Source organism: Anolis carolinensis, chromosome 5, assembly GCF_035594765.1.
Source record: "Anolis carolinensis isolate JA03-04 chromosome 5, rAnoCar3.1.pri, whole genome shotgun sequence".
NCBI lineage: Eukaryota > Metazoa > Chordata > Lepidosauria > Squamata > Dactyloidae > Anolis > Anolis carolinensis.
The window spans coordinates 104944405-105016493 of record NC_085845.1 but is presented as its reverse complement, the minus strand read 5'-3'; the positions used below and the strand labels follow the sequence as shown (position 1 = coordinate 105016493).

Genomic DNA, 72089 nt, shown 5'->3' with positions numbered 1-72089 from the left:
GTTGCCATTATAAAACAAGGTGTCAAAGTTGTGGCATCATTATTGTTTTAAATAAAGAAAAAATGTTACACTGATTTAGTTGGGGGAGCTATAATCAGCCCTGCATGCCAAAAACAGTATTGAAGTCCCCATTATCTTGGTATTTCTGGGTGATATACTAACAAACTGCTTTATGAGATTCTTGGAGGCTTTCTGTGATCTTTTTGTAAACCTTTTGATAAAAACATGATTTAGATCATGGGTCCTCAAACATTTAAAGCAGAGAGTTGGTTCATGGACCCTCAGATGGTTGGGGAGTTGGACTATAGTTTGAATAAAACATGAACAAATTCCTATGTACACTGCACATATCTTCTTTGAGTTCAAAAATACAATAATTATAGTTTGCTGCAATATAGACTACTGCAACACGCTCTACGTGGGGTTGCCTTGAAGACTATTCGGAAGCTTCAATTGGTCCCACGGGCAGCAGCCAGGTTGCTCACCGGTGTGGCGTACAGGGAGCACACAATTCCCTTGTTGCACCAGCTCCACTGGCTGCCAGTCAGCTACTGAGCACAATTCAAAGGTCTGGTTTTAGCCTATAAAGCCCTAAACAGTTCCGGCTCAGCATACCTATCTGAAAATATCTTCCCCTATAAACCACCTTGGAGATTAAGATCATCTGGGGAGGCCCTGATCTCGGTCCCACCTGCTTCGCAATTGCTACTAGCAGGGATGAGAAACGGGGCCTTCTCGGTGGTGGCCCCACGGCTGTGGAGCTCCCTCCCTAGCGACATTAGATCGGCCCCCTCCCTCCTAGCCTTCAGAAGGAAAGTAAAAACCTGGCTCTTGGGTCAGGCTTTTGGAGAATAGTGTAGTGCAGTAATAGATTTGTAATATGTGAAATGACTATGGAATGGCCTTGGACTACGATTTCTAGATGGCGTGATTTTAGTATTGAATGTAATGTTTTAAATGTTTAACGTATTAATTTTAATTCAATTTATTTTTAAGCTTGTATGTGTTTTAAGGCATTGAATAATTGCCATATGTAAGCCACCTTGAGTCCTCTTCGGAGTAGAGAAAGGAGAGGTATAAATAGGGTAAATAAATAAATTTTAACCGATATAAAAGTACCAATCTTTCAATAGGAAGTGTGGGCCTGCTTTTGGGTGATGATATAGTCAAGTTAATTAGGATTGTTGTTGTTGTGTGCCTTGAAATAGTTTCAGACTCAGGATGACCTTAAGTCTAAAGTTTCAAGCAGGGGTTGGGTTAACCTGCTTTGTCTCAAATTAATTCGGTTTTACCGGCGGCGTCATTTGGACATCTCCAGTAAAAGCATGAGAGATCGCATATTTTGGGCCCTGTCTAGATGGTCCCTATAAATACTGGATTAAATTACTTTCAAGCTATGCATATGTATGAAACAAAAATGAATTTCCTATTTAGACATGGGTCCCATCTTTAAGATTATTTGTATATGCAAAAATAGATTTTCAATTATGTAAAAAGGTTAGGTAAAGGTAATCTTTAAGATTATTTGTATATGAAAAAATAGATTTTCAATTATGTAAAAAGGTTAGGTACAGGTATTCCAAGATCTGAAAAAATCCAGTATCCAAACTCTACCAGTATCAAACATTTTGAATAAGGGATAGTCAACCTGTAACAGTCAGCTGCAAGTATTCCCTTTAGGGCAAGATTCTGAAACTGGTGTTTGCTAAATAACTCAAGATGCTCTTGGATGACACTGTTTGAACTCGTTTCAATTTATTTTCACAAGCAGCAGCATCAGGAACAAATAGCAACAGGAAGAAGGCAATGTTTGACAGGAAACTGATAAGGATCAGTACCACATTATTTAATAGAGCTCCACAGCTACTATTTCTTTTAAAAAAACAACAACACTCTACTCTTACTTTAAACCATGTGTACATTGGCCTTAAGCAAATCACCATGGCTGCATCTACCATTAAGAACAAAAATAATTTTAAAAATATTGCGAAAAACTATTGTATCTGTATGCCATACAGAGACATACAATTAATGGATAATTTTAAAATGTTAATTATTATGTCATCAAAACTTTACTGTCACAGAATAAATTGCAAGGTCTGATAGCAGACATCTTTAAAATTCTAGGAGAGTAAATAATAAACACAGAGAAAGGCTAGGATAAAACACAATGAAATACATTTTCTGTAAGCACAGCAGGTTTACCTGAGAGACACTACATGAAGGGATTGACGTTTCTGCTTTGCTCATCATTCAAAAAGGCTCTCAGCAGAAAAATACAAGTCTGTGTTATTTAAAATGGTGTTAACAAGATTTCCCCACAAATCTCATGAAACAAAAAATAGTTCGGAGTCGAGCACGAGGTATCGCTGTCCTGGAACTATGAAGTCATTATTTTGCATGCAACCTTAGTTACACTCTTACCATCATATTTTAAGAATACAGACTACTTTGATAGCCTCATCACATTTGAGCATTTATCCACTTTAAATCCAGTTTCTGCCTCCTGCAGAATTCTGGGGTTTGTAGTTGGTGAAGCCCAGGACCTGTCTGGCTGAGCTGTTTAAAGTGGATCCAAACTCTAGTGTGATGAAGAAAAGTGTTTAGCTTCTTAGAAATCCATTCATATAGTAGATATGGATAACCAGAGCAAGGCAGAATGAGGATGCTTCTAGCTACACCAGGGGTCCTCAAACTTTTAAAGTGGAGGGCCAGTTTATGGTCCCTCAGATTGTTGAGGGGCCGAATTATCATTGGAAAAAAAATGAACAAATTCCTATGCACACTGCACATGTCTTATTTGTAGTACAAAAAAACCACAACAACAATCATTTATTTATTTATGTATTTGCTAAATTTATACTCCACTCTCTCTCACCCCAAAGGGGACTCAGAGCGGCTTACAAGTTGTATGTACATACAATATATAATATTATTAGCATAGCACAATATTAGCATTATATATTACTATATTGTATTATATCACTATACCATGTTATTATTAGTAATATTACATTTAATATATAATATATAATTAGTAAATGAATGAACAATACAATATTTAAAAATAAAAACAATTTTAACCAATATAAACCTATCAGGATTTCAATGGGAAGTGTGGGCCTGCTTCTGCCCAATGAGATAGTCAAGTTAAGTAGGATTGTTGTTGTTGTGTGCCTTCAAGTCACTTCAGACTTTGGGCAAGCCTAAGTCTAAAACTGAGGGCGGGGGCCAGGTAAATGACCTTGGAGGGCCGCATCCGCCCCCCGGGCCTTAGTTTGGGGACCCCTGAGCTACACTGTAGAAGATTTAATACAGTTTGATACAAACCTCAACTGCCATCCTATGGAATCGTGGTAGTTTTACAAGGCCTTTTGTTTTCTCTGCCAAATAGTGCTGGTACCTCATCAAACTACAACTTTCATGATTCCATAGCATTGATCCGCAACAGTTAAAGTGATGTGAAATAACATTCATTCCACATTGTAAATACACCCACTTGTTACAAGCTTTGCTTGATAACTATGCTTCCATTGGCTTTTTGGCCAGGGGATACATCCAGCCAGAGGAAGGGTAGGGAATGATTTCTTTGAAATCTTTGAAATACTTTGAAATCTTTGAAATACTGTGAGGCAGCAAGGTTCCCCTGCTCCCTCACCTGGCTGACCTTCCAAGTTGAACTTGAGCAGCTACAGGTCTCCCGGTGTTTCTATTATCAATCCACAATACCTACTTCCACCCAGGCCTGTAGCCGGGGGGGGGGGGGGGGGGTTAGGGGTTCAACCCACCCCCCCCACCCCCGATTTTTTTTTTAAAAACCTGGTTTACTCATGAATTTTAACTGGTTAACCAAATCCCCATGCTAAGTCTATGAGACGCAAAAAATTAAGAGTCCCTCCAGGCACTATCTCAAGCAGATATTGACAGGTTTGAACCCGGGGGGCGGGTGGGTCAGGGGTTCAACCCCCCGCCCCGAAATTTTCAAAACCCCTCCTGAATTTTTTTTTCTGGCTACGGCCCTGCTTCCACCAGAACTTATTTTCATGCCCCACGACTATGAGAATAACCCCACCTTTGACAATCAGCCCACAGAAGACTCACTTGGAGAAACTTGCGCTCACATGAGTTTGGCTTGAAAGAGGGAACAGGGGAGCTGAGAGGCGAGTCTTCCTTCTTGTTCCTTCTCTGCAATTATTTATTGGCTAAGGTCTCCTCCTTGACAGCTCCATTTCTTTCCTGAATGGGGAGAAGGGATCAGCAGAAAAAGTCCAGCAAAACCGAACTTGGATGGGAGCAATCCAAGCATGCCCAAATTTGGCTTTGCTTTTCTGCTTTTCTGTTTCACACTTGTCAATGCGAAGGATGAGAAGATTTTGTGGTCCAGAAGGTGGAAGAGGCAGCAAAGAGGGTCAACTGTTTTAGATCTGATCCTAATCAATAGTGATGACATGGTAAATGGGACAGAAGTGGAGGAATGCTTCCTTCCAGTCTGCTGTAACTTCTCCTGTTCTCCAGCAATTCTCTGGTTTCTTGAAACCTCATTGCTATTATTCTCAGTAGGCAAAGGTGGATGTTTATCAAGTGTTACAGAAATACAACATGGAACTCGTCTTGGAAGAATTATAGATGGAGATAGCAATCTTTCTTCCCTGATTTCCTTTTTAGTTGGGCCCTCAGTATTAGTAAAATTCAACACCCTAAGTACTGTGTCTTTTGGGATGAACACTGGAGAAATAGTGTGTATACAATACTCTGAAAACAATCAATCAGGGACAGCTAACACCTCAGAACAAAGGAATTCTTCAAGGCCATTAATGCTAATCAAGGTGATTAATTACAACATCCACATTGCCCTCCAACAGACAAGAGTTATTTCTCCCAACCTGGACCTTCCACAGATATATAAATCTCCCTTGTTTAGTTTTCCAATATACCTCACAACCTCTGAGGATACCTGCTATAGTTGTGGGTGAAACATCAGGAGAGAATGCTTCTGGAACGTGGCCATACAGCCTGGAAAATACAGAACAACCCAGTGATTCCAGTCATGAAAGCCTTCAACAACACAGTGTGTATTTTACTAGTCACTCTGTTTTTCATTATAGTTTATATTAGTGATTCAGATGCTTGTTCTTGATTTTGCTTATTAGAAAGCCCATTAGAAGATGTAACATTGTGTACTCTCTGGAGACAAGGCTCAGATTTAGTAGCTGAATCATTTCCTTCACACTGTTTTTCAGGAGATGAGAACACCTTCTAGAAGCCTTACTTTATCATGCCTTAATTAAGCACCTAATTGTGATTTCATGTTTGATTCAGCAGCAGACATCAACGGAACTATCTTTTTACACAATGATGAAGTAGACTTCTTTTTATGTTATGTATCATTTTATTTGGTGCCTTCCAGAACATTTACAGGATCTGTGCTAAGGAAAAATACAGATTACATTACTGGATCTTCTAAAAAGTCTCCTCCGTCAGTTATTTGTGCCTCTGAAAATTCCTTGTGATTATATTTCCTTCTTTTCATGTTATCTCCATTTTCCTTTCCTGAGATATTTCTTGACTCAGCCAAAGGATAAAATAATGCAAAACACATTTTATCAAAAGAAGATGGAACATTTGTCTCCCGAACAGCATCCAAAAGACAATGAAAAGACTCATTCCTGCCTTCAGAAGTGGGAGAAGCAAAATATATAGATGGATCCACATTATAATTTATAGGTTCATTTTTCTGGTATTTTCCTTTTGGAAAGCATTCTGGGTAACTTATTTCATTAGAAGAAATCTTTCTTACAAATAGTGTGCAATCATTTTCCTTCTCTGCGCTTTCTTTACAAACTTTTTCATTATGTGAACTCATCAAGTTATACTTCAAAACAGAACAAGAGGAAATTAAACTTTAAAAATTCTTCTCGCATTCATTAACCAAAACAGAGGAGTCTTCAGCTTTTGACAACATCATTTCATTGGTCTTTTTTCATTGCTTGGCAAACTGATTTCCAAATTCTGCTTCTCTGTACTTCTTAATACTAGAGAAGGTTTCTTTCAGAATAATGCATTTAAGAATCAATTGCTGGGTATCACTAATTTTATTTATTTCTACTTCCAAAACAATTAGATAGAACAATAAATTTGGTGGTACAACCACTGTTAATAGCACCCCAGGTATTATAGGCCCTTTTCTTGGTGAAAACACTTCAGTTTCCATTATCATATTGATATTGAATTAAATGTGCTTATATCCTGAATGTAAGTTGTAGCTTGACTACATTTAGCAACCTCATATGAACAAATTGTTTGAGGTATTTTATCTTGAAGTCCACAAATCAAGCCACAAGGTGGCTTGATTTGCAAAAGACCTCCCTGAGCAGTTTTCTTCTGCAGACGAATTTGTTTTGGCAAATAGAGGTTTTGCTCAGTTTTTGCAACTGTAAGCATTGTTTGCTCCTCAGTAACTGTTTCATGTAATCGGTTTGTAGGTTTGATTACAAATCATAAATAATGGCATCATTTTCACAAAGGCATGAAAATCATCCAGTATGTTTTACCAAATATCATTGGAATGCCCATTTAGTATAACCAAATGAATCTATTCTTTTCATATTAAAACTGTGTGTTTCTTATGTTGTAGAGGATCTGCTGTAGAAAATTGATGTTTATATTTATAGTAATATTTATCTGGTTCAAAAAATGTAACTTTGAAGTTTCTTAACATTTTACTTTATATTTTCTTTTCTTTTTTTCAAAGTTGGGACCTCATCACATGGAGGAAAATGAGCATCCTAGCATTCCTTCTCAGAGCCCACCTGACACCATGCTCACATAAGGCAACTTCTGGCAGGGCTCCATAGAGGAAACATCCTGGCAGCATGCTAGGTGGCTTCCCTGGGAACACGGGAACACTGCTACACTAAACTGGATTATATGAGTCTACACGGCCATATAACCCAGTTCAAATCACATAATCTGGATTTTATATGACAGTGTAGAAGAGGCCTCAGGCTCTCTTATCAAAATGGAGCCCTCCTCCTGGAGATCCATCCAGAGCCCACAAGTAACATGATCAAGGCTGCAACAATACCAGATGCTCCATTGAAAGCACGGTGGATGAATAATTGCAGGGCTTCCGACTGGATCTACTGAGGGACCTACCAGCAATGGTGCAGAATACAATCTCTCTCTCTCTCTCTCTCTCTCTCTCTCCCTCCCTCTCTCTCTCTCTATATATATATATATACACATACATATACACACACACAAACCCCGCATATGTCAAATGTATGTTTATTTATATGTACAGTGTTCCTTCACTTATCGCGGGGGTTACGTTCCAGGACCACCCGCAATAAGTGAAAATTCGTGAAGTAGGGACACTATATTTATTCTGTGTGTGGAGGAGAGCAAACCACAGACCACTTACTACAGTGCAGACTGTACTTTATTTTAGCAGTTACAATATACAGTACACCGGCAGAGAAGAAGAATGGAAGCTAAATAACCCTTTTTTATTTCCAACCCTTCTTTACCCTCCCGCCTCTCCTTTTATTTCTCCCTTTCCCCCCTTCCAAAACCCTTTACACGCCATGAAACAGCGAAAATACCGCGATAGATGTGTACATTAATATTAATTGAAAACCCACGAAACAGCGAGGGAGTGAAATGTGAACCACAAAATAGTGAGGTAACACTGTATATGTGATCCACCAAGGCTCCTTGCAATAATACACTTTATTTAAATTCCGCTTTATTTCCCCGGAGTGGATTACAGTTTACATATATAAGACAAACATTCCATGCCTTTTACACAGTGGGAAAATGACATACAATGCACAGACAGAGGTAAAGGCCCCTTTCCGCCTCTGGCCTCTGGAGGCAATGCTCAACTCCGGCCATGGGGAGGTGCTCTTGTTCCATTTTTCCATGTTGAGGAGCCTGTTTTCCATAGACTTTCTCCTTCATGGTTTGATGGATCTGAACCTAATTTGGCACACATACCCATCATGACCAACTTAAAACATTAGAGGGGTGTTGGGGAGGGAGGTTGATTGAGGATGGTGGGAGTTGTTGTTTACCCACATTCGGAAAACCATGTGAATCCCACCAAGGATGGATCTAGACAAAACACATACCCATCACGGCCATCTTAAAATACTGGCAGGGTTTGGAGGAGGTTGACGGGATGGTTTTAGTTGTAATCCACCCACATCTGTAAAGCTACATGAACCCCAACCAAAATAGAGAATGTGGCTCTCCTAACTAGTCGGATGGCTCAACCTACAACCCAGGCCTTATCTCTCTTACCCCTTTGCTAGACAGGCTGGGGATTATGGGAGGTGCAGCCCAACAAATCAAATCAAATCAAAATCTTTATTATGGTAATAGACCAGCATAAGTAGGGTACAGTCTCATAGAAGCATGTACATAAAATCTAAAAGGCTAAAAAAACAAAGATATGTTGAGGGGTAAAACACAAAACTCTTTAGAGAAGGGATTGGACGAAAAAGGAGAGGGAGGGAGACTGAAGGATGAGTATGAGCATTCAGGGCACGAGTCTGGGGGACTGGGTGAAAATAACTGATTTCCATTTCAGTTAGCTGATAATTTGATTGTTAGCTGTTGGATCTGGTCATAAATCGGCAAATTTTAAGTGCTGCTGCACAAAACTTGGCAATATTGTAGGTTGGTATCTGAGAGCAACAGGTTGGTGTAAAGCTGGGCAGCCCAACAAGAAGTCTGAGCCATATGACTGTTTAGGAGGAGAGCCAGAGTTGGAGTTCAGACAGATCTGCAGCTGATGGAAGTTGCAGACTGACTAGGTTTTGGGCTAATGGAAGTTGCAGCCTATTCAGCTGTATTATATTTGTAAAATTCCCATTATACAAGTATGCATTTTCTAATGGGATGATTCATAAAAGTGAACAATGATATTTCTAATAAATAGCATTACAAAATGCCTAACCTGGGCACTGCTGGGCACATAAGCTAGTTTATAATACAAAAGATATTTCTTAAAAAAAAAAACAACTAAAACAATTTCCAAACATTATAGCAATGAGGCTGAAAGCATTTCATGTATTGCAACTGCCGTGCAAGAGAAAAGGTAACCAGATTCCAGAGAGAAGGTGGAGTGGCAGCCTGGTATACATTTCTGATGACAAATCTGTCAACAGAATCCCCTTTGTTGCTGACATTTCCAAAGGCATGTTGACAGCTAACTACATATCCAATTGCAGATGCCGTGGACTTGGAGCTGAAGAAGTTCTCTGGCACACTGGCGCAGTGGCCCTCACCTCTCATTGGAAACCTATTACTGAAGAAACCATTTCCACATTTTCTCCATAATGTCCTGCCTCTGGAGACCAATCAAAGAAGAGAGATGAATTTAGATCTCAGTTGACTCCACACCAGGGAGCCACCAACAAAAGTGCAATGGCACTGGTTACTTAATCAAGTTTCTTTATAAGTGGGGGGGGGGGAGTATTACAGGCCCCCTTCATCTTTTGACAACTTGCATTTTCAGCACTTAAAAGACTCAAAGTGCCACGCAAAACATAAAACAATCTATATAAATAAAAATGTAATGTCCGTTTGTGAGGACCTCATATCTCCCAAACTACTTCACCGATCACTATAAATTTGGACACAATGCAACATTTGAACTGGCAAGTGTTTTAAGGTATTCACATAACTACTATTACACACCTGTCACATCCCAGACAGGTAAAACCATGCTTTGGCTCACAAACAGCTCCATCTACTGGACAAACAAACAACAGCCACTGTACTACAAACAACTGCTTAAAGAAGGAAGAGAAGGACACGCAGAGATGGCAAGGGCTGAGGCAAAACTGGAAGTGGCGGGGAAAAGAGAACGGAGGAATATGACAGAGGGGAAGAAGCGCCTTTCCCTCCTCCTCAGAGATGGGCCACATTGGGAATTGTCTCCGAAGCAACAAGGAGGTGGAAGAAGGCTGTAGGGAGGCCAGAGGCCTGAAGATGGCTAATTGACAGGGAAGGGATGCATTTAGGAAGAGCCTCCTTCTGCTTCGGTGGGGGGGGGGGGGGGTGATCACCTCTAAGGCAATGGCGGAGGCAGAAGAGGCCTCCAGGGAAGCCAAAGGGTGAGTGACTGAGAGGGAAAGAAAGATAGGGGAGACATTTAAGAAGACCCTCCTTATGTTTAGGGAGGGGGACATATTTGGGGCCCCACTCACCCACTAACAAGAACTACAACAGCAATAATAGGGAGGAGGGGCACTGGGGTCGCTCACTGGGAGCGGCCTATGGCATCTCCCAGCAAGAAAATAACATGGGGGCATGGCCAACAAGGAAGCCACGCCCCCTGTCATTCTCCCCAAGGGGAGGGCAGAGAATGAAAGAGATCTCCATCCATCTATATTTACATTCAGGACAATCTTTAGAATTCTGCAATTTACACCTAGACACAGATTGCTTATCACATGGACAGTAATATGTTGTGTGTTCCAGACAATCTCTATATCTGTACAGATAATGGCACAACCACAAATATTGCCTACCCACAAGCATTGTGAGATCACATATATCTGAATCCTGCTCTTTCTCTACCCTTTCTTTCCCATTTAACCAGACTAGGCCACAGCAATGTGTGACCGGGTACAGCTGGTAGAATACAGTGTTCCCTCACTTATCGCGGGTGTTCCTTTCTAGGACCACCTGCGATAAGTGAAAATCCATGAAGTAGGGATTCTATTTTAATACATATAGCCTCCCTCCTTCCCTCTTTTAATGTACAGTACTGTATCCCTGAAGCCGTGGCCATCAAGCTCTGGAGGGCTTTCTGCATGGACTTGGAGGCAGGGGGCGAGCGTGGAACGTTGGTGGCGGTGGTGGCAAGGACAGTGTCATGTGTGGTGACACCATCCAGAATGGGGCCTTCAGGGATCCAGCTAGAGCAGGGGAGGAAAGAGGCCTGCTGCTCGGCTGGTGCAGGCCCTTGGAGCCAGTGGGGGTATTTGAGGCAATGAGGTGCAGACCAGGCCTTCTGGCGCTGCCTGCGTGCAGCTGAGGAGGACAGGCAAGGCCAGGCCGCACACCTCAGCTGGGGCCCTTTTGTGCGTACAAGGGAGGGAGGGCTTTATGGCCTTGTCCCAGAAGCATCTGAGAAAACGAAAAGTAAAGTAGCAGGGGAACACTGTGATGGTGTCACCACAATCCTAAAACTAACCCATCAAAAACATTCTGGTGCCACTATGATGTAGAAAGGCAGAGATTGTCATGAATTAGGATCACATCTGAAGACAGACTTATCAACAAGTTGAATGTGCTGCTATCCCCGCATCTACAATTTGGTTTGACAGAGTTGTCACAAACATGGGCCATTATGTGAAGTTAATTATCACTACTTCTTCAATGTTATATGTTGTTCTTATTCCCCAATTAGAATGGACTCAATCAAAGTATGAACTGTCAAATTCTCATAAATAAATTTACTCTAGCTGAGATTAAGAATTGAATTTAGCTCTAACACATGATATTGGGATGTAATGAAAGACCAGTAAGCTTCTAAATGTATTACTGCATTTTTATTTTTTATCAGGAGAAAGGTTTATAGGATTCCCAGCCACAAGTGCTACATAACTTGCAAGGGGTCTTGACAGCAAGATGTGTTAATGTAGTCATTATGAGTTTCCGAACTTGAGCAATATACACAGATCCATTTCCTTCAATGTATGGGTTTTATTACAAAACTAAATTATAAAAGCATAGTAAGAAAATGCAATTGAATATTGAACACGGAATACATTATTTGAATTATATCTTCATAATCATCATCTCCCCATGGGGAGAATGGTAGGGTATAAAGCAGGGGTCCTCGAACCTTTTAAGCCGAGGGCCGGTCCACAATCCTTCAGACTGTTGAGGGGCCGGATTATCATTAGAAAAAAAATACAAACAAATTCCGATGCACACTGCACATGTCTTATTTGTAGTGCAAAAACAACAACAACAGCAGCAACAACAAGAACAATGAAAGAACAATTAAAGAACAATACAATATTTAAAAATAAAAACAATTTTAACCAACATGCATTTATCAGGATTTCAATGGGAAGTGTGGTCCTGCTTCTGGTCAATGAGATAGTCAAGTTAATTAGGATTGTTGTTGTTGTTGTTATGTGCCTTCGAGTCATTTCAGACTTTGGGCGAGCCTAAGTCTAAAATTTATTTATTTATTATTATGTATTTATTTACTGCATTTATTTACTACATTTGTATCATACCTTTCTCACCCCAAAGGGGACTCAGAGTGGCTTACAAATTATATGTACATACAATATATTATATTATTAGCATAACACAATATTAGCATTATATATTACTATATTGAACTATACCACTATACTGTGATATTAGTAATATTATATGTAATATAGAATATATGATTAATATTATTATATGGTATTATTATTAGTGTTATATTGTATTACATTATAATATTATTATCAATATTATATGTATATACAATATATTACATTATAAAACTGAGGGCGGGGGCCAGGTAAATGACTCTGGAGGGTCGCATCCGGTCCCCGGGCCTTAGTTTGGAGACCCCTGGTATAAATAAAGTTAATAATAATAATAATAATAATAATAATAATAATAATAATAATAATAGATTGATATTCCACTTTTGCAGCATGCTGTTCCTAAACAGCTCACAATAAACATATGCAGGAAGGTTGGGGAAATAAAAAGGTATTTTAAAAACAATCAATGGAAATGAAACTAAATCAGTGTGACAAGGATGGGATAAATTAACTTTACAATGAAACCATCAAGGCTTAATAAACAGATATCAAAATGAACTATTAAAATAGTACCTTTAATGTATTCCATTTCAATCTTTTATTAACACCCAGTGGTACAAAACACAGGGATCAAAAAGATGAGTACATTTCTTTGACTAACCTACATTCTGTGCTTTCCTTTCAGAAACCTCTAGAGGCGAATGATCATTTAACACCACATTGTAATCTTACTGATTTTCATTGTTGCTTGTCATGACAAAAAGGAGGTCAAAGATAAGCTTATTATCCAGTTCATCCTAGAATTCGAGCTTGGAAATAACAACACTGCCTGCAGGGCAGACTCAGCAGACTTGTCCTTCCATATGTTAAAATATAAAGCCAACAATCCTGGAGTGTTTTTTTAATGGGACCGGGGGGCCATAGGGTACAAAAAGGGCATTTGTTGCCATAGCTGCCTTACAGGCTGCACTCCATCTGGTCCTACTGTAAGAAGTGGTGAAACCAGGTCTTTCCTGCTAGAACATAACTAATTATGACTCACAAAATACATTTTACTCCTTGTTCTTGTTGCTGCTCAGAATCAAAACTGAAGTTTGCCTAGGCTGGCTAGTAAATGACGTAGTTAGTAGAGGTGTGCAAAATGCCAAAAATCAATTTCGTTTCAAAATACAAAATTTGTATGCCCCGTTATCTTTCGTAAGTGTTTCTAAACAATCTTGAAGGGTCTGTTTGTTATTGAATTTGAAACACCAAAAATTGTTATTATTTCGTTTTGTTATTCTGCCCATTTGTGCCAATGGGAACATTGCCAGGGCTCATTTCTCCATCATTTTCATGACTATCAAGATGAAACCTGCTACACTTGTAGGATACATTTACCACTGTAAGCCCTCAAGTTTCAGAATGTTTCACTCATCCACTGCTTTATTGGAATTTTAAAGTTTTTACGAAAAACTTTTTTAAAAAAAACACTACAAGAGCTATTTCCTTAAATTTCTCTACAATGACGAAACATTTTCAGGACATCATTCCTCCAAAGTTTCAGAAATTTTTGTACGCCCACTGATTTTTTTAAAGGATTCTTTTTTTAATTTCAGTATCTTGGCTGAGTCATAGCCCCCGGTGGCATACTGGGTTAAAACCTTGTGACTTGAAGGTTGGGTTGCTGACCTGAAGGCTGCCAGGATCAAATCCAACCTGGGGAGAGCACGGATGAGCTCCCTCTATCAGCTCCAGCTCCATGCAGGGGCATGAGAGAAGCCTCCCACCAGGATGGTAAAAACACCAAAACATCTGGGTGTCTCAAGTCTCTCCTGATGCCAAAAAAAGCTTCAGAGAACTGAGTTAACGCCCTCAGAAACCTATGGTTTGGACCAAGCCATCAAACGCAGGAGAAAAAAAACAGCCTATGCCTTGGCTTTGATAGTTTCTCTAAAGGGGACTAACACATTTTCTTCCAAGAAAAAGGAAAAACTTTGAAGAATTAGAATTAAACCAAATATTTTAATATGGCAAAGGAAAAGGAAGGAAGGAAGGAAGGAAGGAAGGAAGGAAGGAAGGAAGGAAGGAAGGAAGACTGGTAATACTAGAATTGACCCAATAATATTTCTAATATGAGAGAAAAGGAAGAAGTTGGTTGGTAGAATTATCAATTGATCTCAATATATTTTTAATATGGCACTATTGCTTTATGCCTGGCAAGGGATTATTTCTTTCCTCCCAGAAAAAGGAAATAAATAAAGAACATTGTACAATTATTAATTAATTTTTAATTAAAGAAATCCAAAGGGGAAAAATTCTAATTGGTTTTCAAATAAAAAATGAATCCTTAGTAAAAAGAAACCCCCCAAAAATGAATCTTTAATAAACAGAAAACCCACACACGCACAAAGAAAAATTATCCTATAGGGATCCTAAGCTGTGGATGCAGTGGCTGGTTGCTGGTTGGCTGCTGGTAGGCTAACAAACTAATCCTAAAGGAATCCCCTCGATGGATTGTCACCTTGTCGTGGTGAGGTGGCTTGCGTGTTCTGATGAACCTGCAGGCACAACCACTGGAGTCACGCACTCCCAGGTGTGGCCGCAGGGGAGGTTCCAGACCAAGCACAATCTGAAGACCCAACACCTCAACGGCGGAGCAGGCGGAGGATAACATGGTACATGTTACAACAGCTGTGAAGGCGGAAGAAGGCTGCAACAGACTGAGAAGCCACTCTCGTTGTGTTAACCACACCACTGCTGGAACCTCACTCTGTGAAGACTGTGTGTTGACCAGCCGTGCACCGACCTCCACACATTAAAAAAAATCAAGCACAGGCGTCTTCCAAGAAAAATAAAAACAAACCAACAAAAGTCCCATAGCGATCAATGAGTGGCGACAGGGGCAGGACTGTGAAATCTGGAAGCCCCTAGTCACAGACTGGCACATGGACGGTGGATATGGACTCAGTCGTTCTACCTCAAGGACCGAGGCAGTTGAGTAGTCCGGCAGCTGTATCCATGACTGAGCAGCCCTTTTTAGGATCCGCTCTGCTCACCTCACACGGGGAAGGGGCTAGAAAAGGTGCCCTAAACATAGTCTGCCTCTCCTAGCCTGACTGGACTGCCGCGTCCAGAGGGGTCACCACTCTGTGGCCAAAAAAGAGAAACGAACTTTGGAACATGGAACGGACACTGTTGGACACTGTTGGATAATACTGACAATGAACTCCCCGAACGCAGGACTGCTATCATTGCAAGGGAGCTGGGTCGCTTTAAGATCGACATAGCAGCCCTTCAGGAGACCCGGAGAGCAGGAGAGGGACAGCTGAAGGAAGAAAAAGGAGGCTACACCTTCTTCTGGAAGGGACTGCCTGAAGAAGAGCAATGTCTTGCATTTCTCTATATCTTTATACTTGTATATTGTGAAGCAAATTGTTGTACTTCCATCCTTTCTGGCTGAATCATAATAAACCTCTGTGGCTTGTATTCAACCTGGTGAGTGGGTTTCGCTGTCCTGGCCCTTCCGGTCTAGCATACATTTGTCAGGCATGGATCATCTTATCTGTGGTCCTAGTTCAGGCATGGGCAAACTTTGGCCCTCCAGGTGTTTTGAACTCCAACTCCCACAATTCCTAACAGCCTACTAGCTGTTACGAATTGTGTGAGTTGGAGTGCAAAACACCTGGAGAACTGAAGTTTGCCCATGCCTGTTCTAGCTGAATCACTCCAGTCTGACCAAAGCAAAATAGAGTGGAATATAACTTCCCTTGATCTAGACCAGGGGTCCCCAAACTTTTTAAACAGGGGGCCAGTTCACGAACCTTCGGATCATTGGAGGGCCAGACTATAGTTGGCTACCGAGCAATAATAATAATAATAATAACAACAACAACAACAATAATCTATATATATAAAATGATAAAGTTGTTTGCGCAGTGACTATAACAACAAAACTAAACATCCCAGAAATACGAAATTTGGCAACACAATGCAAAAGGCTTGCCTCCAGGTTACAACAACACAACCACACCACAAAACCACAATCCAGACCCACAAAACTCACAACAACGCATCATGCGATAACAACACAACTAAACGCCCCAGAAATACAAAACTTGGCAACACAATGCAAAAGCCTTGCCTCCCAGTTGTAACAACACAACCACACCACAAAACCACACAGGACCTACAAAACTCACAACAACGCATCGTGACTATAACAACACAACTAAACGCACCAGAAATACGAAACTTGGCAACACAATGCAAAAGCCTTCCCTCCAGGTTGTAACAACACAACCACACCACAAAACCACAATCCGGACCCATAAAACTTACAACAACGCATTGTGACTATAACAACACAACTAAACGCCCCAGAAATACGAAACTTGGCACACAACTAAACGCCCCAGAAATATAAAACTTGACAACACAACACAAAAGCCTTTTCTCCCGGTTGTAACAACACAACTACACCACAAAACCACAATCCGGACCCACAAAACTCACAACAATGCATCGTGACTATAACACAATTAAACGCCCCGGAAATACAAAATTTGACAACACAACGCAAAAGCCTTGCCTCCCAGTTGTAAGAACACAACCACAACACAAAACCACAATCCGGACCCACAAAACTCACAACAACGCATCATGACTATAACAACACAACTAAACGCCCCAGAAATACAAAACTTGGCAACACAACACAAAAGCTTGCCTCTCAGTTGTAACAACACAACCACACCACAAAAACACAATCCGGACCCACAAAACTCACAACAACGCATTGTGACTATAACAAATACAAAATTTGACAACACAACTCATCCTCCTCCCCAATCCCTACATTCACACTTGGCCTCCAAAAAAAACAATTACAGTAATAACAATGACAACAACAACAACAATAAGAATCAACACCATCACAGGCAAGAAACAGCCAGGCACTGAGGCTGAGAGGCCAGTCAGTGCTACACTGGGCCTCCAAAAAACAATACAGTAGCCTCTAACTTATCCAACCTTCATGACAAAAAAAATACTATTGTACTACAATAAAAATATAAACCGCACTCAGCAGAATCAGACATTACAATTAACAACAAACCAAAGACAACAGGGATCTCAAGCAATTATCAATCAACACAAAAATTGAAGAAGGTAACAGACTTCAAATACTACTACTAATGTGAGTATAAAGGAGGTGGAGGTCACAGCATAAATACAACCTAATGTAGACTGACCAACACCACCAGACTAAGCCACAGCAACGCGTGGCCGGGCACAGCTAGTAATAAATAAGAGGGTTAGAAGAGACCCTTTGGGCTATTGAATCCAATCCCCCTTTGCCTTTGTGCACCAAAAGCACAAGCAAAGCACCCCTGACAGATGGCCACCCAGAATCAATGTTAATAATAATAATAATAATAATAATAATAATAATAATAATAATAATAATAGTAAAGAGGGTTGGAAGAGACCTCTTGGGCCATTTAGTCCAACCCCCTTCTGCCTCTGTGCACCATAAGCACAAGCAAACATCCCTGACAGATGGCCACCCAGCCTCAATGTTAATACTACTACTACTACTACTACTACTCATAATAATAATAATAATAATAATAATGGTTGTAAGAGAAGAAGGGGCCTCTTGGGTCATTTAGCCCAACCCCCTTCTGCCCTTGTGCCATGGGGGCCGGATAAATGGCTTCGACGGGCCGCATCCGGCTCCCGGGCCTTAGTTTGGGGACCCCTGATCTAGACACTATACTCCTATTGATGCAGCCTAGAATTGTATTGGCTTTTTAAGCTGCTTTATCACACTGTTAATATGTTCTCTAAGGCTGGATCTACACTGCCCTCTATCCAAGAATCTGATCCCATATTATCTGCTTATCCCAAATTATCTGTCAGTCTAGACTCATATAATCCAGTTCACAGCATATAATTTGGGATCAGATCCTGGGATAGAAGGCAGAGTAGATACAGCCTCAGTCCTTTTCTACACTGCCATAAAAATCCAGCTCATATACTTCGAACTGGATTATATGTCAGTGTAGACTCATATAATCCAGTTCAAACCAGATAATGTGGATTATCTGCTTTGATAATCTGGATTTTATGGCAGTGTAGAAGGGGCCTCAGACTTCCAGATTCCTGTCATATATACTGTTTTCAAGTGAGTAGCCAACCATCCGGTATCTGTGCATTTCATTTTTATTGCCTAGTAGTACTACATATTTTCTCCCTCCGGAATTCATTTTGTTAGTTTTTGGCCCAGCCCTCTAACCTGTTAGGGTCATTCTTTTTTTGTCTATTATCATTTTAATTAAAGTATTAACAATAGAATACAGTGAAAGTGTGGGAACAATGTCATGATAGAAAAGATGGGTGAAACAGAGAAAGAAGAATATAGAAGAGCAAAATAATAAAAAGAGAAAAAATGTATATATATATATATATATATATATATATATTAAAAAGTATATACCGTGTTTCCCCGAAAATAAGACCTCCCCAAAGAATAAGACCTAGCAGGGTTTTGGGGGGATTGCCAAATATAAGGCCTCCCCTGAAAGTAAGACCTAGCAACTAAGGCTGCAGCAGAGTTCCATTGGGAAGCATGGCTGCAGGGCAGAAGCAGCACTCATTCATACACCGGAGGGAGGGAGGGAGGGAAAGTGCTTGGTTTCTGTGCCTCCCTCCCTCCCTGCCTTGCCTTGCCTGTCCCCCAGCCGAGGCTTGAAAAACCTTCCATGGCTGCTGTTGCGCTGCCGTTTCTTCCTTCGGAGACAAGGCCATGCTGACCATGCTCCCTTGCTTCCCAGAGGCTTCTGATTGGCTCCTGGAGCCAGGGCAAGGGAGGGTGGGAGGGAAGGAAGAGGGCTTTTGTCCTGCTGCTTTTGTTTCTCCCATTATTAATAGTCAATTATTTCTTCATTCTTCTGAAGTAGTTTTCTACTAATTCCCAGTTCGTTTGTTTTATGGTGTTTCTCGAGTTCTTTTTAAGCAAAAAAGTTAATTGGTCCATATCTTTAACCTCCCTCACTTTAATTCTCCATGAGTCCAGGTCCGGTGTTTCTTGTGATTTCCATGATTTCGCAAACACAATCCTTGCAGCCGTCGAGAAATATGTAAACAGAATGTCTTCATTTTTTGTCAAAATTAAGTCCTTATCTAATAAACCTAGAAGATGATATTCTGGTTTCTTTGGAAAAGTTCTTTTGAATATTTTTTGCAGCTCCTCGTGGATCTTTGTCCAATAGTTAGTAGTTATTTTGCAAGTCCACCATAGATGAAAAAAACTTCCCTCATGTTCCAAGCACTTCCAACATTTTTTTTCAGCATTCTTACACATTTTGGATAATTTGATCGGAGTCATGTACCATCGATGAAACATCTTAAGCCAATTTTCTTTGAGGTCCGATGCATAGGTATATTTTAACTTTTTATTCCAAACCAATTCTCACTCGTTTAAGTTAATTGGTCTTCTTATGTTTTGAGCCCATTTGACATGAACCATAGTCCTGAATCATTCAGGGCTCTAGTCCTAGAGGTAGTTACTTCTTCCTCAAACACAGATTTATTTATTTATTTATTTATTTCAAATATTTCTATCCCGCCCTTCTCACCCGGAGGGACTCAGGGCGGCGTACAATTGGCAACAATTCGATGCCGATATATCATTAAAAACAACAACATATAAAAATACAACCAATTAAATACAGTATAAAATATAAAACATAAAGCATGTGTTTAAAATCCGTTCGTCCAATATCCTCCAACTTTATCCATATAACAATCTGGTTCGTCTTTATCATTTATTCATTAAAAGCCTGGGCACAAAGCCATGTTTTTAAGGCTTTTCTAAAACTCAAAAGGGTTGGGGCTTGCCGTATATCTCTGGGGAGGGTGTTCCATAGCCGGGGAGCCACCACCGAGAAGGCCCTGTCCCTCGTTCCCACCAGCCGCGCCTGTGAGGCAGGCGGGACCGAGAGCAGGGCCTCTCCAGATGACCTCAGGGAGCTTCCTGGCTCATAGGAGGAGATGTGTTCGGACAAGTAGATTGGGCCAGAACCGTTTAGGGCTTTATAGGTGAAAACCAGCACTTTGAATTGGGCTCGGTAGCATATCGGCAGCCAGTGGAGCTGGCTTAACAAGGGGGTGGTATGCTCCCTGCAAGCCGCCCCAGTTATTAGTCTGGCTGCCGCCCGTTGTACTAGTTGGAGCTTCCGGGCCGTCTTCAGAGGCAACCCCACATAGAGAGCGTTGCAGTAGTCCAAACGGGATGTAACCAGAGCATGGACCACCGTGGCCAATTCAGACCTCCCAAGGAACGGGCGGAGCTGGCGCACAAGTCTTAGTTGTGCGAAGGCTCCCCTGGCCACCGCCGAGACCTGGGGTTCCAGGCTCAGCGTTGAGTCCAGGAGAACCCCCAGACTGCGAACCTGCGTCTTCAGGGGGAGTGTGACCCCATCCAGCACAGGCTGTAACCCTATTCCCTGTTCAGCCTTGCGACTGACCAGGACAACCTCTGTCTTGTCTGGATTGTTTCAATTTGTTTGCCCTCATCCAGTCTGATACAGCGGCCAGACACCGGTTCAGGACCTGAACAGCCTCCTTAGTGACAGGTGGAAAGGAGTGACAGAGCTGGACATCATCTGCGTACAGATGACAACTCACCCCGAAACTCCGGATGATCTCTCCCAGCGGCTTCATGTAAATGTTAAACAACATGGGGGACAGTACTGAACCCTGCGGGACCCCACAAGTCAATGGTTGTGGGGCCGAGCAGGTGTCTCCCAAGGACACCATCTGGGACCGACCTTCCAGGAAGGACCGGAGCCACTGCAAAACAGTACCTCCGAGCCCCATCCCGGCAAGGCGCCCCAGAAGGATACTGTGATTGACGGTATCGAAGGCTGCTGAGAGGTCCAGCAGAACCAGCAGGGACACACTCCCCCTGTCCAGCTCGCGGCGTAGATCACCGACTAAGGCGACCAAGGCTGTCTCGGTACCATGCCCTGGCCTGAAGCCAGACTGTGCCGGATCCAGATAATCGGTATCTACCAAGAATGCCTGGAGTTGTGCGGCCACCACACGTTCCACGACCTTGCCCAAAAAGGGGAGATTGGAAATAGGCCGAAAGTTCTCCAGTTGAGTAGGGTCCAGTGATGGCTTCTTCAACAGCGGTTTGATCACAGCCAATTTAAGGCTCGCTGGAAATATGCCTTCCCGAAGGGAGGCATTCACCACCACCTTCACCCACTCGGCCAACCCCCCTCTGGCTTCTCTCACCAGCCAGGATGGGCAGGGGTCTAGGATGCATGTGGTAGCCCTCACCTCTCCAAGCACCTTGTCCACCTCCTCAGGCTGAACCAATTGAAACAAATCCATTAAAATGGGACAAGCAGGTGTTCTTGCTACATCCTCGGAGACTGCCGTTAATATGGTGTCAAAGCTAGAACGAATCAAAGCGACTTTGTCCACAAAGAACTGAGCAAATGCTTCACAGCGGCTTGCCAAGTTGTCAGGGATCCCGTCTTGGAGGGCGGGATATAACAAACCTCTGACAACTCGGAACAGCTCCGCCGGACGGTTCTTTGCGGACGCAATATTAGCTGCAAAGAAAACATTCTTTGCAGCATCTATTGCCGCAGCATATGCCCTGAGATAGAGACATAGCCGTGTTCGGTTTGGCTCGCTCAGCTTCGAACGCCACACGCCCTCTAGTTCCCTCTTCTTTCGCTTCATCGCTGCCAGCTCCTCAGTGAACCAAGGAGATGGTTTAGCTCGGGTTTATTAATGCACCAAACTACAACGACGGGAAGCCTTCTGGATATTCACTCTTAAAACAGTTCACCCTAAGGGTCTCAATGATTCTATTTCATTTCAATGTTTTCTGTGAGCCTGGTGTATACCTTTGGTGAAGTTCAAATAGGTTCTTTTTATGTAAATCTTCTTTCAAATGGCTGATACACAGCCACACCTATATCCATACTGGGCCCCTTTAAAATTCTCTCTATATACAGTGAGTTCTACTTGCTTCTCCTGTGCTTGCCTAAGGAATCAAACCAGTAGCAGAGCACCTCTGTAGGAGAGTTTATGTAGGAGAATTTATGTGAGTATATATGCTCCTGTCTTTAATGCTGTTACTATATTTTGTATTTTGTAATTTTTTATCATGTACAAGTGTTTTTAGCCACTCATATGTATTCCCTGTAGGTCCACTCCGTCATTGATAATGACACATAGAATTTATATACTCAAAGAATGAAATTGACTACTCCAGGTTTTCCATACCTGCATAACCACCACCTGAGGAAGACTACACAGTCGAAACCGGTCGTGGATTGTGACCAACCTTGGACTTGTTTAAAACATCGGGTTTCATAAAAGAATTCACTTACTTGGATGTTTAAATTTGGACTCACAATTAGAGATTGATACAGTCCTCCATGTGGAACATGAACTCTGGTGGGCATTGGACTCATAAACTCTGAATATAGAGCTTTACTTTCTCTGAATATAGAGTTTTACTTTCTATGGATGTATATGTGTTGGTAACACATGGATTATATTTTGGTTTAATTACTGTTGTATAGTGCATATCTTTGGTTTACATTTCTAGCTGTAGTGGCCTCTTGCCTGTTCATCTTAAGAAATCCGTGTTGACTTTGAGTGATCACAGCATTTTTTTCTAAGTGCTTACAGAGTGTCTGTTTAATGGTCTGCTCTAGAATCTTTCCTGAGTGGTAGGTAATATTTTGGGTTCCTTTTTGGAAGATGGGGACAATATTTACCTTCTTCTAGTCTACTGAAATTTCTCCTGTCGTCCATGAATTCAAATATATAATTGCCAGTGATTCTGAAATTACTTATTATTTATTTTTTATTTATTTAAAATATTTATATCACGCCAAAGGGGACTCAAGGCGGAGTACAACATATATGCGGCAAGCATTCCATCTACAAGATTTTTTAATATCACTTGGGCCTGGACACCTGAATTCATTTAGAGTAGCCAGGTATTACTGTGTTGCCTCTTTACCTATTCTGTGCTACATTTCCCCTACTGCTCCCTCTACTCAACCCTCCATAAGGCAAGCACTGTTAAGCTTTTGGGAGAAGACTGAGGCAAAGAAGGTGTTGAGCACTTGTGCCTTTTTACTATCCTGTTAGTATTTTGCCATCATCTGTATGCAGCGGCCCAGCCATTTTTTAGTTTTTCCTTTTGCTATGGACATAACCCAAAAACTTCCTTTTATTGTCAATGTGGGAATATCTGGTCTATAAACGAATTCAGAGCCAGATGGATTACATCCAAATCTCAAATAGTTCTGAAATAATAATAATAATAATAATCTATATATATATAAGAGTAATGAAATTTCGGCCTAGGACAAAACAACAAAACTACACATCCCAGAAACACTAAACTTGGCAGCACAACCCCTCATCCATGCCTCTACGTTCATAGAACAAAAAGAAAAGAAAAATAAAGTCCTAATTAGAGGGAGAGGAATAATTGTTTTTATCCAATTGCTGCCAGTTAGAAGGCTAAGCTCCGTCAGGGGAAAACCTTTACCCTTTACCTTAATTACCACCAATACCTCAATACTTTATTTCCCATACCACCATACTTCACCACAGCAACGCGTGGCCGGGCACAGCTAGTAATAACTATAACTTTATTTTTGTATGCCGCCACCATTTCCTCGAAGGGACTCGGAGCGGCTTACATGGGGACAAGCCCAATCAGTCACATTTACATCCTAAGATACAGTTTGAAACACAGTGATTCGCACTGCAAAATTGGTGCACTTCTTCAATTGTCATGGCTCAGTGCTATGGGATGATCCTGGGAACTGATGACCCTGTAAAACTACAACTCCCTTAGTCTCTTAGCATTCAGCCATGGCAGTTAAAGTGGTGTAGATGAAGGGGAAGGGAAGGGAGGATTCTGAGGTACAGCTGTGGTCAACCAGCGGCCATCTGCATTCAACCTAATCTGACCTGCAGCAGGGAGTTCCACAGATCCACTGGAACCATGCTGGAATTGATTAACGAATGGAATGTATGCTCCAGTGGCAGCTTAAGACCTGTCTCTTTTCCTATCCACCTCTGACAATGTATCAAACCCCAAAATAAAAAGTATCACTTTCTTTTTATTTCTTTTCTCATAGTGGTTAATTTGTTTCCTTTCCTTGGCTCTCTGCATGAAAACCTCTCTCCATTTCCCTTCTAATCACAACCGCCATTTAAACTCCGGCTGGAAAAACCTCCCGGGCTTCTCCAGCTATTGATTAACATGGCAGGCACACATTTTGAGCCGTAACTCTCCCAAAACTGCATGAAGCACGCCTGTCTTCTATTTTCATAACTTTTCTGAGCCCCTGGCTCTGGGACAACCAACGGCCCTGAAATTGGATAAGTTTAAAACGCAAGAACAGCTGATTGTCAAACCGGGGATTTCCTTGCTACACTCTGTTTTTCTCAATGAAATCCAACTTGTGGAAGATCGGACTACATGCAGGCACTGAGAGGGTCATCCAGGAGTCCTCTTGAGCCTTGAGCCATCTTCCCCCATCTCTGAGACCTTTCCCTGCTGACTTTTGACCATATGACCCCACTGTGGATATCCATTAAAGCCTATATTTCTTTTAATTGCATATTTCTCTGCAAGGATAATGAACTGAACTTATGGCTGGGCGGTGGGCTGTTGATCTGATCCCATGAATTACCCTGTATATCCTGCATGTCTTTCCCCCCCTTCCTATTATAAAATATATGTTATATTATGAATTACAGAGTGACCAAGGTTTTGCCCTTGCTACGTGGACCGGATGAGCTAGGCATCCTGCCCTGAAGGGATTTTCAGATACTTATCTTGCATGGGCAAATAAATCAGGTTATTTCTCTCTTAACTTCGGAGAAGGGCCATCAAGCGAGAGATTGCCCACCTTTGTTGACATTTCATTTACACATCGGACAGGAAGGTCCGGATTATTCAGACAGACAACTCTCCTTTTGTCAATGGACTGGACTCATTCCAAAAGTAAAGTTTGCGCAACAGCTTCCCGGTGCCTGACAAGCCTGTCAGACACATATGTAGATTGCGCCCATTCAGAAGCGCCTTGAGGGCACAACCGGGCTCTCGGTGTACAGATTGACTCATTTACCCATGCATAATCCGCTTAGCCATCTATTGTCCACGGCTTAGCCCACCCCCTCGTCTCTGATTGGCAGAGACGCTGGACCGTAGGAAGTCCTCTGATTGGACAAGGCTCCGCACTGTCCGATCAAGAGCCAATCAGTGCAAGGCAGGGAGGAGGAAGGCGGGCGGGAAATTTAAAATCTCTCCACCTGTCTTTTTGCTTATAAAAACTGCTGTACGGTACTGGGGGGTATGTCATCACAGCGAAGGATCGCGTTTTGACATCCGTGTCAGCTGACTCGAATAAAATACAACTCGGTTATCTCTCTTCGCAGCTCTCAGGGTGAGATTATTGGGGGGAATGGGGCAACTGATTTGAAGCGCCAGGATCTTTGAACCTGCCATCGGAAGGCATTGGGTCTCCTTAATTTGGAGGAGAACCCCTAAATTTGGCTCGATAACACAGCCAGCTGTCCACCTACAAAAGCTGCTCCAGTGGTGGCTACCAACTAGATTTAATCAGAAAATCTCTACAGAACAAATGATAAACTGATTTCTCATCTACACTGCCATATAATCCAATTTCTGAATCCAGATGATCTGATTTGAACTGGTTTATATGGCAGTGTAGACTCATGTAATCCAGTTCAAAGCAGATAATGTGGATTATCTGCTTTGATAATCTGGAATGTAGGGAGGTGTTGAAGGGACCTGGGGTTGGATCTACACTTCCATATAATCCAGATTAACTGCTTTGAACTGAATTGTGTGCATCAGCACTGCCATATAGTCAAGTTCAAAGAGGATAATCTGGATTATGACAGTCTAACCTGCCATATAATTCATAATGCAGTTCAAAGCGGATAATCTGGATTATTTTATTTGAAAATCTGGATTATATGGCAGTGTAGATCCAGCCTGATGTGCTTAACAACCAGCTCCGCAGGATGTTCTGCACTCTGAGGCCTCATTTACACTGTCAAATAGTGCAATGTATGGCCAGAATCACTGAGTTGCTGTGAGTTTTCTGGGCTGTATGGCCATGTTCCAGAAGCATTCTCTCCTGATGTTTCACCCACATCTGTGGCAGGCATTCTCAGAGGTTGTGAGGTCTGTTGGATACTAGGCAAGTGGGGTGGATATCTGTGGAAGGTTCAGGATGGGAGAAAGTACTCTTATTTGTTGGAGGCAATTAATCACCTTGATTACCATTGAAAAGCCTTGCTGTTTCAAAGCCTGGCTGCTTCCTGCCTAAAGGAATCTTTTGTTGGAAGATGCTAGCTGGCCCTGATTGTTTCTTGTCTGGAATTCCTCTGTCTTCTGAGTGTTGTTCTTTATTTACTGTCTTGCTTCTGGAGTTTTTTTTAATACTGGTAGCCAGGTTTTGTTCATTTTCATGGTTTCCTCCTCTCTGTTAAAATTGTCCATGTGCTTCATATGGATTTCAATGGTTTCTCTGTGTAGTCCACCATGGTGGTTGTTAGTGTAGTCCAGCATTTCTGTGTTGTCCAATAATATTTATTTATTTATTTGCAGTATTTCTATATTGCCCTTCTCAACCCTGAAGGGGACTCAGGGCGGTTCAGAGTGTTGGCAACAATTCAATGCCTTCGATAAAAAAAAAAAAAAAAACAGTATAAAACATCAAAGTTGACCCTCCCCTAATAAAATATTAAACATTATTAAACCCATCACGTAAAATAACATCATATATCACACAAAGACATAGCCATGCTGTGTCCAGGTTGGTTCATCAAATGCTCTGCTTGGCTGACTCCTCTGGTCGACTTAGGGTTCTTCCACACAGCCATTAAATCTAGAATATCAGGGCAGGAAATCCCACAATATCTGCTTTGAACTGGAATATATGTCAGTATGTTCTCAGGGCCCTTCCACAAAGCCATATAACCCAGAATGGGCAAAGGTAAAGATTTCCCCCAAGCATTAAGTCTAGTTGTGTCCGACTCTGGGGGTTGGTGCTCATCTCCATTTCTAAGCCGAAGAGCCATCGTTGTCCGTAAACACCTCCAAGGTCATGTGGCTGGCATGACTGCATGGAGTGCCATTATCTTCCCACTGAGCGGTACCTATTGATGTACTCACATTTACATGTTTTCGAACTGCTAGGTTGGCAGAAGCTGGAGCTGACAGCGGGAGCTTACTCTGCTCCCCGGATTTGAACTGCTGACCTTTTGGTCAGCAAATTCAGCAGCTCAGTGGTTTAACCCACTGTGCCACTGGGGGCTCCTATAACCCAGAATATCAAGCAGAAAATCCCACATTATCTGAGTGTGGACTCAGATAACCCAGTTCAAATAAGATATTGTGGGATTTTCTGCCTTGATATTTTGGGATATAAGGCTGCGTGGAAGGGCTCTCAGTTCAAAGCAGATATTGTGGGATTTCCTGCCTTGATATGGATTGTATGGCTGTGTGAAAGGGCCCTTAGTCTGACGTATGTACAGCAATGCCCTCCCTTTGATTTCTACAGGAGGCAGTTCCCCCGTTTTGAACCCGGAAGATAAGGCGCAGCGTAGCTTCCTTAATTTCTTACCTCTAGGGGCCAGTCAGTCTATGCGGGGGGCGGGGCTTTTAGAGTTGCCTCTGCTGTCCACCCTGGGAGGCGGGCCCTGAGGGCTGCGGTCTTGGCGGCATTTCCGGGAGGGGCGGGGCTTCGACGCGGCAGCAGCCAAAGGGGACTGGGCGCTCGGCTGGAAGCCGCTCCTTCTCGGCGCGCGGCTCGAGCAGAGTTGACTATATATGGTCAAAGCCAGGGGGAGACAGAGAGAGACAGACAGAGAGAGAGGGAGGAGGGGGGAATAGGGAAGAGCTGTGCGCGCGGCGCTTCCTGGTTGCCTGAAGCACTGTGCGCGAGCCCCAGGACTTGGGCGGCGGGTGGGCGCGTGCGTGTGTGCATTGCCTTCTTTCCTCCGCGTTTGTCGCAGCATTAGAAGCTCCAGCAGCAGCGGGAAGATGCCTCACGAGCTGAGTAAGTGCCTCGCGCGCCCACTGCAGCTGCTTCCATGACAGGGAGAGGCGGAAATGAAAAGAGGGAGGGAAGAGGATGAGAAGGAGAGGCGCCTCGCCCGTCGCCGCAGTGATGCCAGGAAGGCTCTACCTTCCTGGCATTAGTGCCTCTTCCATTAGGATTATGTGCTCAAACCTTTCATGGAGGGGAGGGTGGGAAGGGAGGAAGGGAGCCATTTCGATTGCGTCCCGCCCTGAAGGGGAAAGGGGAAAAGATGGAACCTCTTTGGAAAAGCGACATTGCACTCCCCTCTCCCCCCTTTTCTGGTATTAATTGCCACTCGGGAAATTAGGGCGAGGGCAGGGAAAGGTAGTTATGATGATCCACCTCAGGAATTCCTCCTGCCTCAGGAAAGCCAGAGGGAGATCAGACCCACTCCCTTTTCCAGGGTGATTTCCAGCAACAAGTTATTATTATGTAGCCACAGTTGGGCTGCTGCTGCTCCTGCCATGGCCTGTAATTCCCTGCTAACCTCTTCCTCCCTCTCTGTTTCCCTTTGATTTTCAGAAAAAGTGTTCGCCAGCCTGCCTCAGGTGGAAAGAGGCGTCGCCAAAGTCCTTGGGGGGGACCCCAAGGGAAAGAACTTTCTCTACACTAATGGGAAATGTGTCATCATTCGAAACATTGATGTAAAGTATCCTCTCCCCTTTACTTCCTTTTTCTCTCTCTCTTAGGCCCCTTAATAATAAGACAGTAGAGTCTCGCTTATCCAACATAAACAGGCTAGCAGAACGCTGGATAAGCAAAAATGTTGGATAATAAGGAGGGATTAAGGAAAAGCCTATTAAATGTCAAATTACTTTATGATTTTACAAGTTAAGCACTAAAACATCAGGTTTTACTTCAAATCAACAGAAAAAGCAATTCAATACACTGGAATTTTATGTAGTATAATTACTGTATTTACAAATTTAGCACCAAAGCATCGCAGTGTATTGAAAACATTGACTACAAAAACACTGACTACTGACTAGGCAGGCTGCGTTGGATAATATAGATAATAAAGAAAAATCAAGTGATGAAGCTCCCCGAGCCACCAAAAAAATTAAAAGTTCCATGTTATTAGCATTAATTTAACACAATTAAAACTTCCATAGCCATTTTGTCATTGACAACGGATTTTTTAGCACATTATTGCCACACAGCCTTTTGCCATGTGGATGGCAGTATAAGAAGCTTGTGAAGGTTGGATAAGCGAGACTCTACTGTAATTATTTTTGTATCCTGCCTCCATCTCCCTGAAAGGACTTTGGGCGGCTTAATAACTGCTGCATCTCCCCGGAGGGGCTCGGGGCACCACACATGGAGATAAAGCCCAAAATACAGCATAAAATACAACAGCAAAATGAATTTAAGACATATAAATATATAAAACAAAGCATATAAAATACAATAAAAACATCTTCAACTGACCAATAGTGAAGGCGCAGTGAGCATATTCAACTGGGAGTAAAGCAGTAGAATTTATATTATGTGCAATATCTTGCAACCTCTAGAGCTGGGCCAGAATAAAGTGCAATGGCTGGGTACCAGTGGAGGTAAAAGGACAGCGTCAGTTGTGCCGAATTAGTTAAATGCACATCGAAATAGCCAGGCTTACATGGGGCCAAGCCTGAACAACACAGTTTAAAATGTAATACATTAAAATACATAAAACAATATAAGACAAAAGAAAACAACATTATAGCAGTATATAAAAAGGCATCGAACCAAGAACCAATAACAATTTCACTTTATCATCACGGGTGGATGGACTAGTGCAACAATAATTCAAAGGATAGGCTAATGAATAAAGTACATATGTCATATGGCAGCAGTGAGGATAAGAGCAATAGTAAAGTGCGAGGACAGATTTTTGGCCCTATCTGGGGCTAGCTATCTAGAAGATTGTCTACTCAAAAGTATAGCGGAACATCTACATCTTTAACTCTTTGCGAGTTATCTGTCTTGAACTGGAACATAGAATCATAGAGTTGGAAGGGACTCAAAGTTTAAGATCATCTGGGGAGGCCCTGTTCTCGGTCCCACCTCCTTCACAGGTGTGATTGATGCGGACAAGAGACAGGGCGTTCTCTGTGGCGGCCCCTTGGCTGTGGAACTCCCTAGTGAAATCAGATTGGTCGCATCCCTCCTGGCCTTCCGTAAGAGAGTGAAAACGTGGCTTTTTAATTAAGCCTTTGGAGAACTTGTGCAATAGATAGTTGTGGAAGTATGTGCAAAGACTGTTGCAATAGACCATATTACAATTGTGCACAGCGTGGTTAATAGTGAAGGTATTGTTTTAAATGTTTTTAAATGCTTTAATATATTTTTATTTTATTTTAAAAAATTTATTTTAAGTGTACATTGTTTTAAGGCATCAAATAGTTGCCTTTGTGTAAAGCCGCCTTGAGTCCCCTTTGGGGTTGAGAAAAGCGGGGTAGAAATGTTGTAAGTAAATCAATAAGAGACCTCATGGGCCATCCAGTCCAACCCTCTTCCAAAAAGCAGGAAAACCGCATTCAAACCACCCCCGACAAATGGCCATCCAGCTGCTGTTTAAAAGCCTCCAACGAAGGAGCCTCCACCACACTCCGGGGCAGAGAGTTCCACTGCTGAACAGCTCTCACAGTGAGGAAGTTCTTCCTGATAGTCAGGTGGAATCTCCTTTCCTGTAGTTTGAAGCCATTGTTCTGTGTCCGAATCTCCAGGACAGCAGAAAACAAGCTTGCTCCCTCCTCCCTATGACTTCTCCTCACATATTTATACATGGCCGTCATCGTGTCTCCTCTCAGCCTTCTCTTTTGTAGGCTAAACATGCCTAGCTCTTTCAGCCACTCCTCATAAGGCTTGTTCTCCAGACCCTTGATCATTTGAGTCACCCTCCTCTGGACACATTCCAGCTTGTCAACATCTCCCTTCAATTGCAGTGGCCAGAACTGGACACAGTATTCCAGGGGTGATCTGGCCAAGGCAGAATAGAGGAGTAGCATGACTTCCCTGGATCTAGACACTATACATACTCTTATAGATGCAGGCCAAAATCCCTTGGCTTTTTTAGTCACTCCATGACATATACTGTAGTGCGGACTCAGATTATTTATTTACTATATTTCTATCCCGCTCTATCTCAACCCAAGGGGCCCCTTCCACACAGCTGAATAAAATCCCACATTATCTGCTTTGAACAGGAATATATGGCAGTGTGGACTCAGATCACCCCTTCGGCACAACCCAAGGGGGACTTAGAGTGGCTTACAGTTTTGGAAAATTCAGTGCCACATTATACATAAGAAAAAAAGGAATACATAACATAATTAAGTAAAAAAAACCAATAGACAGATAATCCAGTTCAAAGCAGATATTGTGGGATTTTCTGCCTTTATATTCTGGGTTATATGGCTGTGTGAAAGGGCCCCTAAACCCTTCAATACAGTCATAAAACCTAGAATATCAAGGCAGAAAATCCTACAATATCTGCTTTGTACTGATGCCCCTTCCACACAGCTGAATCAAATCCCACAATATCTTTCTTGAACTGGAATATATGGCAGTATAGACTTGGATAACCCAGTTCAAAGCAGATAATGTGGAATTTTATTCAGCTGTGTGGAAGGGGCCTTATTGATTGTTATTTTATATATGTGCATGCTGGGAATGGTTTCCTAATCGCTGTTAAGAATTTCAAGGTCAGAGTGATCTGTTATGGATTCAGGAAAAAGGGAAGGAGAGAGTGACTCACAGGAGCTCAGAATAACCAACCCCATCTTGCATCTAGGCAGAACCCTGCGAACTAAAATGGTGATCAGTTGGACATGCATTGAAATAAATATCGGTGCCATACAAAAAGTGGCTCAGTGGATGGAAGGTGGAAGGTGCTGTGGCTCTTGTGTCATTTTACAACTCCCTATGGGATTATAAGGGCCTTTCCACGCAGTCATATAAACCAGAATATCAAGGCAGAAAATCCCACAATATTTGCTTTGGACTGAGCTAGCTGAGTCCCCTTCCACACGGCTTTATACAATCCACATTGAACTGGATTATTTGGCAATGTGGACTCAGATAACCCAGTTCAAAGCAGATATTGTGGATTATCTACCTTGATATTCTGGGTTATATGACTGTGCAGAAGGGCCCTGAGTCCACACTGTCTTATAATCCAGTTCAAAGCAGATAATGTGGGATTTTATTCAACTGTGTTGAAGGGGCCTAAGATACAAACTTAAGAATTGAAAGTTTATACATTATAAAAGGAATGCAGTTTAACACCACTTTGACTGCCGTGGCTCAAGGCTATGGAATTATGGTATTTGTAGTTTGGCTAGGCAAAGAAGACTAAAGACCTTGTAAAACTACAGCTTCCAGGATTCCATAGCCTTGAGCCATTCTATAAGTAGCAGAGCTGGAACCAAATACCTCTTCCATTACTGAGGATATAAATGAATGAATGAAACTTTATTTATAGCCCGCCCTGTCTCCCCGAAGGGACTCAGGGTGACTTACAACAAAATAAACAACGGCAAACATTCAGAGCTAGCAACGGTACATAAAACAAATAAAAAACATCTAATTTATGAAACAACTTAAATAAACAAGACAATACATTTCACAATCCACACAATTATAAACCTATTAAATCCTTAAAATCTCATTTAAATCTCTAAAATTCAGCTAAAATAGTTGGAAGGAAGATGGTGAACAGCAGATTAACAGATTTTAGCAGCTAGGCGAGGGTGCATATAGATGTACTTAATCCTCCTCTTCTCCATAAGATAAATTGCATAAATGTGTTTTCAATAGCTTTTTGAAGGAGATGATATGTGCTGTGTCAGTCTTGTGGGGAATTATTTTCAAATCTATGCCCCATCTACACTGAAATGTAGACTCATATAATCTAGTTCAAAGCAGCTAATGTGGATTATCTGCTTTGATAACCTGGATTATATGGCAGTGTAGAAGGGGTCCTAGACTACAATTAGAAGTTGTGGTGGGTCAGGTGGGGCTTTTTGCTTTGGAGTTTATATGTGTTTTTTGTTGTATTTTTAGCTTGTAATACATTTTAAAAAACAAAAAAGAAGTTGCAGATGCCTCATTTTCTCTCCACCCCCCCCCCCTTTTATTTATTTTTATATATATATATATGGGGCATGGGTCAGAGCAGTGATTCTCAACCTGGGTCCCTAGATGTTTTTGCCTACAACTCCCAGCAATCCCAGCCAGTTTACCAGCTGTTAGGGTTTCTGGGAGTTGAAGGCCAAAAAACATGACACCCAGGTTGAAAACCACTGGTTTAGAATGTAATTACAAAAGGCTGCCATTCCTTATACTATCTCAGGACAGAGGAACACAGTCAGCAGTTCTGGGGCCTAAAGTCATGATCAGCAACAAGAGAATATATAAAAGTATTTTAATAATGATAATAATTAACACCAACCATATTTTTTTCTCAGAGAATCCATCTACGAAGTATACCTTTGTTAGTGCTGTTTTTGTTTTTAAGCACACAAACCTTCAACCTGGTGAAACTTTATATTGTTGGAAATTACCCATGGAAAATTTCTCCTTGCAGAACTGAAAACCATATGTTGAGAAATTTCTTGCACACACAGTATTCATACATAGAGGTTGTTATGAGAAGATGCCTTAGAAGTAGATATGATTGTTGCTGGGCTTGTTAGAGAAACCAGACAAATTTTGTAAAAATGTTAGGTGTGATCTTCCCAAACCATGAGATGGAATCAGTCTTCCACAAATTTGTCATGGTGTGCCTTTCCTACCCATCCAAGCCAAATCCACCTGCTGTATGAAGGTACAAGACAAAAGAGCTGGGAAAATGTTATTAGAGTTGTTTTTATCAGAAATGGTCTGAATGCCCTCCAAGTTCAAAATGACACTTAATACCTATACTCCTGTGAAGAGGAGAGACAAATTATGATGGTCACAAATCTTGACTGGCAAGGAGTCCAATTGCACAAGAATACACATAAATAACTGAATTAGGGGTCAGTTAGACAGCAAAATTTTGTAGAATCGTTAGACTGGAAAAGAAGGGCTGTTTTGTAGTATTATCAATGTCTGTAAATGTCTCCCACCACTATATTGTAATCTATAGATCAGTGGGCTGTAGTCAAAGGTAAAAAGGGGGATTGGTGTCTTTACTGTAGCTCACAATAGTATGATAATTGTGATACAGGAGGACCACCACAGATGTAATTTGCATATATCTGCAGATGTAGGCAGGAATAGCAGAAATTTTGACTATTCAGACATAGAATGAAGTTCTCCATTTTCAGGCTGCAGTTGTTGGTATTAAAAGACAGCTATAGTTTTTGTGGAGTAGAGTTTATAAACTAGAAGGCCAAATCATATTTAGTGGTTACATAAAATTAAACTGTTCGTATCAGCTTGCTCACAACTAACTACTAAGAAGACTGTTCAAAGCTGCATTTTTTATAAAATCACATTTGAATTCTATCCCTCTTCCAGCAAAGGGTAGCACCACGTGATTTGCTATATCACGCTTGTTTTCATTCATTGTATGCCAAGTCTGTAATGAAAGCAGTTGTGTGTATGAACCTAGAGTATATTGGCTATGGTATTTGGTTATAAAACAAAATCAGTCTTGTAAGGATCTTGAAGACTAACAGTTATTATGGAATAAGCTTTTGAAGACTGGATTTTTTAGATACATTAAGTATCACCCTTAAGCAGAATACACACAGGAGAAAAACTGGAAAATGGCTCATTGTCAATGAATGCATAATAGTAAAACACTGCAATCCAACTGAAGCTTTAATATATTCAAAATAATGACTGTTTGCAACACTAATAATTGTGTACTGTGATAAAAAAACACGTACTTTAATTCATGTTCTAGTGAAGAGTATTCACGAAGGTCTAAGTCAGCAGTTTTATGTTGGAGACTCTTAAATTCCTTTATTTCAGAACGGCATCTTCCAGGTTGGAGGTGGTATTCTGTGAGACTGAAGGGCCTCCTGGTGGTATCTGAACATTGCGTTTCTGGATGCATTTTCAATACTATGCAGTGATCAATATCATCATCATCATTTAATTACTTATTAATCGCCCTCCATCCAAGGTGCTCTAGGTGATTTACAAATATCTCATTCTGACTAAGGTGGATGGTTAGCTGGTTAGATTTAATCATATTTTTTTCTTACCTGCCTCTACTTGTGGCAACATTCTGCATGACATAAGATGTACCATCCAGTTATGCATTATTCTATTTCTAAGTTTTTGACATAAAAATGTTATATAAAAACACCACACAGGGAAAAAACCTACAAAACATGTATAGGTTGTGCTATCCTCTTCTCAACACTAAAGGACTTTACCCCCTATCATGAATAATCCACCTCTCCTTAAAAGGTAAACAGTTTGAAGATTGTAGCCTTTCAGTGTTTAATATTAATCTGGGTGTGCCAGCTTGATTTAAATTGGCGATCAGGCAGTTTCTTAATCGTACACCATGCTTGTAAATTATATTTGTGTGGAAAGGGATGCAGTTTAACATAGCAGAATTTAAATATTTCTGTTAGCATAGCCTCTAGTAAAGAAGTGCTTTTAGAAAAGTTTTTTATGGCCACCTAAGGCTCCATTTCCTCTTTGTGAGGTCTGGCTTGGAAGGGTGGAGAAACACAGACTTCCAGTTTTAGTTTGATTGAGATAATCATCAATAAGAAAGCATTATATGACCCAACAACAAATCATTTGAAAATATGGTTTAACAAAAGCCAGCCATTTGCTAAAATGTCATGTAAAATTTAAATTATCAAAGTCTTGGGATCAGTAAAAAATGATTATAAATTGATATAAAATAATTTACCAGTTCATATAGATAGACCTTTCACCTTTGGGATATAAGATCCATAGCATGAAAACTCTTTCATTATTCTAGAAAACACCAGGAAGGCATTAGTTAAGACTGGGCTATTCAAGTGCATTAATATTTTACTTTGGTGGCTCCCTCTTCAAGCAGAATATGAGAGAGTAAGTTGCAGACTGTCACAAGTATATCATATTTCAGTGCTCAAAAGAAATTCTTTGTGAATTAGAGAACAACATAGCTGAATGTGCATTTACATTTTAGTTGAGTACACCTTTTCCTTAAAGATTTTGGTTTTTGGTTTCCTTCAGAGCATTCTTTACTCTGTTCTAGTTTCAGTGACTTTTCAAAGTGAGTTTTTCTTGTTTGTGTTTGCACAAAGAGGAGGTATTGCTGTAATTTCTGGCTTTAGGCTTTTGAATAACACTTGGCTCAAACAACCTTCCAGTAAGTCTTGACCTTATCATCTATATCTACTAACACTTTTAAATGAAAGATCCATTGGATAGTGACATCTACCCCACAAGGGTTGTGTCCGTGGGTATTAAAAGAAGCAGCCATTTCCCATAAAACATGAAAAGGCGAAGAGGAATAACGTGCAGCCTCATTCACAGTTTCATCTAAATATGATCAAGAGGAAGTCACAGTATTGTGGGGTGATATATTTTGCCTTGCCTTTGTATACATGGGAACAGTAAAAGTGTCAACCGTCTTTAAAAGAAATCATAGTCCATGCCATATCTAAACTTGATATTGTGGCTTGCTATTTCTTATCAATCAGGATTTCAAACCATACTATTATTTGTATTTATTTGAATGCATACTGCAAACAAATAGTAATTGGGAGTCTTAATTTTTTTCCCGTTTTGCTCATTTTCATCACCACATGCAGTGGGTTTTTACTGACACAGGTGACTGGCTTAGGTTTGGATTGTGTTTTAAAAGCATACACCTACTGGCTGCATTTGGAATGCATGAGCTTCAAGCTTATTTACATAATGCTAATATTGGAACTCGTTGCCATGTCCCTCTATTAGTAATTAGCCCCAAAACCTCCAGAATTTTTGACCTAATCAAATGTTGAAAGCAGGAGATTGTTGCAATAAGTTTATTTAATCAAGTCACCTTGCTGGGTGGAAAGTGCCACACTTAATTGAGGTGCAGTTTAGTTTTTATAACCAACACCATGGAGCATGGTGTTGGTTTACCTCATCTTCTCTCATCTTTTATTCTCTTCTGGTGTCTTTTATCAGTGTTGTCTCAGCAGTCATTTTTCTTCTTGCTCCTGTGTATTATTAGGTTAAACTTTTCCCTAGGCTTGAACTTCCCCCTCCTTCTGCTCCACAGTGCATGCAAGGCTTTATCTTGCTTTATTTTGGCTTGTATTTTTCTATTTTCTTTAGCTCTAGCCCCTTCACTTTGTGTGAATGAGCTACAACTTCATGTTTGTGTACTTTCATCTCTTCTAGAACAGGCATGAGGGGAATGGAAAGACTTGCTACCAATTTACTCTAAAATCTGGCTTTATGTCTTAGTCCAGCCAAATAGATCAGTCTTAACTGGTTTAAAATCCAAGCTTTTTTCTATATACTGTTGCTAAAATTAAGAAAATTAAAAGAAGACCCTTCCATTTCCTTATGGCTATGCTGGGGGAGGTATTGGATTACAGGTAGAGAAAATTCGAGGAAGGATCTCTACAGCCTCCATGCTGACCATGGGTACCCAAAAAGAGAGCAGTACTGCTTGATGTTTCACTTTTCTCTTAGTTTACAATCATCTTCTCTCTGTTGTTGGTTTTATTTGTTGTTGTTTTTTGCTGGATCTCATGTTCAATATTTTCATGGCCCTTTAGCAAGCATCTATTCCTTTTCACATGTCCCCTAGCTTTTTAACCCCTGGTAATATCTCCCTGTTTCCATGCATCATTGAACATCATAGCCCAAGTGGCCAAAAGTCCCAGAAACTGCACAATATGTTTGCGTCTTGGGAAGGATGTCATAAACTGCAAAATGCATGGGCATTTGAGCAATAAGCATTCATGAACAACAGAGGGGGCCATGCATTTTCACAGAGTATGTATGGCTCCTCTGTTGTTCATTAATGCTTATTGCTCAAATGCCCATGCAAATAATAGATACAAATAATCTTGTTGTGTATTGTTGATTGATACTGTTGCTACTGGTACTGGCCATACAAACAAAACAAGAATGTTGTAGAAAAAAGTGACAAGAAATAAATCTGGGGAAAAAATAGAAAGCTGACAATTCACAATATCGTGTAACATAAACTAGTATATTCAGCCACAGTTTCAGGGAAAGTTTCCAAGGGAGTTTGACAGTAACTGGAGAAAGCTATCATTTATGGTTCTCGGCTCATTGAAAATGGATGATCTTGGTGTAAAAAACCAGAATCTTTTTGATTGCTGAAAGCCAAAAGGCATGGTTGGAGAACTTGGAGGGTAAAGGCTGCTAATTTTCCTGACTGCACAAAGGAATCTGGGGGGTACCCAGGCAGAGATATGCTTTCTCCACAGCTATTAACTGTCTGTACTGTATGGTTTCTGTTGTCCAGCACAGGAAAGGAGCAGCCTTTTTGTCTTCTATGAATTCAGTGTTGTATCTTTGTATCCATCCATAAGGACTTGGAAGAACATTTCCCATTATCTTTTAGCATCCAGACCCTAAGAATGTAGTTTTTAAGTGTATGAATATAATTTTCAATAAATTCTCTTAAAGCAAATTCATAGGAATATCCAACCAAGAGAGAGCCATCCTAAGGAAGTTACATGTAAAATGAAGCTCTGAAGCTTTTTCAGTAGCAAAGTTCCCAAATTTAGAGAACCTGCCAGATTCTTGCTAAAAAGATGATGAGGAAGCCAGAAGATATGAAACCAGTTTTTCTTTAGGTCATAATACTTTTAAATGTTGTTATGGTTATCATGTGCCTTCACATTGTTTCTGACTTGTGATGTCCCTAAGGTAAGCCTATCATGGGATTTTCTTGGCAAGATGCTGGCTCTTTTGAAACTCAGAGTGTTATTTTCCCAGTAGGTTCCAGTAGCTGAGGGGATTTGAACCCTGCTCTCTATAATCATAGCCCAGCTCTCAGAACAGTACACCACACTGGTTCTTATCACTTTCAAACATATCGAGGAATTAAATTTGGAATCTACATCAGCATCCCATTGAGGTGCAATATATGGGATGCCTCTGTATCCTGAATTTACTTTCTCATCTGAATGAGATGGAGAAACTGAGCTTCATTTAGCAGGCCCCAAGTTATGCATAGAAATGTCACCGACAAGATGCTGGCCCTGTGTAATGCAGGCAGTAAACATTAAAATCAGAGGGTTTAAAAAAAGAAATACATTAATATCAGGTATTCAAAACATCAAAAGCAGAAAGTCCCCAGCATTAACATTAAGATCAATGATCCACAACATGGAAAACAGAAAGTCCCCAACATAGAGTCAGCTGAATCGCCTTATAAAATCTGCATGTATAGATACTAAAATGGGTAGGCTAAAACATTTTGGCAATGATCATTTAGAAATTGCTATTGTGGGTTTGGCCCTATGTGATTAATTACATTCACTCAACAGGAGGGAGGTGCTAAGGCACTCATGCCCAGAGGTCTGAATTGATATGAGAAGATATTTTAGTTAGAAGTTTTATCATTTGGTATTTGTTGGTAAACTAGTTTTGATGTCCAGGGATCCCGGGGTTAGGGATTTGGTAAGGATGAACATTCAAAATATTTTTTGTTTGATTTTGGATTTTATGAATAGTCTCATAGGTAAACTACAATCCCCATGATCCTCTGTAATTGCCCCACCAGTATTTAAAGTGGGTCACTGGAAAGTGGGAGGGGATAACTGTGTGCCAAGTTTGGTCCAGATCCATTATCAGTGAGGGTCACAGTGCTCTCTGGATGTGGGGAGACTGCAACTTCCATTATGCTGGGCCAATCACCCCCAAATCCGTCCAGTATTTTCTGTTGGTCATGGGGTATCCAGATCCATTGTTGGTGAGAGTCACGGGGCTCTCTGGATGTAGAAGCCATCTAAGAAATCAGCCACAAACATATGTACATAAACATACATACAAACATATATTCAATTTTATTATATAGATATAGAATATATAGATAATATAATATTTCAGCTGCAGCTCTGAAAATGGTGGCTCTTCTTCTGACCCTGCTGGGGGCTCTGTAGATACCATACTCATCCCAGTGTTTCCAAAGGAAGAGCTTTCCTGATTTTTTCAGATTCTAGCTGCATTAAATTCTCATCTAAGAAAACAAATTGCTTGCTTATCCAGCAAGAATTCAGAGGCAGGTTGGCAGAGGAGAGGAGGAGTTGCTATGTGTGGGTGTTGAAAGAAACTCAGTACTATACTGCTGATTCATTGAGTCCCTGAGTCAATTCTATATATTTAAAGCAAGGAATGTGCATGTTTTGGAATTATTTCATGTTGGTTGCTGTAGAAATGAAGTTTCTGGATGGAACTGTTCTTGAAATCCAAGATGCAATTCTGTGAATTCATTAAACCCCTGTCAGATTACAAAAAAAATTAGAAAATGGTGAAAATATTCAGCCCAATGCTGTGTGCATTATAGGCTTACTGGGGCCCCTTCCACACAGCTGTATAAAATCCACATATGGCAGTGTGGACTCAGGTAATCCAGTTCAAAGCAGATATTGTGGATTATCTGCCTTGATATTCTAGGTTATATGGCTGTGTAGAAGGGCCCTGAGTTGCATGTACAAGGGCTATCCATAAAGTAGGTTAAGTTTTGGATTTTAAAAAGGACAAAGTATAGGAGAAATACCATATGCAGCGGAAAGCCACATCCCAATACTACAATCTCACGTAATCCCCATTGAAATCTAGGCACGTCTCATATAGATAAATGAGTTTGAAAAGGTCTGCCCCAGTAAATTTGCTACCTCTCTCCTCCGTTTCCAACAATGGGGGCGTGGCTGGCAGCGCAGCGTTTTGGCTACGCTGCAGGAAGGGAGAAGGGGGAAGGGCTGAGGACATAAGCGGGGAATTTACTGGAGCGGTACTTTTCAAACTCATTTATCTATATGAGACATGCCTAGATTTCAATGGGGATTACATGAAATTGTAGTATTGGGATGTGTCTTTCAGCTGCATATGGTAAATGATTTCTCCTATACTTTGTCCTTTTTAAAATCCAAAACGTAACCTACTTTGTGGATAGCCCTCGTATATAAACTGTTATAGACTAGATGGCAGTTACAAAGTGTAGGAACCATGCAAGTGGTCAAGTAGCCACATGCTCCCCTCAGTTTTGATGACATACTGGAACTGCTTGGAACTGAATATGCATTTGCAATGTACACATATTTATATTTGGTGAATTTGGAGTGTATGCATTTTGGTCTCGTAGACTGTATATGCAGATAAGTCAATGTGTTGATCAAGAAAATGAGGTATGTGGAATTGGGTTGCAAAAGCAGGGTGGATGAGCAAACACAAGCAATTCACTCAAGTCATGAGTTCCTCTTTTAGGAGGGAAGGTGGGGTTTTTTAGGTTTTTTTTAGTTTTGCATCAGACTCAAACCCAGTAATCCTAATATTGCAACTAAATACATACAGATGAAACTATGGTCCTTGACCTGACAATCAAGTGTTTAATTTCTATATGCCCTGAGCATTTAGTGTTGATTAGTCCATTGTGAGAGAAATATTGCCATGATGATTTTGATAGATCTGGAGGTATTTTTGATGTTAGAGACATGGTTAAAAACTATCTGCCTTTTTAATTTAAAATTTTATTATTTAAACACAAAAGAAAAACAGTGATATACATCAACAAACAAACAGCACGCAACATGCAAAACAGTGACGTACATAATAGACAACACATTCCCTCCACCCCCACCCATGCACCCACCCATGTTATCTATCAGCTTTTCTGATCCCTCCCTGCGGTTGCCAAAAAAAATCCTTGGGGTTTTTTTCTCTCTTTCCTTCAGAGTATTTGGTGGTAGAGTGTGTTACGAAGAAGGGCCTGTCTTATGAAATTATACTTTTTTCATAGAATCCAGCTATTGCTGATATTTATACTGAACATGCCCATCAAGTTGTGGTTGCCAAGTATGCTCCCAGTGGCTTCTACATTGCATCTGGAGGTACAGTATAATAGCAATATGTATGCTGTTTTGAAATGCATCGTAATATAGAAATTACCTGTTTTACCAGAAGCAAAGTCAACTTACATTGTGGTTGAAATCTTATGCTCTGGCCCACACAAGCCTATTGATTTCAGTGGGATTTGTTCCCCTTTCTGTTATGTGTGGTCAAAACATTGTTTAATTTTGTTCCCATTGAATATCTTAAATGGTGTATAATACATTAATGTGTGAATTAAAAAATCCCTGGTTTGAATCTTCTGAAACGTAAACAGGCCACTTTCTCAAGTGCCCCCCCCCCCCCCCCAATTGAGTTTAAAGCGTAAAGATGATTTGCCTTATGGGAGACTGCCAATGAATCCCAGGTTCTGTTGCCTCAAAGTCCCTGTTAAATACATGAGATCACCATAGGCCAGAAGGTAATTTAAAGGCTAGCATACACACAAACACACACTATAATATTTGAAAAGGATACTTAAATGTTAAGTAATAGTGTTACTCAGACTGTCTGTGTACCATGTTTTCAAATTGAATGTGGCTATTTTGAGGCCAATGTTCAAGTTACTTTGCAAAAAAAAAAACCTAGTGTTTTTCCATTTTTTGAAAGGTTTAAAAAACACCCTCTCTTGCAGATATAACTGGAATCTTGGTCTCTATTTCATTTTTCCAGGAATGCAAAACTTTTACCCATGCTGCATCAGTGGTGTCTTTTATATAGCTGAATTCACTTTGCATTAAAAAATTATGTGAGTTCTATAAATTATGCAGATTAAGCAGCTGATCGAACTCCTGCAGTTAGAAATACTGCTCACTTACCAAATGTTCCCAACACAATTTTCAATCTTGTTGTCCTCAGTAAAGGATTAGAAGCATGCTTTTAGATGACAGAGGAGCATTCCACATTCCTGCTTATGATTGGATCTATGGCTACAGTTCACATAGTGAAGAGTTTCAGTTTGCCACTTGTTCTGAGGACCTGCAGAACACACAAAGCACCAAGGGACTGCTATTTTAGATGTTGCCCCCATCTTGAATTAACAAAAAACATAGTTTGAATTATCGCAGTGTATAATTGCTTCCCAGACTACAATGGTACAGCTCTTGCCTCTCACCTTGATACTTCCCAAACTATAGTGCCATGATAGGGCTAAAATATCCAAATAAAATATGTGAGCAGCTGCCTATCTAGATGTCTATTGTATTTATTTAACCTGTATCCCATCTTTCTCCCAAGGTAGCATTAGCATATATCTTGCTAAAACATTCAAAAATCAAAATCAACAATAGTGTGATCCAAGATTTTGAGAAAATGTATTCCAAAACTTTATGACTGCTAACCAACATGGTAGCCACAGTTTGCATGAAATTCTGGTTTTCTTAATGTCAAAAATCCAAATGTTATTGAACTGGCTGACTTAAAATTTGGATGTAGCATTTGTTGGTGAAACAACTTCACTTATTTGGAATATAAAATTCATCTGTTGCTGTTCTATGACAGATGCCTCTGGAAAGCTTAGAATTTGGGATACCACACAGCAGGAACATTTGCTGAAATATGAATACCAGCCCTTTGCAGGAAAAATTAAAGACATTGCATGGACTGAAGACAGCAAGAGGATTGCTGCTGTTGGAGAAGGAAGGGAAATGTGAGTAGGAAGAGAAAATACTATGCAAACTCTTCAAAGTCTTACAGAAAAATGTATTTGTTTGTTGTGTTTGAATTTCCATATTCAGTGTTAATCATTGTTAATTGGACAGCTAGATATCTTTTAACAGCACATATCCCTACAAACAGACAGCTCCCCTTCTGAATCTCCAAAACCTAATTAAGAGAACGACTTGAAATAATGCTGCTTCAAAGACAGTATATCCTTTTCAAAATGTTTTCTACTGGACTGAGGTTGCTCTTTCTATGGAACTCTTATAGGTCGAGAAGGGGAGGAAAACGCTTTAAAGGAATCAAATAAAATTTCATGTGTAGGAGCCCCTGGTGGCACAGCGGATTAAACTACTGAGCTACTGAACCTGCTGACTGAAAGATCAGCAGTTCGAATCTGGGGAGTGGGGTGAGCTCCTGCTGTTAGCTGCAGCTTCTGCCAACCTAGTAGTTTAAAAACATGCAAATGTGAGTAGATCAATAGGTACCACTCCAGAAGGAAGGTAACGGCTCTCCATGCAGTCATGCCAGCCACATGACCTAGGAGGTGTCTATGGACAACGCCAACTCTTCAGCTTAGAAATGGAGATGAGCACCAACCCACAAAGTCGGACACAACTAGACTTAATGTCAGGGGAAAACCTTTACCTTTACCTAGTTAATATGTATTTGCTTGTGTATTGCTCCTGTTGCCCCTTAATTTTGGGAGAACATTACTATAATCAGATAATATCAGTGGATATACTCCATATAATATATTCATATGGATATACTCAATATAATCGCCTTTTCCATTTCAGAAATAAGCAAATAATTAGAAAGTCAGTTCCATTAACTGCCCTAAGTTAATTTGAGATACATTTATTTCCAGAAACATCGACACAGTATTTTGTTGTACTGCTTTTTTAATACAAGAAACAGGTTTCTTTAAATCATTTTGTGGTATTGAGCACTCCTAACAAGCACAATTCTTCAGAGATGCCACAAGTGGTATAATGACACTCTGCTCTTTACTGATACAGATAATGCACAGAGAACTCTTTAAAGTAGCTGCATATATAGAGATGAATAAAGCTCTTGCTGATTAACATTACATTCTTCAGTGTGCCTTGAAATTAAAGGAGCTGTTTCGGTTTTTTAAAAGGAGCTTTGGATGGCTGATCAGCATTATATTATACAGTGTTATTTATTCTTCTCTTGGGTATCTAAAGCAGGTCTCCTGTTTCGTTAAATTGTTTATGCATAATGTACAAAGTTCCTGAAAGCAAAGGGAAGCAATGCTTATTTGTGATTGACAGTGCCATTTAATTATTATTGCCAAGTACATTGAATATGCTGACCACCTACGAATTAAGCCACAGGTATAGTTCTTCATTCTTTTGTATCTTTATTGTTTCTCACATGTAGATTTGGAGCAGTTTTTCTGTGGGATACTGGTTCTTCAGTAGGTGAGATCATTGGTCACAACAAAGTGATCAATAGTGTGGATATTAAGCAAACAAGACCTTACCGCTTAGCAACTGGCAGTGATGACAACAGTTCAGCTTTCTCTGAAGGACCACCTTTCAAGTTCAAATTTACAATGAGAGTATGTTGGCTTTCTTTGTTATCTGCATTGCAGACTTTACTGTCAGCATCCTGATTCCCATCCCCACTCCCTGCCTCATTTTCCTATATGTGCCAAAAAAAAGCAGTTCACAAAATTGGGGTGAAGTAGTATTACCTTCCTATTGTAATCTTTAGCCATGTTTAGTTACATTATTCCCCTTGTATTTCAATTCATGTGACTTCTCCCAGCATCCAAGTGTCAGATAATGGACATCCGTGGGAAGGAGAACATGCACATATACATCTCTATTTCAGTAGCTGCCCCAAGATCTTGAACTTTGTATAGGATGAAGTTCAGGTTTGAAAAAAGGTACATATGTAGAAATTTATAGACATAGACTGCTTCACTTGTATTCATCCACACCTAATGCCTGGGCTGGGAGAAGTTGTTTTTTTCTGTTGCTTCTTGATCAAGTGAGCATTTATTCATATGTTTTTTGAACTTGTATGTCTAAAATGCCATCAGAATGTAACTGTTGAGATAAGTGGTAATCTAACACATAAACGTGCATGTGTTCAATTGGGAAGGGGGAGTTTAATATTAAAATGCTTTTAGGAATATTTTTATCCATATTTGTATGTTGCTGTCATCATACAGAATTTGTATGTAGTACAGTGTTCCCTCACTTATCGTGGCGGTTAGGTTCCAGGACTACCCGCAATAAGTGAAAATCTGTGAAGTAGGGATGCTATATATTTATACATTATTTTAGTAGTTATACACTATTTTAAGTCTTTATCAACCAATCGTGTGTTGATAAATCGCCTCCTCCCATTGCCGGTTGGGCTCCTTTTCTCTCCCTTCAGCTTCCCCCTTCCTTCCTTCCTTAGGCTATAAATTGTATTTTTTATGCTTTATAATATTCTTTTAGAGTTTATTGAAAAACCGCGAAACAGCAAATCCGCAAAAACAAACCACAAAGTAGTGAGGGAACACTGTAGTGGAATAGAGTTGTCCCTGTGTGACCAAAGCTATGTGAAATTTGTATGTGAGATCAAAAATCTAAAGATTGACACAGTGTGGCCCATAGGCTGCATTGGGTCCCAAATATTTCTCCTTTTTATTATTATATTTTCAGAGAACACTCTTTCACCACTTTTAGAGACTATGGAGGGCTATTTCGCCATGAGGTTATCCCCCAGCCAGTATATTATGCCAAGGGATTTTCTGTTTGGAAAAAGGACCTTCTTCTGACTTTAAAACAGGCAGGAAGCCCCAGAAGTTGGGAAAAGTGTCCTTGAAGATGCATGGTAGAGCTTTTTCAGGGAGAAGCAAAAATATATGTTTTTAACTATGACAAGCATTACAGATGTGTGATCAAGTGCAGCTCCTGGGCCTAATGAAATGCACTGTGTACATGTTTTTAAGGTGTTTGCATGTTTTTAAGAATTTGACACCTTTGCAACACACACAGAGCTATAGAGGGACTCCACCATCTTGCTCCCTGGGGGAACAGGGAGGGTATATAAAGAAAAGAAAGGTTGAAACTCTATGGAGAGGGAGATGGTGGTGGGGATGGTGGTGGGGGAAGAGAAGAGATCTATGTTAATTTCTGTAATAACATGTTTCATGCATATGTATGTTTGATATTTTTAGCGTTTTTATGGTTTTAATCTACAGTTGTATGTTTTTTATTTAGATATGTGATATATATAGGGCATTGAATTTTGCCATTTATAATGTGGTAAACTGCTTTGAGTCCCCCCAGGGGTGAGAAAAGCGGTATAGCAATGCAGTTAATAATAATAATAATTAATAACATAGTGGGATTCTTGAAAAACTTGTTTTAGCCTTTTAGAGAGTAAGTAGTGAGGTCTTGCTGATTAGCATACATCTTTTCTCACAATGCCGTGTTTAAACAGATTTCTACAGATCTCTGTCAAAACAGATCATGAGTGTAGGACCATAAGTGATGGGCATGCGACTGCTCAACTGCTACTTTGTTGTGTACTTCATTCTGCAACATGTTAAATAAAAATTCACACTTTTTCTAGAAAAATGATATATTGTATCAAGTATTTGTATTATTTGTGATGTACAAAATGATCCTCTTAGACTCCATCATTTGAATGACTCTCTAACCTAGCTAAATTAGAGAATAGCCCATCTTTGTGGGAGAACCTGTATTTAGGCTTCTTAGGCTTTTCATGCAGAAAACAGAATCTTTTTCATTTTCTTGCCCAACCTTAAATAAATGAAGATAGAGAGTAGCTTAAAAAAAATCAAAATCAGCAGAGACATTCCATTTAAGACAAATTCCACTGTTTTGTTTTTCTTCTTCTGCAGAATCACAGCCGATTTGTTAACTGTGTGAGGTTTTCTCCTGATGGAAATAGGCTTGCTACTGCCGGTGCAGATGGCCAGGTAAAAATCTGTCATTTCTCACCAATAACAAAAAATCATTCGTTTGGGTCTCAAATGCCATCAGTAAGACATGATAACATTTCCTTTGTGGATTAAGAGGCCCTTTTATAACAACAGAAATCGATATGTCACTTACTATTCATTTCCTGTTTCAAAAAATACTCTCCTATGCCTAAATTGGGGCTCAAAACATAATGGAAATGCCCGTTTTCTCTAGTAAACATTTGGCAGTAACAAAATAATGTTCTGAAAAAGTTTGCAAAAATGTTGTTGGGTAAGGGCTGCACTTTTTCCATCTCTGACCTAGACCCAATTGTCCTCTGGTGCTTGAAGCATCAGCTGTATGATCTCTTGTGTTTATGGTGAGGTACTGGATGGGTATCATTGTCTTGTGGCTTCATTAATGGTCTCTGTCACATTGGCTGAGTCCTGTCAGTAGTCAGAAAGCACTGGATGATGATCTGATTTCCAGTGTAAACCATTTTCTTTAGTTAGAATTTAAGCTGGACTTCTTCACACTAGGGCCAGCTCTCGCTCTGGAAAGGTGGCAGTTTCTATTGAAGCAAGAACTGTAAAACCTATATCTTACTTCATTTGAAATTTTTAAATTCTAAAATCCCTCTTTAATGTGTTAGTGTTTTTTGATATCAAGGATCACCTGAAAAATCTTGTTTCGATATTTGCAAACTTGACACATTCTATATGTATTGGATTGTTGGCCATTTATTTTCAAGTAGTCTAACATTTCTGCATTGTAAAAGCAATTGACTAACTGATTGTTGTTTGTTTTGGCTTCAACAAGATTTTTATTTATGATGGCAAAACTGGAGAGAAAGTGACCGCGTTAGGTGGAAATAAAGCACATGAGGGAGGCATTTATGCAGTAAGTATATCTAGCTCTCTCTTCACCTGTCTTAACCGAATGGCGGAGCTACATGTGATGCTGCTTACAAGCGTCTGTCCTGTGAACGTGCTTTTCTCATACATACTACCAGTAACTTGCACCATAGTCATTCTAGTTGCATGTTAGGACTGAGCAGGTGTGGCCGAATTTCTGAATAACTTGTTAGCCATAAAGAAATTCCCTGCTCTAAAAGTATATTTTGGTCACTAGTCATTCCAGAGGGACTTTGAGTTCTGCAACCCGGTAAATACTGTGATAACCTTTTCAAATCTGACTTTCTAGCAGTGTATCGTTTTTGGCACTTAACATTAAAAAGTGGCACAAAAACTATTAAGCAGATCAGACTGAAACCCAGCTTCCACTTTAGGGAATGAAAGTGAAAACTTAGAATCATAGAATCATAGAATAGTAGAGTTGGAAGAGACCACATGGGCCATCCAGTCCAACCCCCTGCTAAGAATACTGGAAGCAGGATTACTTCATTGATAATCCAAACAATGACAAGGTAGAAATAGGCCACAAAGATAAAATAGAATGTGACAGCTAGTCAGATGCTAATTAACCATAGAGGGAAACATTCACCAAAATTCCCCATCTGGTATGATTGAAATCTGGTAGTATGTGGGGTGCCAGTACCTCTGGATACCAACAATGAATAGGAAAAGTCTTCCACAGAGCACAGGCCAAAATCTGTCTTCTAGTCCCACCTGCAGTAGATTCATTGAGCCATTGGCATTTACATAAATGTTGCCTCACTGTTCAATAGCTGATTCAATAATCTACTCAATATTAATAATTGATTATAAACTAACTTCAAAAGGAGAACAGCTTTGGGTAGTTATATTAGACCAGATTTATGATATACTGGCATTTCTAATTGAGCAAAATCCTGTGGGAAGATTGAGCTCCATTCTGTTCAAATGTATAGTGATCCCAGAGATAACTATTTACTTCAAGCTGTGCCTTCAAATATAACTATATCTACAGTACTATTTAATGTGAGGGTATCATGGTAGGTTATTTGGAGGGAAGGCAGATTATAGCTATAATAACAGTAAAACATTTCTATTCTGTTAGTATGTAATAGGCAGAAAACAACAATTAAAGTCTTGTAATTTTAAACTGGCTTTTAAAAGGACAATTGCAAATAATATTTTAAAAAAAACAAGAGAGAAAAAAGGAATAAAGGGGGGGAAATGAAAATATATAGAATTTGAATGAAGGCTAATCATGTATCTATCAACAAAAGTACAAGCCCCAGAACCTAGAAACTTGGCAGCACAATCCACCATCCTTTCCCCTAGGTTCCGGCAACAAAAAAGAAAAATAAAGTCCTAATTAGAGGGAGAGGAATAATTGTTTTTATCCAATTGCTGCCAGTTAGAAGGCTAAGCTCTGCCCACTTGGTCTCCTAGCAACCCACTCAGCCCAGAGGACAGGCAGAGTTAGGCCTCACTTAGGCCTCTTCCACACTGCCTATGAAATACAGATTATTTGATTTGAACGGGATTATATGGCAGTGTAGACTCAAGGCCCTTCCACACAGCTATATAACCCATTTATAATCTTATATTATCTGCTTTGAACTGGATTATCTTGAGTCCACACTGCCATATAATCCACTTCAGTGTGCATTTTATTCAGCTGTGTAGAAGGGGCCTTATATAATCCAGTTCTAAGCAGATAATACAAGATTATAAATATACAGTAGAGTCTCACTTATCCAACATAAACACCCCAGCAGAACGTTGGATAACTGAATATGTTGTATAATAAGGGATTCAGGAAAAGCCTATTAAACATCACATTCCCTCACGACCCTCTCTGCTGCTAAACTGCCATACATGTCTATGCTAGGCATCCTCAGAGATTAGGATATCTGTTTGAAAACAGACAAGTGGGATGTTTATTTCTATCTCACCAATGATATCCAGGATGGGACAACTCTTACCTGTCTCAGGCGACTGTGAATGTTCCACTTCCCCACCTTGATTGCCGTTGAATACCCTTGCACCTTCAAGGCCTGCCTACTTCCTGCTTCAGAGAGGAATCCTTTCTTGGGAGATGTTAGCTGGCCCTCAGTACATCATGTCTGGAATTCTCTGATTGCACAGTGCTGTTCTTTAGTTAACTGTCCTGATTTCACAGCTTTTTTTAAATACTGGGAGCCACATTTTGTTCATTCCAGGCAGGCAGGAACCATCCAGGCTTTGAAGCTACAAGGCTATTCAGTGCCAATTCCAACATTCACACTTGCCTAAAGCAGACAACAGTTCTTTCTTCCACCCTGGTCATTCCACAGATATATAAACCCCACTTCCTTTTGTTACAACACATTTCACAACCTCTGAGGATGCCTGCCATACATGCAGGCAAAACATCAGGAGAGAATACATTTGGAACATGACCAGGCAGACCACAGAACTCAGAGCAACCCAATACAAAGAGAAACAAAAATAATAAAATAAATACAAAAAACAATTAAAAAACAAAATAAAATAATACAATAAAAATAAATAAATAAAAATAATATAATCAAATAATAAAATAGAATACAGTAGAGTCTCACTTATCCAACACTCGCTTATCCAACGTTCTGGATTATCCAATGCATTTTTATAGTCAATATTTTCAATATATCATGATATTTTGGTGCAAAATTCGTAAATACAGTAATTGCTACATAGCATTACTGTGTATTGAACTACATTTTCGGCTAGATTTGTTGTATAACATGATGTTTTGGTGCTTAATTTGTAAAATCATAACCTAATTTGATGTTTAATAGGCTTCTCCTTAATCTCTCCTTATTATCCAATATATTCGCTTATCCAAGCTTCTGCCGGCCTGTTTAGCTTGGATAAGTGAGACTCTACTGTACTTACAAATAATAAAATAAAATAAAAACACAAATAGTAATAAAAGAATAAAAAATAAAATAAATACAAATAATACAAAATAATAATAATAAACACTAAAAAATAATTAAAAACACTAAAAATTAATACAATAAAATACTATAATAACAGAAAATAACTAAAAATAATACAAGAAAATAATAAAATATAATAAATAAAAAGATAAGTTACAATAAAATTAATTAAAAAATACAAATAACGTCAAATAAAAATTCCACAACAATTTTTAACCAATACAACCACCACTTTGCCACAACAACGCATGACTAGGCACAGTTAGTATTGAGATAAGCTGACTATTTCCAAAAATATATTTTCTTGAACTCTATATAGCTGCACACTCCTGTGTAGTTAAAGCAGCAAGATTTTCTGATCATTGAGTGATATATATATTAAATCTTCTATTTTTCCAAACAACCTTTGAGTGTTTCTGCAACAGTGAAAATACACAGGCTCCAACAACATTGATCCTCAATTGAATTGCATGTCAGATGAATGTATTTTAAAAGAGCATGTACATCTCACAATTTTTAAAAACAAAATTAATATGCTTATGATTCACACTCAAGTCAAAAAAGTTTCATCAGTCTTCTCAAAATGATAGTTGCATCTTTTTTCAGTGAAAAATGGGGTGGTAAAGATGCACATATAAATATCCAATAAATAATATTGAAATTTTGAAAAGAAACCTGAGTGATATACACTGAGAACATAATGGTATCCATGGCAATGCGTTCATCTTAAGTATATTGACCTTTAATTTACAAGATGTATTCTTATCTAAAATTGTATCAGGGATATCATTAAAATCTCTGGCAGTTATCATAGGTAATAGTGTCCAGATTACTAACGTTTATGGAAGACGGCAAGGAAATCCAAATTTGGAGCATACATATTAACCAAAACAATCGAAATGGTTGAAATTTTAGCATATACAAGAAAATACCCATCTCTGTCTAAAGTGGTTTATCACTGACTGGAGCATTCTTCTGAATATAGCAAGGCCCATTTGCTTTTCTAGTTTTAATAGGTTTTCCATTAACCTTTTTCACCTAGTTTTTATAAGATTGAACTTTATAAATCAGAAGATGGGTTTTCTGGGGAAAGACAACATTTTAATTTTAGCAAGCACTTGTTTCGTTTCCCTTTTGTTGATCCTGAGACCCTCACATTCCCATGCCATGAAATTCAAGGATAACTTTGTATAAAACTAAAAGAGAAAAAGATTGCCCAAATATATATTTGACTGATGCAGTTTTGAACTGTAAAAGAGAAAACAACAAGAAAAAGGAGGAAAAAAACACAATTAAAGAAAAGAGTAAAGGGGGTAGGTGGAAGCAAACACCATGGTGTAACACTGTATTTTGTATTTTTCATGCCATGCTCCAGTCAGATCTGTCAGAAACAGAAATCATTGCTTTACTAATAACTTTAGTAAGTCTGGGTAGCTAGAACTGGAATACAACAACTTTTCCATAACCAAAATTGTTCAAGGGCAAATGTAAGATGATGAATAAAGTAATAAGCAGTGTACACATATAAAGTAGGAAATGGACTAAAAAATAGTGAATAAGAAACCATTAATATGGATGAGCAATTAAAGACAGTTGTGTGATACAGAATTATTTTCATCTGAACAAATGAAAAACAGGTCAGTGTTAAACTAAAATCAAAGCAAATCAGAGTTCTTCTGCCATACGACCCAATAATCCTTTACCACTGCATAGGGAAAACAAACCAAATTAGGTGTCAATGGAAAATGGGAAAGAAGCCAAGCAATTTATTTGGTGGCATGTCAATTCATCATCATTTGTTTGTATGACATTAATATGTTGTAAGGTGCTTTGGGTCCTGTGGGGAAGAAAAGTGGGATATAGATAAAGATTATTTATTTATTTATTTATTTATTTCCATTTAAACCATGAAAATGAACAAAATCTGGCTACCAGTATTAAAAAACTCTAAAATCAAAACAGTAGATGGGAAGCAACACTCTGAGGACAGAGGAGCCCCAAAGACGGCTAATGACTGAACAAAGGATGCCCCCCAGGCAAGAGACAAAACCTTTCCAATGCTAATTAGGGTGATTAACTGAAAAATTAATGCTAGCTTCCAAAGGACTCTTGCCACACCCTGGACTCTCCACAGATATATTTTTTTTTCCTTTCCTTGCCTGGTTTATCCATGCCTCACAACCTCTGAGGATGCCTGCCATAGATGTGGGTGAAACGTCAGGAGAGAATACTTCTGGAACATGGCCACACAGCCTGAAAGACATACAACAACCCTATTTATTTCCTGTTTAAAAACAATTTCTTTCTTCTACTTCTCTGCAAATAAGTTAAAAGTGCTACAATTAATGAAAATGGAAATTCTGCAGTTAGTCCCACTACGTAAATGGGCTTTAGTATAAGATGAGAGCATATGTGATTTCAGTCACATATACTCTGTGGGGAATCATTTCAGAATAGAAAGAATGTAGGATATCTGTATTCTCTTTATCTTGGATAGAATCATAGAATAGTAGAGTTGGAAGAGACCTCATGGGCCATCCAGTCCAACCCCCTGCCAAGAAGCAGGAATCACATTCAAAGCACCCCTGACAGATGGCCATCCAGAATCTGTTTAAAAGCCTCCAAAGGATTTTATTCAACGTGCTCTGGCTGTGTCTTGGCATATTGTACTGGGACAGCCCTAATAACTGGCTTTCTAATGACGGCAGGTCTTTCATAAGGGCTTCTTTGTCTTTGTTGGGTGAACCGTGTTCCTGGCATTTCAGACATAGACCATCTTGAAGCTTCTTTTACACTGCCATATGCCATTTGGAGCCCCGGTGGCGAAGTGTGTTAAAGCACTGAGCTGCTGAACTTGCCAACCAAAAGGTCCCAGGTTCAAATCCCGGGAGCGGAGTGAGCGCCCACTGTTAGCTCCAGCTTCTGCCAACCTAGCAGTTTGAAAACATGCCAATGTGAGTAGATCAATAGGTACCGCTCTGGCGGGAAGGTAACAGTGCTCCATGCAGTCATGCTGGCCACATGACCTTGTCCGTTGTCTGCGGACAACGCCGGCTCTTCGGCTTAGAAATGGAGATGAGCACCAACCCCCAGAGTCAGACATGACTGGACTTAACGTCAAGGGAAACCTTTACCTTTACCATGCCATTTGAACTGCATGATATTGTTAGTGTAGACTCAAATAATGCAGATTGAACTAGATTATATGAGTCTACAACTACCACATCATTCAGTTCCATCTGCATTGTAATGGCGATGTAGATGGGGCATCTGATGCATATGATAACACTTATAATTTGAAACCTCCTGTTCTCTTTTAATAGATCAGTTGGAGTCCAGATGGTAATCGCTTGCTTTCAGCTTCTGGAGACAGAACTGCTAAGATCTGGGATGTTGGTGCCAATAGTGTAGTGACTACGTTTAATATGGGACCAAATGTTCAGGATCAGCAGTTGGGTTGCTTGTGGCAAAACAACAACTTATTGACTCTTTCTCTTTCTGGCTACATCAACTACCTGGATGAGAATAACCCAGATAAACCTCTTCGCATCATAAAGGTCTGTTAGATCATTAAGCATGCTCTTTTGGGTTTTTGTATTGGCCGTATTGTCAGGATATTTCTAACAGTTCTGTTTCTGGCTATAAACAATCATTTATTTGTCATAATCCTCTGTTTTGTTGACTAAAGTGTTCAGTTATTAGCGTTGTTACTATAGAGGCAATGCTTTTGGGTAAGATAAAATGCCAGTTCTTAAACACTTGGATTAAGAAAAAGAAAATTTGACAAATTTGAGTAAGAAAACATATGTGGTTTTGGCAGTGTATCGTTTCTCCATATGTATTTTAGGTGACTTTTAGGCTATGGCCGGAGCCCCGGTGGCGAAGTGTGTTAAAGCACTCAGCTGCTGAACTTGCAGACCGAAAGGTCCCAGGTTCAAATTCCGGGAGTGGAGTGAGCACCCGCTGTTAGCTCCAGCTTCTGCCAACCTAGCAGTTCAAAAACATGCAAATGTGAGTAGATCAATAGGTACCGCTCTGGTGGGAAGGTAACGGCGCTCCATGCAGTCATGCCAGCCACATGACCTTGGAGGTGTCTATGGACAACGCCGGCTCTTCAGCTTAGAAATGCAGATGAGCGCCAACCCCCAGAGTCAGACATGACTGGACTTAATGTCAGGGGAAAACCTTTACCTTTACCTTAGGCTATGGCCAGGATCTAAAAGACCCCGAGTTAGTTCTGTATTCCAACTCTAGTGAGCTTCTGACACACTTGGTTTGTGCTTCTTGCCCTGCTTGAGACTTAAGCCAGAAACAGAGATTCAGAATGCACATTTAGGCAAGCACAAGCAGCCTCATGCTTTCTACGAGCTCAGCTTTTGTTTGTGAAGTGTAGATTATTTAATTAAGTTGTGTTCTCTTTTAAAATAAAATGTTAATTATATGTGTTCTTTTTCAGGGTCACAGTAAATCGATACAATGTCTTACAGTGCATAAAAATGGAGGAAAATCCTATATTTACTCAGGAAGCCATGATGGATACATTAATATCCTTTAAGGTCAAATCACTATTTCATAGGGGCAAATTTACAGCACTTTGATAGTTTTTCCACTCCTTTCTAGTCACTGGAACTCCATAGGAAAATATTAGAAGTCAGAACTTATTTTAATTGCTGTGACAGTGAATTTTAAAGTCATAAATAAATGAATGTTTTCATTTTCCTTCTAATTTCCATTACCATAAAATACACTCCTAACTGTAGGCAAAACTTTTCTACGTTTATGCATATATATTTTTAGGGAGAGATTCCATATTTTCCCTCAGATCTAAAATGAGTCCATGAAGCAACATAATTATCCAGTTCTCTCATTGATGCTGTAATTTTCAGTGCAACTTTGGCACTGAGTTAGCTAATATCTTTAATAAAGTAACATCTCCATACAAGTGTAGCAATTACAGCTTGTTGCATTTCAGGTATCTTTTTGTATCAATATCTGGTAATCTTTTGCATGAGACATTTTCAGCAAGCCCAAAAGAACTTATACATTCCTTTGAAACTGTTGACTAGCAATATTTTTTTTAAAAAAAAATCTTTGAAATTCTTGTATTTATCACCTTCAGTACTGCATCTCCAGCAGGGTTTGCAGACTCCTAAGCAGTGACATTTGTGTGTTGTTTAAAGTTGTTTGGAGATAGATAACACGTATCCTGATATTTGGTCCTGTTTGGCCATTGTGTTTGCTATTCTAAGCCTGTTCCTCCTCATCTTGAAATTAATTTCCTTAATATTTGCTCACATTATTGGGACTCTGAGACAGGGGAAAATGATGGTTTTTTGGGGAAAGGGCACACAAACCAAGTCTCGGGAATGGCTGTGGATGAAAAGGACCAGCTGGTCAGTTGTAGCATGGATGATACTGTGCGTTACACCAGTCTTAACACAAAAGATTATAGGTAGGTGCTCAAATTCAGTTAAAATGACCCTGTATAACTCTAGTGTATATAGTTAATATACTATGATAACTATATCAAAGGTCACAAGCACAGAATAAATCTTTGACTGACAGAGGGGTTCAGCTTTATCCTTTTAAGCAGATAGAATGGTTAATGCTGTAGGGGCATTTGGAAAAGTTTCACAGTAACAATAGTTTTGGTCAAGATATAAGCACAACTGAAACAAATATGTGAAAGAAATCTTGAGAATAAAACGGTAGTAGATCAACAAATAATTAAAAGAAACTATAACACTGCTAAAAAGAAATACAGAATGTGGAATATCTAAAATATTCCTAGGCCCCTTGCTTATTTTGCCCATTGTGCTTTGTCTTAGTAAGGATGTAACTGGAGTGATGCCAGAAGAAGTTCCTCTCCACTTTGTCCCCTCATCAGAAACTCTGCAGGTGCTTTTTGGCACAATTGTAAGTGATGTGACATCACTTCTGATTCCAGGAATCTGAAATACAACCGATTTCTGCAGCTTGGAGGTGATTGGATTAAAGTGTTTGGGCATTTTTTCAACCAAGTTATCTGCTGATTTTTAAAGAGAATGTTTGGGAACTTCAGGGATCTGTATAAGACCCCTTATGAAGTATCTTATCTTTCCCTTCAAAGTCCCCCTTTGCCTTACACACATTCATCTCCTATAGTCTTTTTATTGCCATGTATCCTTGCTAGTGATATTTGCTCCTCTAATTAGTGGTGGAGAAAAAACTATTTTTATTTTATTTTTTAGTAGCCAAGATGTTGTAAAAATGGACGTTCAGCCAAAACGTATTGCTGTTGGACCAGGTGGATATGCGGTGGTTGTGTGCATTGGAGAGGTATGTATTAGAAAAATGGGTTGCAATTAGCGTTGTGCATTTGTATAAAATTGCTTACTATTTCTGTTTATTCCATTCGTATGGCCCCATTTCTCTTTCTTTCTGCCGCTGATATAAATGGGCACTTATGCAAATGGACTTTTCTGTCCAAGGTCAGGGGAAAAAAAATCAGACCTTGGGTGGCAAAACGCCAGGCCTGCGAGTCGGGCCTACATTTGAGCGCTCGACAGTAGGCCCGGCAACCTGGGCCTGCAATCAAGCGCTCGATGCTTGTAGTCCCTGGCTACCAGGCCTAGGGTCGAGCGCTCAACGATAGGCCCGGCAGCCAGGGCCTATGAGCATTGAGCATTGGGTCTCCTAGACCCAGCTTGCAGGATCTATAAGCATTGAGCATTTCATGCTCGATTGTAGGCACTGCAAGCCAGGCCTACGAGCCATCGAGCAGTCTATGGCTCATGGGCCTGGCTTGCAGGGCCTACCATTCCCTTCTGCCATTCTTTTCACTGTTTCATTTGTTCCTGTGGGATTGTACATTTCTGTGCAATCCAAATGGATGAAATGGTACAAAACTACAAATGAAACAGATGAAACAGGATTCAAGCCCAATCCTAGTTGCAACCACCTTTTTATAACTATTTTAATTTCTACTTTCCCTCTAAAAAGTTCAAAGAGTAGCATTGGGCTTGGGTTTAGGCCTCCAAGTTGCTTTTAGAGTTTTGGAGATTTTCTTAGGCCAGAAATACTCAAAGGTAGTTTTGCCAGTTTCTCTTGCATTATTCAACACCATGCTGAACAAGCTGGCTCTTTTCTTGACTAGCATCACTTGGAACATAAATTATGGCATTTGAGTTTGGACCAATGAGTTAGCCAAAGCAAGCCTCACCTTTATTGATTTCATTAATTCACTGAATTATGGCATGGTAGTTGACAAACTATTGACACATTCTAGCTTCCAGTATTTATTTGAATTTCCTGAACAGCACCCCCTTGTGTGCATTGGCACATTCTGTAGTCACACTATGTGAATACTATGGTCATGTAGAGAGATGTCTATACCTATCTTCATCCTACCCACAAGGTGGAAATTTAGTGGGAAAGGTCAGAGTGAAAGGGTCTACTATTGTAGAATTGCAGTTAGGGTGAAGAGAAAGAGGTCAGGTTGCAAATCTTTTGAACCTACAGAGTAATAACATCAAATTTATTTTCTTCATTTTTAAGCTATTTTATTTTATTGTGAAGACATACAAATAAAACATTCTACAAATGTGATAGTTTCATAATGCATTTATTGGGGAATTTGTGTGCTTCTCTGCCTTTGCAGATTGTCTTGATGAAAGATAAGAAGAAATGCTTTGTGGTTGATAACCCAGGTTTTGAACCAGAAGCAGTAGCAATTCACCCAGGAGGTGGCATGGCAGCTGTTGGAGGATCGGTAAGAATTTTATTTGCCTGATAAAAGTAGCAAATTTTGATCACTAAGTACTTGGCAAGCACTGTAGCAGAGTGGCAGTAAATGTTAGTCATACTTCTTTTTTGTAGCAAGGTTCAGTTACTTTCTATAAGTCTTCATTGTCACATAGCCAGCTTTTGACCTTAGATTTTTCTCTGTAGGAAAGGCATAATTGATATTTATAAGCACACACTCTGTTAGTCAAAGACATGGCAGAGTTACTCTCGAATATCAGTGTGCAAAAGGTTCTGGTAGCAAAGACAAGCTAACAGAGAATGTAATTGGTAGCACAAGCATAGACTAAGAGTACATAGTGTATTTTTAGCTTGCTGTACTTGTGATTAAAAAAATCATACTAGTTTGAAGTTGGGCACAATTATAAACGTCATTAATGGAGGCCACATTTCAAGTTAGGTTGGAATGTTCCAATTTTATAAGCAGTTTAATTTTGAGACTTCTATTGCCACAAAAATATTTCCACCCAAGTCCTTTAAACAAAGGCGTACTCCTCTACCCATTTGATTTTCTCATTGTCAGGCAATGGAAACTAATGTCATGCTTCTAATATATTTCTTAATGTAGACAGTAGCAAATCTGAACACTCTTAACACCTTGCACACAGTAAGTGTGGTTTAACCTTGTCATACTTTGACTTTTAGGATGGAAACGTTTACTTGTATGCAATTCAGGGAGCCACTTTAAAAAGAGAGGAAAAGATTTTGGAAGTGAAAGGCCCTGTGACTGACCTGGCCTACTCCCACGACGGTGCCTTTCTTGCAGTGACAGATGCAAGTAAGGCTGTCATGGTGTTCAGTGTGGCTGATGGCTATGCGGTAAGGACAAATGTGTAACTTGCACACTTGGTTTATTTTATTACTCAGAAATAAGGAGCAGAATTTAGCTTCTCCAGAAATGAATAGAAGATGAAGGAAATCTCGTAAACTTGTTTTTGGGAGCATTTGATAAGTTATACTACATATTCATTACATTTCAAACTTTGTTGCATGAAGCTGCTATACCAGGGCAGTTGTACTATCACTGATACCAAATACTGAAATGTGAACTGTGCTTATTTCCTCTCTTTTCATTTGTGCAACTTCCAGCAGGTACTTCCTCATAACCTGCTGGACTTCCACTGCTCTATAATGTACAATATTTCATTGCATAATAATTGCACTTTTATCCCTTTTTTTAACCAAAAAAGGGTGGTAAGACTATTATGCAGTGAAAACAAATCTGCCTTTGATTCTCCAGTGTTCTGTTTTTTTAAAAAAAAAAATAGCTGCCTTCCCTTCAAGATAGGAGGAGGAGGAGGCGGGATGATCGAGCCTCAAACAAACAGCTTTGTTGCTGTTTATTTAAACTGCCTTGCTTCAAAGGAAGGGGGAAGATAGAGTCCCATTCCCTTTCTTCTTTCTCCAAATGCCAGAAGGCACTTTACAAAATCTGAAATAGAGCTGTTTGAAGGAAGGGAGAAGTAGCCCCAAATGGCTTTGTGACTATTATGTGAGGAACACAAAAAATACAAATTTTGACATCCAAAATGGGGGTGCAACTATTATGGTATTTATTTTGTTAAGCAATTTTGCAGTTCCAGAAATAGTTCATGTTTTTAAAAAAAAAAAAATCAAATATTAGTGAACAATCCTAATCCGGTAAATTACTCAAGAATAGCAAGAGGAAGAGGGGAGTCGAAGAGGAGGAGAATCGTGCCCCCTGACTTCACTTCAATGCAGACATGGTGGCACAGACCCATTGTGCAAGTTAGGTGACAGGAATGTTGTGGGAGTGGCAGCTATTGACAGGTTACGCCTGTCAGTGTGTGGCAGTAAGTTAACTGCGGGGAGAAGGCAGACTGGCAACAAGATGCAATGAAGCCATCACCAAAGGTGACAGTCTTTGTTCAAAATCTTCTTTATGGTTATTGAAAACTTTTGGGCATGACTAACATTCTTGATAGCTTTGTGTGATCAGTTTCAAATACAAAGCTGACAACATTAGGAATGGAAAAGCAATGGAAGAACTGGGTATTCGGCAGAGAAGTGAAAGTTTTCCCTCCCACTAAACACGTGCATGCCAATTTGAATCTAGTTTTAAAAGTGGCATTAAGTAGGGTGCTTAGCCCTTTTTGATACCATGTTTTGTTTAGCTTATAGTTTTGGTATTTGTAGACACACAAAGAAAAAACACATTATAAAATGACAAAAATTAAATTAAAACTACCATACAAAACAAAAAACATTTTAATTATGTACAAAAGTAACTTAACACAACTTTATCTACAGCAGTGGTTTCCAAACTTATTTGGCCTACCGCCCCCTTTCCAGAAAAAATATTACTCAGTGCCCCCTCAGTGGAAAGCGGGACATGGCTTAGAGGGGTGGGCGTAGCTCCTCCTCAAGAGGGCGGGGCTGAGCTTCTCCCCTAGTCCAAGATACAGGGCTGGGAGGGGGAGGGGGAGATGGGCGGGGCCACAAATGGGCGGCCAGGGCCAGGATGGGCGGAGTTACGAGCTCTGAGGCAGGGCTGAGCTTCTAGAAGAAGGGGCGGGACCTCTTCCCAAGTGCCTGAAGGGGCTGAACCTCTATACCCCACCCCCATGTTCTAACCAGCACCTCAAGGGAGGTATAAAGAGGCTCACCCCTGTCCCGCGCTCTTGGGAAGATGCCCTGCGCGCACCCCGGCTCCGCCCTTTAGTCCTAAAAGGCCTCTCAGGAGAGCTGTAGAGGCTCAGCCCTGTCTCGGGCTCTTGGAAGGAGGCCCCGCCTCGTTCCCTAGCTCCGCCCTCTGTGTCCCAACAAGCACCTCAGGAAGGGTATAGATTCTCAGCCCTATCTCGGGCTCTTGGGAAGAAGCCACGCCCACTCCTGAAGCTCCGCCCCCTGTTTCCTAACAGGCGCCTCAGGGGCTAAGCTCTGTCTCTGGCACTTGGGAAGAAGCCCCACCCCTCCCCTGGCCCCGCCCCCGTCTCCTAATAGGTACCATCACTGCCCCCCTGGATCGCTGCAGTGCCCACCAGGGGGCAGTAGCAGCCACTTTGGGAATCACTGATCTACAACATACAACCTATACACATTATAAACAAACACCTACTAACCAAATCTGTAAGCCTCCCACTAATTGAAGCAAGACTGTTGAAACAAGACAGTTGATTTGAACTTATTTGTTGGCCTCTTTTAAGTATAAAAGTTTCTTATATTAGAAAACCAATAGTTGAAGATTGTGCCATCTTTCTTGAATTTAGTCAAGGATTTCTCCTTAATCAACATTGTCAGTTTGTCCATCTCAGCTTATTCACATATTTTCATCAGCTAGTCTTCTTGTGTTGATATATCTGACTCTTTCCATCTCTGGGCATAAATAACACTCAGTGCTGTAATCATATAACATAATATTCTTCCATGTTTGACAATCCATTCCCTTTTAGGATTAAATATTATTGGTAAAATTATAATTATTTGTGTTGCTTTGTTTGTTCTCTTTATCTGAATAGGAGCATAATGTATATTATGGACATCATGCAAAAATTGTCTGCCTTGCATGGTCACCAGATAATGAACACTTTGCTTCCGGGGGCATGGATATGATGGTGTTTGTTTGGACACTAGATGACCCAGAGACCAGTATCAAAATAAAAGGTACTTTGTATATTTGATACAAAAACAAAAGCATTTATTCAGACCCGGGTTCAGGTTATTTAAAAGACCATATCTCTTTCTATGAACCTGTTAGAATTTAAAATCATCTGGGGAGGGCTACCATCCTCTCAAGTGCATTTGGTGGGAACATGGAAGAGGGTATTTTCAGTCACTGGTCTCAGATTGTGAAGCTCTTTCCCAAGAGGAGACCAAGATGACCCTATCCCTGTTTGCCTTTCCCAAGCAAGTTTCTTTGACATCAAACATTTGGGGGAGGATATGGGACAGGCTCCTGGGGAGTTCTGGTTGGGATTTGTTGTGGGAATAGTGGGCTTTGAATCTAATTTTAATAGTACCTTATTTAGTCAACAGCAGTACGTGTGAAAAAGATCTTGGAGTCCTTGTGGACAACAAGTTAAACATGAGCCAGCAATGTGATGCGGCTGCTAAGAAATCCAATGGGATTCTGGCCTGCATAAATAGGGGTATAGCATCTAGATCCAAGGAAGTCATGCTACCCCTCTATTCTGCCTTGGTCGGGCTACACCAGTACAGTCCAGTTCTGGGCACCACAGTTGAAGGGAGATGTTGACAAGCTGGAAAGCGTCCAGAGGAGGGTGACTAAAATGATCAGGGGTCTGGAGAACCCTATGAGGAGCGGCTTAAAGAGCTGGGCATGTTTAGCCTGCAGAAGAGAAGGCTGAGAGGAGACATGATAGCCATATACAAATATGTGAGGGGAAGTCATAGGGAGGATGGAGCAAGCTTGTTTTCTGCTGCCCTGCAGACTAGGATGCAGAACAATGGCTTCAAACTTCAGGAAAGGAGATTCCACCTGAAAATCAGGAAGAACTTCCTCACTGTGAGAGCTGTCCGGCAGTGGAACTCTCTCCCCCGAACTGTGGTGGTGGCTCCTTCTTTGGAGGCTTTTAAGCAGAGGCTGGATGGCCATCTGTCGGGGGTGCTTTGAATGAGATTTTCCTGCTTCTTGAAGGGGGTTGGACTGGATGGCCCGTGAGGTCTCTTCCAACTCTACGATTCTATGATTCTATTTGAGTATAAGCTGAAGTTTTCAGCCTTGTTTAGGACTGGAAAAGCCCCCCTTGGCTTATATTCAAGTGTGGGTCCTGGCCGGCTTATATTTGGGTCGGCTTATACTTGATTATAAAGAATCAGAGTTGGACATTCTTATCTTGTTAAAGTATTATTATCTTAAATTACAGTTTTATGTAATATTCAAAAACATTTAACCGACTGATACCCCAATTAATGTAATTTTATTGGTATCTATTTTTATTTTTATTTTTTGAAATTTACCAGTAGCTGCTGCATTTCCCACCCTCAGCTTATACTCAAGTCAATAAGTTTTCCCAGTTTTTTGTGGTTAAAATTAGGTGCCTTGGCTTATATTCGGATTGGTTTATACTCATATATATATATATCATAGAATCATAGAATAGTAGAGTTGGAAGAGACCTCATGGGCCATCTAGTCCAACCCCCCACTAAGAAGCAGGAAATCGCATTCAAAGCACCCCCGACAGATGGCCATCCAGCCTTTGCTTAAAAGCCTCCAAAGAAGGAGCCTCCACCACAGTCCGGGGGAGAGAGTTCCACTGTCGAACAGCTCTCACAGTGAGGAAGTTCTTCCTGATGTTCAGGTGGAATCTCCTTTCCTGTAGTTTGAAGCCATTGATTATATATATACAGTAGAGTCTCACTTATCCAAGCTAAACGGGCCGGCAGAAGCTGGGATAAGCGAATATCTTGGATAATAAGGAGGGTTTAAGGAAAAGCCTATTAAACATCTAATTAGGTTATGATTTTACAAATGAAGCACCAAAACATCATGTTATACAACAAATTTGACAGAAAAAGTAGTTCAATACGCAGTAATGGTATGTTGTAATTACTGTATTTATGAATTTAGCACCAAAATATCACGATATATTGAAAACATTGACTACAAAAATGGCTTGGATTATCCAGAGGCTTGGATAAGTGAGACTTGGATAAGTGAGACTCTACTGTATATGGTATCTCTTGTAATTTTAACTGCATTTTAACTTTTTACCCACACACAAGTGCTTACTTGCTTTTTTTAAAAATGTATCTTATTTTACATTTTTCTTAGGTGTGTTATATTTAGCAACCTTGAGTGCACATGGGGAAAATGGCAGTTTGAGATTAGGCAGTTGCAAGCATTCTTATGTGTCTTTCACTTTTCCTTTGCCAGATCCCCACAGATTGCATCATGTAAGCAGCTTGGCATGGCTGGATGAACACACCTTGGTAACGACATCTCATGATGCGTCAGTCAAAGAATGGTCTATTTCCTATAAAAAATAAATGCCTTCAGTCAAGATAACCTAATCAGGGACTAGAACTACTTGAGTGAAATAGCATTTCTTTTTTCTCAAAGTTAGCAAATCTGTAATGGCCTCTGGGGTCCTATAGCATATTCTCATATCTTTGCAGAGGGTGTTTGTATCTGTAATTAAATGACCTTTGAAAAGCTTTAGTCAGTAATGGTTTGCACATGGAGAAGCACTTAAATTATGTCCGGAGCTTATTAAAAAAATGTGTGCTGAACATTCCAGGGACTACAGCCTCACAATTTGGCGTAGCAGAATTTAAAATGATTTGGTTTCTTATTTTTTAATATCTATGACACATACACTTACTTGCACATGGTATTGTACAGGCATGAGAGATTTCTCATTTTTTTCTAATTGCAGAACATTTCTGTACTAACAGTCATAGTGAGAATGCTAGTTGTGATCCAAAAATGAATCGTGGTGTGCAGCTACTGTATATTGGCTTGTCAGACATGTAATGCACCAATTTGTTGCCTCAGATTTCATTCATCAAATAACAAGGAGGGGTACATCCATAATAAACTTTTCTGTATTTCATGTCCAGATTTGTAGTTATTTTTCAGATAAAAATGTGGGGGGTTTGTTGTACTTCGCCATTCTTTTAGAATTTAAAGTTTACAAAAAAAATGTCAAGGCATTTTTCCAGATATACCTTTGTTACCTTTTTGAACAAATGAAATCTTTGATCATGGTTTGTTTGTCAAGAAAGGGATGCTTCTAGATTTGCTTTAAATATGTCTGTTTCACAAGGAGAACTATGTTGATGTAAGAAAACTTGCAGTAATTATGAAAAATGCTTTTTTTTCAGTACAGGAAATAAAGTGAAGTAAAGCATTGTTGTGCCTTGAACTGATTGTTATTAAGAAACTATTCCAGACCCTAAAGCAAATTTCTGCTTTAGATCCCCCCTCTCTCCTTCCCCCCCTTTCTCTCACACACATACACACACACACACACACATATATATATACCTCACATATTTGATAACCATATACAAATATGTGAGGGGAAGTCATAGGGAGGAGGAAGCAAGCTTGTTTTCTGCTGCCCTACAGACTAGGACGTGGAACAATGGCTTCAAACTACAGGAAAGGAGATTCCACCTGAAAATCAGGAAGAAGTTTCTCACTGTTGAGAGCTGTTCGGCAGTGGAACTCTCTGCCCCGGACTGTGGTGGAGGCTCCTTCTTTGGAGGCTTTTAAGCAGAGGCTGGATGGCCATCTGTTGGGGGGTGCTTTGAATGAGATTTTCCTGCTTCTTGCAGGGGGTTGGACTGGATGGCCCGTGAAGTCTCTTCCAACTCTGCAATTCTGTGATTCTATGATTCCCACTAAACCAGTGGTTCCCAACCTTTGGACCTCCAGGTGTTTTTCGACTTCAACTCCCAGAAATCCCAGCCAGCTTACGAGCTGTTAGGAACAAGTTGGTATTGCTTGTTTCACGTACTCAGGTTTCTTGTTAAATTCACACGACACACTTGCACACATGTCACAACACAGTTTAGGAACTTCTGCTGGGAGATAATTATTTCAGTGGCCTAAAAGGTGTTGTCCAGAACTATGAGTCTTCAGAAACACCAAGCGCTCTTCTTCACAATAAGATTTGGGTGTGAAGGTGAAGAAATGACACCTGATTAGAAAGAGGCTGTAATGAAATGCCTTCGATAATATTTTCATTTAATTTTCCCTGTGTGTAGAGCCTTCCTGAGTTAAGATTAATACCTAAAGAAAGGTAATATACATTGATGTGTTCGTTTCACATAATCTAGGTTTTTGAAGAATCTAGGGGAGGGCCTTCTCTCTGTCCCACCACCCTCTCAAGTGCATTTGGTGGGAACATGGAAGAGGATCTTTTCGTAGCTGCTCCCAAACTGTGAAACTCCCTCCCAAGAGGAGACCAGGATGACCCTGTCCCTGTTTACCTTTCCAAAGCAAGTTTCTTTGACATCAAAAGATATGGTATTTGAAGAATGTGAAATTCCCTACCTTACTCCACCCCAGACAGAAAAGAGATTCAGGGAGTTCGTAGAGATTAAATTTAAGAAGGAAACAAAAATACCCTGCACCTTGATAATCTTGACTTAAGTAGAACCATTAAATCAATGGAATTTACCAATAATAATAACAACAACAACAAGCAGTGAGAGAGACTGGGAGTGGTCTTTGATTCCCAATATTATTAGTTGATTAAAAGTTGGTTCCAGTATGGTATTTGTGTATTGTATTCTGATAGTTCTTGCAAATACATTCTTATCCACCAAAATTACTGAATTACTGCATAAAGGAAAGATGCTAAAGCTGTTGACTTCCATGCATTTCAGACAAAGCCCAATTAAACTCAACAGAATTGTACTGAATTACAAACCTGATCCTCTTAGGAAATAGGTAAGGTCAATCTTACTCTATCACAGATACAGCACAATTAGGATCCGGTTAGAATATGGTGGAATTATATCTCAGATTAATCCCTGCAAATAAACTACCTTCAACCTACCCCAAAAGATAGGCTTACTGATTTTGTAGTAGCCTGCATGGAATTTTTTTTAATGCACTGAATGACTTTGGAGTTACTCTTTGATAGCAGAGGAATTCCAGTGCATTGCAGTGGACAAAAGTGATCCATGACCATAGAAGTTCTCATGGATGTAGGATAAGGAATATTCTAAAATACCCAAACACACCAGAAAAGACATGGTGTTGAATATTTGTTATCAAGTAGCTAACAAATCTTCCTTGATGCAAAATAAATACTTTTAAACACTTAAAAACAATGAAAATAATCACCCTACAGCATCTATTGCCTCAGTCTTAAAAATGTTTTTCTTTAAAGGCTGGCTGAATAAAACGGTTTTGGCTTGCTGCAGGAAGGACAACAGAAGGAGAGGCATTCTAGCCTCCCTGAGAAGATAGTTCCATAGCATAGAAGCAACCACCGAAAGGCCATTGCTAGCATCCCTACCAAACTTGCTTGTGATGGTGGTGATACTGAGAGAAGGCCTCTCCTGGGGATCTTCGGGTCAGGGCAGGTTTTTACAGGGAGATATAATATAACATGGATCTGAGCCATATACAGTGTTCCCTCACTACTTCGCGGTTCATTTTTCACGGATTCGCTATTTTGCGGTTTTTCAATAAACTCTAAAAGACTATTATAAATCATAAAAATTTCAATTTACAGCCTAAGGAAGGGAGGAAAGAGAAGCCAAAGGGAGAGAAAAGGAGCCCAAGCAGCAACAGGAGGAGAAGGAGGCGATTTATCAACACACGATTGGTTGATAAAGACTTAATATAGTGTATAACTACTAAAATAATGTATAAATATTCAAATAAATATAGTGTCCCTACTTTGCGGATTTTCACTTATTGTGGGTGGTCCTGGAACCTAACCCCAGTGATAAGTGTGAAAACACTGTAAGACTCTATAGATCATAACCAGCACTTTGAATTATGCCTGGAAACAAATGGGCAGCCAATGGAACTGTTACAACAGAGGGGTTGTACGAGCTCTCTGTAGCTGTCCCTGGTCAATAATCTGGCCATAGTTTTTGGACAAGCTAAAGTTTCAGAACAAGGCAGTCCCACGTGGAGCACATCACAGTAATCCAAACAGGATGTAACTGAGGAATGTGCTACCATGGCCAGATCCATAGTCTCAAGGAACAGGCCCAGTTGGCACAAAAGTTTAAATGTGCAAAGGCACTCCTGGCCATCGTGAAGATCTGGGCCTCCAGGTTCACGATGTCCACGATGTCCACGATGTCCCCCAAATTGCAGATCTGTGTCTTCTGGGGGAGTGTAACCCCATCCAGCACAGGACGAATCCCTATTCCCTGATCTGCCTTCCAACTGACCAGGAGCACCTCTGTCTTGTCTGAATTAAGTTTCAATTTGTTGCCCTCATCCAGTCAATTACCAGGACAGACACAGGTTTGAGACCACGACAACCTCCTTGGCTTGGGGCAGAAAGCAGTGGTAGAGGTAGACATCATCTTCACATGTCATCATCATACTATCATTACAAAGTTTTAGCTAGTGATAGTGTGTGTCACATATAGCTCATGCAATAACTTGAAAAGGATTTCAAATGTGTAGGGGCCATGAAGACTTTGCAAGTAAATACTTTATCAAGTGAGCTTCCCCTCTCCAGGAATCTTCTTTGCCTTGGTGTAGCAATTTGCAGTTGTTGCTACATATGTCCATTAATGCTACATGATCTCAGGTCCAGTCTATTTCACAATGAAATAGGGGTAGATTTTTCTGAAAAAGATCGAAAAGAAATTAAGAAAATTATCCTTTCCCCCAAACTGAAAAACAGTGCCTCTGTCACAATCAATTTAATCTTTATTTCTTTCAACACTGACCAGGCTTAAATTTGGATACGATGACTTTTCTGAAGTTCATCTGTTGCTTCAAGGAGGTGGGGTGGGCATTATTATTATATTATTAGTATCATCATCATCATCATCATCATCATCATTTGTATTCTGCTCTCTCTAAAAAAGAGATCCAAAGTGGCTAATAATAAAAGTGTAATCACTATGGGTATTCTTATGTCTTTTAGCTTTTTTTGTTTTTGTTTAATGCAATCCAAGATTTCTTTTAATTTTCCAGGATATGTTGTCTGTAATACAAAAAAAGCAGATAGAAATCACACAATGAAACTGAAAGAATTTAAATCTAACACCTTCAAACAAATAACATATTTCCTGAGAGAGGTTGTAAACAACATTTTCTACATTTATGGGCAGATATGCAGAACACAGAAGCTGGACATTCGTCATTACTATCCATAGACTATTATCACTTTCACTGTCTGAAATATTCCGAAACTAGCATATAAATTGATTTTTATGAATTCAGGTTATCAGTACTGTTGTCACAATTGGCTGTGAAAGCCAGAGCACTAACTGTATTTTCTTGAATTCAGAATAACATGGCTGTATATGCATATGTGCTTTGCGTAGCCTCAGTTTGGGCATTAATATCTGCTTTGTTCAGAAGCAAGTAGTGTGTATTAGCAATTTGTGCATGTACCAAAGCATGGCCTTTTCTTGTGCAAATCAGTTTGCTGTGATGAAAAATATAGATTGAGTGTAGATTTCCTGGTAGACCAATACTGTGACACACATCCTCCCTGCTCATATCTATAGCCAGGCAAGATAAAATTGGGAATAGATGAGAAGCAGGCTGTCTTTTCTGCTGCTTGTCCACTGAAAATAATCCCCCTTGTTGCTTCTCTTCCTTCAAAAAATAAGAAAAAATCAGCCCTTTTGACTTATTTTGAATTATATTTAAGGTTTGCTAAGGGTGCAGCCATAAGAGGAGGGGAAGCAATATAAGAATTTTGCACACAATTATATTTTCATTCAACCCACAAATTTCTAGCATAGCAGAGAGACATGGAAAAATAATCACACTTAGAATTCTTGCATTTTCTGTATTCGCATTCCCTTGTTAACTTTGCCTCCCCCTTTTCTTTGGATGCCTAAGCTGTATTTCTAAAAGCTAAAGTGATGTTTTAAGTTACTGCAATGCTAGAAATTTGGGTACCAATTTTATTTTGGGTACTTACTTACTTAGGTGATCCCTCGTTGGCCGAATATGATGGCCTTCCAAATGCAGTGTCTTAGCGGTGGATATGTAGGTTACTGTGGAGCCCTATTCTTGACCCACATGTTCTTTTGCAATGAGAGCATCAATTTCCAGGTGGAAAGCAGTCCCGGTCAGGGTTGGCTTAATGTGCCTTCTTCTTGGCATGTTTCTCCCTTTTGCCCTCCATTCTTGCCTGTTCAAATTCCACAGCACTGCTGGTCACAGCTGACCTCCAGTTAGAGTGCTCAAGGACCAGGGCTTCCCAGTTCTCTGTGTCTATGCCACAGTTTTTAAGGTTAGCTTTAAGCCCATCTTTAAATCTCTTTTCCTGTCCACTAACATTCTGTTTTCCATTCTTGAGTTGGGAGTATAGTAACTGCATTGGGAGACAGTGATCGGGCATTCAGACGATGTGCCCAGTCCAGCAAAGTTGATGGCGTAGGAGCATAGCTTCAATGATGGTGGTCTTTGCTTCTTCCAGCACACTGACATTTGTCCAGCTGTCTTCCCAAGAGATTTGCAAGTTTTTTCAGAGATAATGCTGATTGAATCATTCCAGAAGCTGATTGTGACATCTGTCGATGGTCCACGTTTCACAGGTGTGTAATAGGATTCGGAGGACAATAGCTTTATAAAGCTTTATTTGGGGAGGGGGGGCACGGGGGGTACCAAAATCTTATTTGGAGCTCATTTGGTTCTCTTTCCCCAAACAAACAGTTCTTCGCCAGTCATCTTTTTTATTGTTTCAGCCCTGCAGTACCTGTTTCTTTGGTTTTTCTTTTTTTAAATGTTA

At 40.1% G+C, this 72089-nt stretch overlaps 1 protein-coding gene across 2 annotated transcripts; it reads left to right on the top strand.

Annotated features, from left to right (window-relative positions):
* The first annotated feature begins 28219 nt into the window (after positions 1-28219).
* On the top strand, positions 28220-66541 carry wdr1 (WD repeat domain 1). 2 transcript variants are annotated; one of them, XM_062982076.1, is made up of 15 exons: positions 28220-28426; positions 28973-29094; positions 42366-42456; positions 43955-44102; positions 45521-45701; positions 48009-48086; positions 48889-48969; positions 55246-55479; positions 56379-56468; positions 57220-57374; positions 58156-58240; positions 59562-59672; positions 60350-60523; positions 63184-63328; positions 65564-66541. In XM_062982076.1, the coding sequence occupies exons 1-15, from the start codon at positions 28411-28413 to the stop codon at positions 65674-65676; spliced, it is 1824 nt and encodes a 607-aa protein (XP_062838146.1). In that variant the 5' UTR covers positions 28220-28410; the 3' UTR covers positions 65677-66541. The 2 variants fall into 2 exon arrangements, with proteins under 2 accessions (XP_062838146.1, XP_062838145.1); XM_062982075.1 differs by having other exon boundaries at positions 28225-28426; positions 58153-58240.
* The last annotated feature ends 5548 nt before the right edge of the window (positions 66542-72089 follow it).

Excerpts from the sequence above, each read along its gene's own strand:
- wdr1 (XM_062982075.1), top strand. Across the intron at positions 42,457-43,954 it reads CTTCTACATTGCATCTGGAG|ATGCCTCTGGAAAGCTTAGA; the intron begins GTACAGTATAAT and ends GTTCTATGACAG. Across the intron at positions 59,673-60,349 it reads TGGCAGCTGTTGGAGGATCG|GATGGAAACGTTTACTTGTA; the intron begins GTAAGAATTTTA and ends TTTGACTTTTAG.